The 72,089-nt window shown below is 38.3% G+C and overlaps 1 protein-coding gene across 6 annotated transcripts; it reads left to right on the top strand.

The window, feature by feature from the left end:
* The first annotated feature begins 17,358 nt into the window (after positions 1–17,358).
* FAM174A (family with sequence similarity 174 member A) lies at positions 17,359–71,207 on the top strand. Of its 6 annotated transcripts, none has more exons than XR_008233385.1 (4): positions 17,359–17,637; positions 26,747–26,878; positions 26,985–27,097; positions 47,457–47,525. XR_008233385.1 is itself a non-coding variant. In XM_052776196.1 (3 exons), the coding sequence occupies exons 1-3, from the start codon at positions 17,369–17,371 to the stop codon at positions 70,799–70,801; spliced, it is 438 nt and encodes a 145-aa protein (XP_052632156.1). In that variant the 5' UTR covers positions 17,359–17,368; the 3' UTR covers positions 70,802–71,207. The 6 variants fall into 6 exon arrangements, 4 of the variants coding, with proteins under 4 accessions (XP_052632156.1, XP_052632157.1, XP_052632158.1 ...); XR_008233384.1 differs by lacking the exon at positions 47,457–47,525 and adding an exon at positions 32,280–32,745; XM_052776196.1 differs by lacking the exons at positions 26,985–27,097; positions 47,457–47,525 and adding an exon at positions 70,765–71,207.
* The last annotated feature ends 882 nt before the right edge of the window (positions 71,208–72,089 follow it).

Genomic DNA, 72,089 nt, shown 5'->3' with positions numbered 1-72,089 from the left:
GAGGCTCTTCGACTGTGCAGACAAAACACAGAAACAGTAATGTATGATTTTACTAGTATTTAACCAATGAACAAAGCACAAATACTTTGTCATAAAATTTTGAGTACCCAGTGTTTTCTGTTGCTTAGTGACAGAAATCACCCAATCAGACCATAGAAAAAATACCAAATGATTTCTATAATTTGTGTAGTGAAAAGGGCAAGTGTTTGTAATGAACTTGAAGCTCAGAAGTATTCACCGAATAACTGTATACCTTTTTAACAAAAGCACATTCAAATATTTTTCAGCTTATCTAATAATCCTTTAGAATAGTGAAGAATATATTTTTACAAATTACTGGATGAGGCGTGAAAGTGCTTTCCTGTTAGACAAGCTTGAAGTGTATGGAAAGATGTCAGTTTTGTACATAAAATATAGTAATAGCACACAAAAATAATAATGGGCATCGCAATTTATAACAATTTCAGACAAATCCTCACCTGAGACAAGAGTAGCGAAGCAGAAAACTTATGAAAGCAAGAGGCACCATGTCAGAAATAGAATTACTCTAGTCTCAGCTATGTACCACTTAATGCATTAGGGATCAAGAAGCAATATAACTTGTGAGCTGCAACATGTCAACATTTACAGCAGTTTGTAGAGATAGAATATATCCCTTCCACGTAAAGCTGCATGTTTCTAAAATACGACTCCAGCTAAAATATATTGCTGGATGCTTGGCTTCCTTTACCTTCCTTGCTTCTCCTCCAGGGACTATGTAGAAACAAAGATGAGAAAAGAACAGTGTAAGCCATTTGGAATTGCAGGAAAACAGTCTGGGACACAGACTAAACCGAGAGAGGAAACTTTTTTCAGTTATGGTCCCCATTCAGTGCAAGAGAGAAAAGCAGCTTGTGTAGATTCTCCTGCTTCTCACCAAGACCTACATCAGCATGTAATTAGAAGAAACTCACCCTGCTGCCAAATGCAGTGATTGGTTCAGCTGCTATGTTCCAATAACCACTACTACAGTGAAACAAACTCAATGAGTAATCCCAGTGCAAGTAGTCTATAAGCAGAATTCTTGCTTTTCTTCAAATTAATATTTTCAAACCATAAACAGATGCTCTGCAAGAGGAAAAAAAAAAGAAAAAAGTCTGTGAGCTAACCTAGTTGTCTTTCTAGTGGCTTCTTCAAAGATTCTGCCAGGTTTTTAGTTTAAGATATTTACTACATACAGGGCATAAAACTTGAAGTGCATTCAATATCTTCCCGTATTTAACCTAGACTGGTAAGTAACACCTAGATAGCCTGCAGGTTCTATGCATACATGTGAGCAGGTACATACAAATAAGTCTGTTCAGGGAAGAATTAATAATATGATTTAGTAGTGAATTCAGCTTTCAGTACCTATTAAGTGAACAGCTGATGCATTTCTCTTTCATCCTGGTTTTATGCTACTACAATCATCAGCTTCAATTAAGTTAGTTGTTTTGTGTACATATATGAAGAGTACAAGCGCATGTGTGAGGAAGAGCTTCAAGAAGAGCCCTGAAGTTTACTGTCTTAATTGCATGTGCATTGTAAACAGTCGGTACTGCCCCCATAACTTCATTTCTCACTGTTAGATCAATAGAGTGTCTGGGATAGAGTCAGAGCAGGTGAGGAAAAGCAAATTACAAAAGGAAATCAAATGAAAGACAAAGATAATTACATATAAATTCTTAAATCAATAAATTTCTTCAAAAACAACAAAAAAGTAATAATGATACAGCATGAAAACTGCATCATTTTTGAACAACAACAAAACAAGTAATAATGGTATAGTATGAGACCTGCTTCACTGTTGAATAACAGTTCTGCTTTGCACGGTTGAGAGGGCCTGGACTCTGTGAGGTGCATGTCATTCCCTCTGTTGGACTGGCTTCACAAATGAGTCTGAGGTTTGGACTACTAGCCAAAATGGTCTCTCAGCTACTGGAATTCACAGTTCAGGAAAGGCTTAGCAGGAATAAGGAAAATAAAAGCCAGGAAGCTCAAAAGTGAGCTTCCTAAGCTTGCTATAGGAAATGCAAAGCAGAGGTTTGTGCTTCAAACTTCACTTTTCCAGTCCTACTCCAGCTTGGCAAAAAATGTTTTGTTTTCAAAACAGATCTGTCCTTTTCTAAAAAAGCTTTTAAACAACAGAATTTGAGCTGCAGTCTTCTCAGTGTACTGCTCCTGTTTTCTGGAACATGGGTTGTTGGCCTGACTGAATCCTGCTAGCGCCCACTCACGAAAGGCATTGAGACATGCCTTTCTGACATTGCCAGTTCTGCATATGAGAAAAGCAGAAATACAAGGTACCTAGGAACTTTAAAGGTCTAAGTGTAATTTAGATATTCTCCAGGTTAGGCAGATAGGGGGATATACTAAAATTACCCTTGAAAATCTGCTGTGAACCCTCTCTCTCTGTCTAGTATGGTGATGGGATTTTATTCTGTAATCTGAAGATTAGGTCATCTAATCACTCTTAAAACTGCCCTGTTTCTAGCCCTAGCATTCCCCCTACTATTTTTACTTTGCTACTCCTTCCTACTCTTCCTTGCATGCTTTCTCATGCTGATCTCTTGATCTTGGATGGGTCTTACTGTCCTGAATATGTTGTCCATTTTCACATCATACATCAAAGATTGACTTCTGTTAATCAGGTTCCAAATCTGGTGCTAGCTATTTCTCCAGATTTGCCTCCTTCTGAATCTTACTCATTTACTTAATTTATATTAACCTTTTTTTTCTGCTTCACTTATACAAATCTGTATTTACCTTTTCCTTCTGTCTTTTTTTTTTAGTGCTTGCTTCACACTGCGTGTCTTTGGGAAACAAAGAAGTGTGTATTAAAACCATAACTAGAAGGAAAGATAAAAATAAAAAGCATTAAATCAATGCTGCCCTGATTGTATTGACAGGCTATTGACAAAACCTTTCTGAAAAACAGATTTCAAATGCAAATATACAGCAGTGATACAGTTAACTGCAGTTTGACTTTTTTAAAAAACTGCAAATCTAGATGACCAGAATGAGGATGATTTTTCAACATCACTGTGCATGTATAGTGGCAAGAGCTGCTATTTATTAAAGTACCTCTCATTTTGAAAAATGTAAAGCAGAATGTAGGTGGAGAGAGTGGTTGATTTATGCTCCACCAAATGGCCTATGTTTTGCTATGTCTCTAAGCATTGCTAAGAAAAAAAACTATGCTTTTCCTCCATCAGGTTTTAATGGATGGAAAAATTCCAAGAAATATGTAAATCACCATGAAAAATAAGTGAGACAACTGATTTAACCACACCTTCATTGATTTCCAGACTGAAAATAGTAGCAGAACCATTTTTTTTTTATGTAGAGTATTATCATAATAAAGATCAATACTGAAATAATCCCTAAAATCAAGAAAGTATATTATCATGCATTTAGCTGAGAATGATCCACTGTCCGATGGCATGAATACAAATATTCTCCAGGACTATAAACTATCTTGGAATTACAGTTAGTTTTACTTACTAGTGGGCAATGTTTAAAATAAACAAATATGTGTTTTGTTTGTTGTTGGTTTTATAGACATAGATGGGCCTTGATGATGGGAATAAATTGGATATTTGTATGAAAACTGAAATGTTACTCTCAAAGATATGCTCTGCGATGTCTTGAACAGCAGCATCTCTGATGACTTAGCTCTAGGAACCCAGCTACAGCACATTTCAGAGAGGCTTCAGGATTGCTCTGAATTATACCTCACTGGCAAAGGTTTTTGTCTACAACCTGTATTTAGGGTACAGTGCACAGTATCCACAACATCTCTTATTTTGTGTTTGTCCCCATTGAGCAGACTAGCAGTACTGGTACAGTGCAAGCCAGTTTCTGAGAGTCTTTGGCACTCTATTCAATGACAAAGAGATTACAGTTGCAGTGTGTGGTTTACCCCTGAATATGGGGTGGTGCTGGGTAATATTTTGTCATCAGGACCTTTTGCAGATACTGTGCAAAAGCCGAGGCTTTTGTTAAGGGAAGAAATAACCCTAGGGATTGAAAAATGTGTACAGAAAAGGAAGTCCTTCCTGTGGTCTCCATACAAATGGTGTTATGGAGAGCAGCACAGAGAATCTATAATCCATTCAGTATTTCCTCCGTAAATCTAGGGACAGCCAGAAACGAGAGGTCTGAACAGCATTTACACACCCTATCTTCTAAATGGAGTGTTAAGGGGAAAATAAAAATTACAACGCAATGCCTGCCTTAATGATATAGTTGGTGAGTATTCTAGACAAACCATCCTACTAAGATATTTATACTACAACTGAAAACCTCTCTGATATCATCTCTGTTATGGCCCAACTCTACCTTACATAGCCATTAAAGCCTGCAGATCTGTGGTCATTATCTGTTCAGCTTTGTGTTACCAGTCCAGAAACCTCCAGCATACACAAAAATGGAAGTGTAGTGATAGCTTAAGATAAACTGAATTTAATCTCCAAGAAAATAACATAGGAGACAGTCACTGATTAAGTAGGTAAGAAAACGAAAAATGCAATCTGTTTCTACTTTATTGTGTATTAAATTTATTATTATAAATTTATTTTACATATATATAGTGTATTAAATTTATTATATATAAATTTATTATTGTCCCAGTCTCTCCACTCTGCCACAGCAAGCAGCAGAATTTAGTTCTGATGCTTTGCAGAATATAAGACATGAGTATGATGTGGAGAACTTAACAAAATACTGAGGCTTTGTAATAATAATGATGATTTTCAAAAGCTAACACCAGAAGAGACAAGAAAAATTCTGGCATAGCAAATACAATGAGTCAATTAAGGTACTCTAGATCATATACTCATGTTTAATTCTGAGAGCTTATGTTTCTTCCTGAAGTTAGGTAACAGTCTGCCCCTTTTTTTGGCAGAGATAAAAGTTTAATTGGTAAAGCCAGCCTTGCTTCCAAGATAGCTTGTCACTCATAGCCATGTATTAACCCTATTATTAAGATTAATCTAACTATTAAAATGCCTTTTCCTCATTATTTGGTATAAAGATACTATAGCAGATCACAATTTCAGTGACAGGTAGTATTTTGAATGTCCCCAAATTCCTTTCCTCAGATCAAATGTTCTTTTGTGATGGGTTTCTATCAATCTTCCAGTTGCCAACTTTTCCTGTTAAGAGGACAATCACTCCTTCTCAAAGACCAACCTTTTGCATTAAAGAATGGAAGCATTTGCAGTGATAATATTATTAGCTAATGTTTTATATATCTTCCTTTCTTTAGGCTAGCTTCAGCTTCTTTTATCTTTTTTCTTATGTTGAATTTCTATTTTTATTACCATACCTATCTCTAGCAGCTACTACCTTTAACTCTTAAAGCCTATAACTTCCACTGAGATTAATTTACATAAATTTATTTGACCTTTAAATGACTACGTATCTCCAGTGGTCATTGCCAGCAGATTCTGATGCTGAACTGGGGCTGTATGCTGTAATTAATCCTACTATACTATTCTTTCATTGGTATTTTTATTCTCTCCTCTTTCTTAATAAAAAATTATATATACCTAATTCTTGTCTAACTTTTACAAATTATTTTAATTTCTCTGGGTTTAATTTTTATCCCTTACTAGTCTTGTGGGGTTGTTTTCTGTCCAGTAACATGGTTTAAATGAGCCTTGTGGAAGGATTCAATGAGGAGAAAATGTAGTAGCCATGTATAAAAAGTAAGTTTAGAGTCTGTATGGATAAATACAGAAAGCTTAATTTACCAGAAATGAACAGAAAAGGATGACAAGGCCCAGTGTAGTGGAAAAGGACTGGCATAGTAAGAGGGAAAAATAAAAATGAGAAAAATAACAGCTACGGAGTGGGCACAGGCATCAACAATTTTCAAGGCCATCAGAAGATTTAGTGTATTGCAAGAAAGCAGGTGTTTCTAGCCAAGGGATTCAAAGAATACATAATAGATGGCCCCAGCTCGTGCCGTCCATTAGGACAGGGAAGTCATATAATTAGTAGCACTGTGCATCTATCTGTGACTGAAGTATGCAAGTCCACTTAGTCTCCACACTTCTAATTTGGCATTAAGTCGCAACACTGTCCACCCCCACCAATGAATTTAACTGCAAGCTCTCCTTACCAAGTTAGCAAGTATTCACATTGACATCATCCAGTAAGAAAAGCACATGTGACCTGTATGGGTCTGAGCCAAAAATCTTATCTCTGACCACCAGCCTCATTCACGCCTTTAAATTTCCACAGCTACAACGAAGTACTGCTACACAAAGTAGCACATTCAGTTTATATAACAAAGAAAACCAGCAAGAAACAAGCAAACAATGAAGTATTTCAATTAAATGCCAGCAGTATGAAAAAAATATCACAGAAAAGACTGTCACAAATACTTTGAGTCTAGCCACAAAGATCAACTACTGCAAGACTGGAAATGAGTGGAAAGCAAATGAAGAAAATACTGGATATGCAAGGATACACAACTGCTCTATTTAGTCCAGGCACTTGCACCGAATGGAGCATTTAGGTATTAAAAGTACAATGGGATTTTTTAAAAGAAGAGGATTAACAGATCCTAGCTCAGTCCTAAACTGTTAGATCAGATTTTCTAAGGCAATAGGTCATCAAAAGTCTTATTGAATGTAGAGGCTGATGACCGAGAAATTTATTTTCAATACCGGATTTCTGATTCAAGCTTAAAATTCTGGGAAGTTGAAACTGTGCAGGAACTAGTAATTTGATTGGATTTAACTTTATGGCATAACAACTGTGTACTAGGAGCTAGAAACAGCATGTTTTCAATCTGAAGAAATTCCCTTGAAAATTGTGGCTCATGATAATTTGTACAAAAATCTTTTTCTAACTGTACAGAAAAAAAAGGTCACATGTTCAACACAGAAAATGACAATGACTGGACAGACTGCCAGAAAGGATGGGAACTGGGTGAAATGCATTAAGGGAACTATTAAAGGTTTTGTCTTTTCTTGTATATTTATTGAATATTTCTGAAAAGCAGAAAATAGCAAACAAGGAACTCTGATTACAAAATATGAACAACTTTAGAAAAACTAATCTGCAAGAAAACTACAGAGACTTTGCATTTAACTTACCTACTAGCAATTGGATATTGCTCTAAATTTAAATGAAGAACAGCCCAACACAGAAGGTATCAAACTTTTGAGATCAGACATACACTTCAAAATTTCCTTCCTTTCCCATATACATACAAGTCATACAATGACCTGCTGTAAATCAATACACTGCAACCCTGAGTCTTTAGCTGTAGGAGTCCACACTACCTAACCTCCACCACCCTTGTACCATAAGATCTAGAAAAGCCATCCTCATCCCTCCCCTACTAAGCATTTTCCCTAAATACTGGACCTCCAGTCCTGTCCTACATTCCCTTAGTCACTTTTAGCCATAGTACTCTCAAAAAAGCCCTTCCATTCTTTCATCTTGTGTTAATTGTCTTAAGTTTCTGTACTCCCCATCTGCAAGGACTCCCTCCAGAAGAGGATGCCTTTCCTGAACCCTCCATATCTGTGCCTTGCTCACATTGGCAGTCCTTAACCTTTGCTGTGAAGATGAAGATCTATCCTGACCATGGTTTCAGTGAAGTTACCACAGGACATTCTGTGATCCCGCTTGGCTTGACTAAGAAAACCATCTCTGTGCTACCAGCAATTAAGCCACTGCCTGGAAACAGTTAACAGCTCCTGTAGCCTGTTCCATTGATAAAGTAAACTTGCACTCTGCTCTCAGCAGAAGGGAGAGGTTTTAGGGGCGGGAGAGAGAGGGAAGACAGAGGAAGGGATGAACTGAAGGTCAGAAAAGAAGGAAGGTTTGATGGGATTTCCTTAGGGATTTAATTTTGACTGGATAGATTCGTTAGTGCCCATGGGTGTCCCCTATACACAAAAACTTCTGTGACTGCAGTTAGGAAAAAGGAGTCAGGCCAAAAGAAATGCAGGCTGATAGCTGTTATCTTTGCATACCTATTTTTCATTTTATCTTCCATTACAGTCATCGCCTCATGTTTTTATAGAAGATAAGCTTCATGATACTTTTGAGAGACATTAAATATTGAGGAACATTATGGACAGTCCTTTGCCAGAAAAGCAAGGAGAAATGTCTCAGTGAGATAATGCTGGGCACTGAGATGAGCTATCCAGAAAGGGCCCTTTTTTCACCCAGCCTGAATTTCAATCACATGGAATTTGACGTGCAGAAACAGACTCTACAATCAGTGAGACTGTAAAGTAGGTATGTTTATTCAGCGCTGGGCAGCACGGGGGGTAGTCCCATCAAAGTCGTGCGCGCCTGACACGGCAACTTACTTCAAATTTAAACAGTCAAGTGTTACATACACATAAGATTTTCTAATACGCCTATACATATGCATGACCTATCCCCGCTTCATATTAAAATTAGTTCCAAGAAGTCATTTCCCTAAGTCCCTCCTAACTGAGTCTGCGCAATGCCTCCTTGTGGTGGTTGTAAAGATGAAGGCTGTATGTCTTCCTCGCGATGAACTCTTTACCTCTTGCTCCTGCGCAGGCTCAGTCACCCTTTGGCTTCTGTTCAAATCGCATGGCCAATCTTGGCTGGTTCTTGGGGTCGACTCCTGCTTCTCATCAGGAACTATCCCTTGCTTCAGTTGGTTACAACAACATATACATTAATCATTGTCCCTCATCCCTTTGAACTATGTCTATTGCCATTAAAACTCTATTACAAGTTAGATCATCATTAAACAGCTCCTACCCAAATCCATTCTTTACCATAATCATTAAACCCTTACCTATATCTAAAATAAGTAACCATGCTGATATATTTCTCCTAAAATTTCTAGCCCCCCCATCTCAGAATTTCTTTCTTAATTTACACTAATCTGGTCCAGCAAAAAAACCTCATTTGGGGAAAAATCAGTGTTAATGATGTTAAAGCATCCCAAAAAGGCAAGTGCTACCTTTATAACTTAAAATAAAACATAAATTTAGATTTATCTAGAGCTGATTGTAGGCTAGTTTTAACAGCTTTTCCTCTAAGGCTTTGCTCCACTTTTCCAAATACGCTGAACCACGAAGGTGGCAGGCCATCACTGCATAACAGCAATTACCAGGCTTGTGAGGAGGAAACACAACTAATACAGACTGTGTCATAACAGGCATTACAGCACCCAGGCAAGTCTGTACTCTCAACATTCTTCTTTGTTAGTCTTCTGCACCCCTTTGTACCTCAGTTGTGACTTGGCTCCACATACCCAGGACATCAGTCAGGCAGCTCGGATGAGGACATACAGGAGGTAGCTCTTCTCTTTGGAGGTCCCTTCTTTACCAATGCCACCTGTACTACCACCAGCATCTTCCTCCTCAGAGCCTCGCATTGTTCATGAGCAGGTTGCATTTATTCACCTCTGTGGCTTCTCTGTCAGAGACAGGCACAAGGAACCTGCTTCCAGCCCTCTGCAGCAATCAGAGAAGGGAAAAGACAGAGCTGATAAATGAGGTATGCAATATGCACACCACATTGAGGAAGGGAGAGTGAATGATGCATGGAGGTGAAGGAGAAGGAAGAAGGAGGACCAAAGACATAAGCCTCATCACCATCTACTCAGCTTTCCTGCAGGCAAAAGAGGCAACAGCAGTGGGATTGCCTCTCATACCAACCCAAAAAAGACTTTTCAAGTCTATATGTTAGCATATATTGATGGTGCATTATATTAGCTTCTAGTAAGTTCCTCCTTACTGCAGGACTAAATAATTTTATAGGATGCTATTGTTTTCCTTTTTCTGTTAGTCAAAGCTTTCACTGAGAAATACAAACTTCTAACTATGTTTTAAAACTATATTTTGAAATTTGTATCATGAATTATATACATACATATAAACGGTCACAAGTTTCTTAGAGGCAGACATTAATCTGAAAAAATAAGGATGTAAAATGGAAATTCTGACTGAGTGTGAAGTACGGTCTGAAAAACAATTCCACTACAGACATCACTTACAGTCAATATACTTTTGCATTGCCTCCAGCCATGGTGAAAATTTATGTAAGACGTTCTCTCATTTTCCTCCTAAATCTCTTACAATAAAACATGATCTCTCACATAGTAAGAATTAGGCATTACAATATTCATTTAAATGTGGCAGACAATTGTTAAAAGGTTGCAAGCTTCATTTTCTGTCACAAAGTATCAGACTCAAATAAATGGACCAGTATTTTCCCCTGACATTAAAAGATTACAAAGACATTACAATTTTAAAGGTATTTTCAACCTTTCTGTGAGGCACTTTCTTGGAATAAAATTGTACTTAAGAGTACATTTTGAATGTGTTCTTCCCACCCCCCCCCTTTTTGTAAGTACTCTGCTAATCTACTTTAGGTGGAAAAGATGGGTGTTATGACTCTAAGAACCTAATTTAGCAATGTCATCTGCCACCAGCCTCACTTTAAATTTATCTGTAAGGAACCTGTATATAAAAGAGGGTGAGAAAAATCCCCAAAGCCACTCTTGAAAATTTCCCATTGGAAAAGCTGTTAATGATAGAAAGGGCTGACATATAAAAGGAAACTCACTGTAACAAATTACTTCCCATAACAAATTAGTACAGTATTACAGCATTTAATCACACAATTTAAGACTGAATTTTTGTAGGTATTAGTTATGGCAATCATAGGTTCTGTTTTCTGCTGTAATATCATCTAGTGAAAGAACACAATGTAAATGTGCAAGACATACTTGCTGGTTTATCTCCATAAACCCCCTGATTTACAGTACACCTGAGTCTTGCTGTACTGTCTAGACAGGCCCTATTATGAAATTTTCTGCTCTCTTTAGGGCTCTATTTTCTGGCTGCATCTTGCTTGGATATGACACACTTCATACTTTCTTTCACTAAACTTCCATTTCTCAACAAAAGGTTACTGATTAAAAATTCTTTTTCTGTCTGTTTTGTATTCCATTGTTGACAGGTAACACCTCTAAATATTTAACAATAATAACAAATAACAGGTGTTATAAACAAACAAGTGTTCTCTATATTTTCTTTAAATAGAATTCAACTGTTACCCCAATATGGTCTGCTCTTCATTTCCCTCTTTCACTCAGCCTGTCTCTGAAGACACAGAGTAAGGAAAGATAAAACCATTTCTTAAAGTCCAATTTTAAAGCTGTGCCTTTTGACACCCTAATTCATGGGTGTAGGCTATATCTGAAAACATTCCTAACTCACTTTTATGTTGAAAACCAGTTAGGTATTAAACTGACTATTCTTTTAACACCACCATCTGTTCTAGTATTACAGTAAAATTTGGTAATGAACTTTACTTTGTGCATCTTCAAAGTACAGTTGCATCTAATCTTACAAGTTTTAATGTAAATTACATGTGTGCATAACACAGAGTCTAAGCCTTTGAGATTTAATTCACACTTTGTGAACAGTCCAGGCACTTCTAAGCAGAAAACTGTGGTATTGTTTCACACAGGAAATAAAATGGATTTCTGTAACTGATTTATTTACCTGTTCTATTTTTATTGTTCCTAAAACAAGGCTTTTTTGTCGATGTTTACAACACAAGAAAAATGGCAGAGACTTTATTTTTGTTTTGCTTTTTTTTTAGCCCCCAAGTTTATGAAAATCATCTTTTGGGAGTGCACTAAAGCCCTAAATGGTATACATCTCCACTGAGGCAACACACTGAATTCTTGATGCTTTTGCAAGGAAGAATGCAAGCAAGAAAAACACAAAAGTTTCAGAAACATGTGAACATATAAATTCAAAATGTAAATAATCATGCAAGCCAAGAGAGTACTCATGCTTGTGGAAATTATTGATAAATTTCTGGTGTCTAATGAGCCAGTCATAAATATAAATCTGTAAAACAGATAGATACATTAGATTTTTAAGAAGTAATTAAAGTGGTAAGCAGTACTGTTTATTTTGAAGCCCCAGCCTCCAGCCCTTTTGAACAGCAGACATCTTACATTATTACCATAAGTCAGCGCTTCAGAAACTATGACTCAATTTTGGAGTTTTGGAAAGCAGGCATTCTTTATTGCAGTGCTGGATGTACAGGGGATCGTTCCGCCTATTGTACATACCAATTCTTTCAACAGTTGTGATTATATACAAAATGGATATGCATATTCATGCTTTTTCCTGGAAGTAATTAACATATTCATCTGAATTCCAGGAACTCATTAATATATGTAAATGTCTTTGGCACAGGTGCACTCAAGATATTTGGTGGTCTTCAGAGGTCCTCTGGTGGTCTTCGATAGTCTTCCTCACTTGTCCGCTAGTTCACCCTCTTCTAGTGATTCTGCGCAGTGGGACACTTTACAAGTTTTGATACAACTTATCCTAAAGAATGTTCCTTAGTAACTCTAATATCTATCTTTTCTTGATTTTCATTCTTTTAACACAAGCCACATTGACGCTTTTAAGCTAAATTATCTAAAAGTGCCTAAGGTTCCATCTTTCCAGGGAACTGCAAGGTTGACCAAAAGCAATTTCCTCTGGTATCTTAAACATTTTGCAACATACAGGTTTTCTTATCCACCACTAGTCAGCATAACAAGGCCACTCTGTTCTTCTCACAACACAAGATGTAAAGCATCTTGTACCAACGTGCTTTCAGCATCAGGAAACAACCACAGACCACTCATCCTTTTAGAGACTATTCAGTGTTTCCAGGAAGGGACAGGACTACCACCAGTGCATCAAGCATGTGTATCATGCAGACAAATTTTGCCAAGAGTAGCACATCTGTGCAGGTGAGTCTGTGTACAGTGGAGTAGCCCAGAAAAGAAATTACCTGCTGTCATGAGAACAATTAATATATTGCACTCACTGTGGCTCTTTCTACCAAGGTCTTTATGTCCTTTTGCTCATTGCTTGGCCAGGACATAGCTGTGATTTATGGGGAAGAGAGCAGATTTTCAGGAAGCACTGCAGCTGACTGTTTTGTGTCAACACTTTTGTACTTCAATCTAGACACAGTGTGCCTCTAGGAAGTTTACAATGTCTCTGTGACAGAGGAAGAGGCTGCAATGGTCCATAGGCTCAAAACATGCAGGAACCAGAGATTTAGATCAATTCAGTTAAGAAAAAATAATCAAGGGTCTGTGATAGAAAGTCACGTATAACAATGCATAATAGAAACCCCGTATGGCTTTCAAGTGTAGGTAAAGGCCTAGATTCTGCTGGAAACTGTTTGATCTAAAGATAAATGTGAGAGTAATGAAAGAAAAATACTGTTCACTGGAATACTAGAAGACACTGATGTATATGAAAACTTTCCAAAGAAACATTTGTTGAGACCAGTAATAAGAACTCATTTTAAAATCCTTAAGCCAATTTATTTCTGCTATAAACTACTCAATCTTTTATAGTTGTATATAAAATGATTTCTTCTTTGAAACAAATTAAAGTAGCTTGTCTACCTTCAGCAATTTGCCGTAATACTAAAAGCAGACTGTATCTGGCAACACAATTTTACAAAAGCACTATAGAAAAGCAACATTTATTGTTAACTCTTACTATTCTCCTGCTTAAAATAAGAAAGCAAAATAGAGTGCATAAAATGCTGTGATTTTATTAGCAAATATCTTCCCAAACATTCTATTCCAAAAAGAATTTAAACTTATGTGATATATTCCTAAGTATATGTTCATGATTTACAATAAAAAGCTTAAGAGAGATTTTTTTTTTCAGCATTCTTTTGTCCTCTTAATTACTTCATGTTCTTGAGCACAAGAAATTGATCCTGGCACTACCAGAGCCTTTTGGTACTACTGGGACAAAAGGTAATAAGCAAACATGAAAATATAACACTAAACATGATGAGATTCCTCAGTCCCTTCAAGGCATTTTGTCAAAAACTTACACACAAATATAATCAATTATTCTAATTATGATAAACATTTTATTTAGGAGTACCATGACAAGAACACCATAGAAATGTTTTACTTCAGTGGTACCAGATACATTAGCCTCTGGTTCTGTAATTGCACATGTACAGAAAGAGCTATTCCACGTCTCCTCTGGGGTAGACTGTGTGCACCACCAGAATACCATTAAAAACCTGTTTTTAGACAGTATTTTCTCAAACTTTGGAAGTATTCCTTACCTTCAGATTCTAGATACCCTTTTTACAGCCAGGAAATCATACTGTCTTCTTCACAAAGTTTTCTTTAAATACAATATCTTAATTAGTTTGGTCCAGAGCTAATGAAGACATTTAAAATAACTAATTGTAGATACATACATAATTGTAGACCTAAATAGCTGGATTTTAAAGGCACCTACCTAAAGGTGCATTCAGCTGCATTGTAAAAAGCAGTCAGGGAGCAATCTCCAGCTAATCATACATAAATGTAAAATGCATCACTTTTTCTTTTTTTAGAAAAGTTATATACACGTTTGTTTACAAAATGTATTTGTAAATCCTTTGCAGAGTATGTTCTTCTGCAATCCTTTCCCACAGTTTGTAGTTACTTAGTTTACGTATCATGGGGGAAGAGTCATTAAAAGAGAAGGGACAGATTAACCTCTGGGCTTTTTTTAATTGATTGCTCAAAAAGATTCCTGATTTATGCAAGGGTAAGTATAGATATATTTGCACAATGATCTCCTCAGATAGCATAAATAATAGTGATAAGAACGTGATTTGGAGACCTGCAGAATTGGATAGTGCTATTCAGGGTTTAAGAGCTTAATATGGCTTATAGGGGCAGAGGACAGCTTGCACCTGGGTAGCCTCCTATCAGAGCAGGGAAGCACTGTCACTTCTGTTTTTTTCATTTCTCAAGATCACCTAGAAGTTGTTCCACAAGGTCTTCATAAAGGATGACATTGACAGACTGATAGGATGAGGCAAAAAGAAATAGATGTCTTCTGTACTGTGCCCTTTTTCACCACTAGTATCAGGAAACATACAATGACATTTTAGTTGAACTAGCAAACTCAGAAAAAGAAAGAATATACAAGCTCCTAAGTGTCTTTCTCTGAATTACCATTTCATTTCCTGATGAAAAGGCCCCTTCCCAGCAATCCTTGACACGCACATAATCTTGCAAAGTAATTTCTCTGCTCTTTCCATTCATCTACAAGGCCTGTTTTAAGGAACTCGGAAAAATTGGCCCATTTTCTATTTCTCAAGGGTAAAAGTCAAGTAAGCTCCATCAATTTTAACGGACAACTTAGCAGTCTCAAGGTCTTTCACTAGTACTCAAGTTCTTTCACGTTTTGGGTGTAAGATATGAAAGTTCTTCATTTCTTTCATAAGTGAGAAAAGTTCTACAATTTACACATGGAATGGGGCAATATACCCCTATGTTTTGGGTTTGTGTGCTGGGGGTTTTGCTAGAGGGGGAGGGGCTACAAGGGTGACTCCTGTGAGAAGCTGCTAGAAGCTTCCCTGACTCCAAGTCGGACCCGCCTCTGGCCAAGGCTGAGCCCATCAGTGACGGTGGTAGTGCCTCTGGGAGAACAGATTTAAGAAGGGGAAACTTGCAGTAGGAGAGGAGATTGGAATGTGAGAGAAACCCCTCTGCAAACAGCAAGGTCAGTGAGAAGGAGGGTGAGGAGGTGCGCCGGAGGAGGTGATGCCCCTGCAGCCTGTGGTGAGATGGCAGGCTGTCCCTCTGCAGCCCATGGAGGTGAGTGGGGGAGCAGATGCCCACCCGTAGCCTGTGAAGGACCCCATGCTGGAGCAGGTTGATGCCCCTGAAGATGGCCGTGACTCCATGGGAAAGCCCATGCTGGAGCAGCCTGTGCCTGAAGGACTGCAGCCTGCAGAAAGGACCCATGCTGGAGCACCTCATGAAGAACTGCAGCCCGTGGGAAGGACACACATTGGAGAAGTTTGTGAAGGACTGTCTCCCATGGGAGGGACCCCTCTCTGGAGGAGGGGAAGAGTGAGGAGTCCTCCCCCTGAGGAGGAAGGAGTGGCAGAGACAATGTGTGATGAACTGACCCCAAACCCCTTCCCTGTCTCCCTGTGCTGCTGTGGGGAAGGAGGTAGAGAAAATCGGGAGTGCAGTTGAGCCGGGAAGGAGGGAGAGGTGGGGGAAGGTGTTTTAAGATTTGGTTTTACTTCTCATTATCCTTGTTTTGATTTGATTAGTAACAAATTAAATTGACACTGTTTTTTCCCCAAGTTGAGCCTGTCATTTGCCCGTGACCATAACTGGTGAGTGATCTCTCCCTGTCCTTGTCTTGACCCACGAACTTTTCTTTGTATTTTCTCCTCATTCCACTGGGGCTGGTGGGGAGCAGTAAACGAGCAGCTGTGTGGTGCTTTTGTTACTGGCTGGGCTTAAACCCCGACAATCCCTAAGATGCCTCTTTCAAATGCTGCTGTATACCAGGATGATCACAGAATGTCACCACTTGTTTTTCTCTTTCCTGTCTTTGGCTCCAAGCAATAAATTAGACAACAGTAACTAACAGGTAGGTACACTTAAAAAACTTAAATATGACTGTCAAATCAATTTCCACATGCAGGTTCAAAGTTATGTCACATTTCTTTGAAGAATTATCTTAAGAGCTCTCTCAAAGCAAACTTTTATGTACAAACTTGAAGTTTGTTTACACCCAACTTGAATACTAAACAACTTTATGCATTTCAATGATTAAAAAACCCACCAACAAGAAAGAAATCTACAAAGACTTTGATAACATTTTCCAATCCCCCCCTCTGCTTATCCTTCCTTAAGCATTTCGCATAAAGGCTTAATACAGGAAACGCCGAGCAGATCACAAATCTGGCACCTCATCACCGGATCCTCGACGTCTGGCTGTCACAACTGAGAAAATGAACGTCCCATGCAAGCCTGACCCATGACAGTTACCTCCAAGCTTTGAAAGCCGGGAGGCCGCCCCGCAGGCAGCGGCCAGAGCCGCCGGCAGTTGGGGCCGCCACCGCCTGCGGCCACGCCTCTGCGCCCGCCCCGCCCCTGCCCCGCCGGCGCCCGCGGGGCCCGCCAGCCGGCCGGCCCGGCCCCGCCCGGCCACACGCGCAGCGGCTAAAGCGCTCCCGGCGGACGCTCAGCGGGGGCGGCCTGGGGGCGACAGGAGGAGAGCGGGCCACCGGAGCAGACGGCAGCAGGCCGCAGTGCCGGGGCGGCAGGATCCCTGGCGGGCGGGGGGAACCCGCGCCCCCTCCCACCTCCCCGCGCTCCGGCTCCGAGCGCGCCCCGCCCCCGGCTGCCGTGACGTCGCGCCGGGCGGGGCGGGGCGGGCTGCCCCCCGGCGCTGCCATGGCAGCGGCGGGCGCCGTCCGGCGAGCGCTTCCGCTTCCGGCGGCCAGGCCCTGCCGTGGTTAGGCCGGGGAGGGCGACATGTGGCGGCTGCTGTGGCCCCTGGCGGGGCTGCTGCTGGCTGCCGGTTGCGGGGAGGCTGCGGTGGCGGCCCTTCTCCCCCGGAGTGCCGCCACCGCCTCCCCGCGCCCCACGGAGGTGGCTGGCGGCGGCGCCACGCGAAGCGGCAGCCGCCTGGCCGAGGTATCGGCGCCGCCCGAGCAGGGCCAGCCCATGACCCAGCGCGCCTTGTCCGTGCTGGTGCTGGCCAGCGCCGCCCTCCTCGTCTACTTCGTGATCCGGACCGTGCGGTGAGGGCGGGGCCCGCGCCGGCTGGAGTGCTGCCGCGAGGAGCAGGCGGGCGGGCGGGCGGAGGTGCTGCTGCCCCCGAGGGGCCCCCGAGGGGCCGGCGCCGGCCCCGGCCCCGCTCCTGCCAGCGCCGCGCCGGGCCCGCCCGGTTGTGCTGGCTGTCGAGGTCCGCTCGGCTCCTGGCTAGGGGCCGGCGAGCAGGGCCTGCCTCCGCTGCCTGCGGAGGGCGCCGCCGGCTGAGGCGTCTGGGAAGCGGGTGGTGCCGCCTGCCCGCCGCGTCTGGGCGGAAAGGTGCTCGGTCGGGCTCCGCTCACAGCAGTGATGCCACTCATCGGCGCCGGGCCTTTCCTGGCGCCCTCCTGTTCTCTTCAAGTGGGCTTGTCATTACCGACATCTGTCAGTCCACTGGAATTTAATTTTGTACGTTCCGTGGGTTATTTTTGTCCCGTTTGCAAACTTCTGTGTTGCTGAGCTACCGAATTTATCCATCTCCCATTCGCTGTCAGTAAACATCTTCCTTTTGTGCTTTCTTTTTCAGCAAAATTTTTTTCAAATATTTTTTCAAAATAGAGGATATTTTGTGCTTTCTTAAGGAAAGGGCCCTTAAAAAGCCTGTGCTACCAGTCAGCTGCATTTATGACTCTCACAGAAACTATTCACTGCATAACTCCACGTGCTTTTACAGTTAATTACAGCGTTTGTCACTGTGTTTTATTGTCCTTGCAATTTTACTTGCACTCTCTCATGCTTAAACTGTGAACTGTGATAAGCAAGGCCCAAATGTGTGATTATGCATAAAGCACATTAATTATGCAGCAGGTTCTCTATGTACTTTTCACTGTAGTTGGATATACTGGTGGTTAATGCATCCAGTACTCTCATCATTCATTTGAAGAAGGTAGTTGAAAGACGGTGGTCTGTGTGGGCCAATTACTAAGACATGCAGTCCAAGTAAACTAGGATATCCTGATTGCTCCATAGCTCTTACAGATCACTCTTGAGCAGCCTTCAATCTTATTTTCATTAGAATGCATGTCTTGATGATATTATATCTTAAAGGAAGAGGCATAAGTTTTTAAGGAAGAGTGTTTCTCAGTGTTCCTGTTCTTCCTAACAGGAGCCTGTTGGATTTGGAGCTCTGAGTAGTACTATGGAAAGGCCAAATAAATAAAGAAGGAAATTTTCATCTACTGCCATTATTTTCTGGATAAGTGGCAAGTATTTGATATTCTGGTTTTGGCAATAGGAAGGTTGCTGTTCTGCATTTGAAACTGAAGTGCTGTCTTCTAGGTGCTACTGTAAACAGGAAGGTTAAACTTCATGTTGTTATTCTGTAATTCTGCTGCATCTTTCTGTTGCCTCTTGCTTCTGAAATTGGGAACAGATGAAGCATATGCTTTTGAATTTGAACTTGTGGCTGAAATACTTTTGGCAATGGTTGTATAAGAAATTTTAGCTACAAACCGCCCAGTTTCCTTTTGAAAGATTTTCTAAGGACAAAATCATATGAATTGTTATTAGACATAAAAGCTTCAGGGCTTTTTACAAACTTCCAACTGGGTCACCCACTAGTGGATGAAGGGAAGGTGGTGGATGTTGGTTTTCTGGGTTTTAGTATGTCTTTTGATATTGTCCCTCACAGCATCCTTCTGGACGAGCTGTCCAACTGTGAGATGAGCAGGTACATGGTGTGCTGGGTGATGAACTGGCTGAAGGGCAGAATTCAAAGGGTTGTAGTGAATGGGGCTACATCTGGCTGGCAACCAGCCACCAGCAGTGCTCCTCAGGGCTCAGTTCTAGGGCCGGTTCTGTTCAATATTTTTATCAATGATCTGGAGGCAGGAGTTGAAAGCACCATTAGTAAGTTTGCTGATGATACTAAACCGGGACGTGCAGGTGGCCATCTCGAGCGACAGGAGGCCTTGCAGAGGGATCAAGACAGATTGGAGCATTGGGCAATGATTAATGGGATGAAATTTAACAAGTCTGAATGCTGGATTGTGCACCTGTGATGGAGTAACGCTGGGCACAAGTATAAATTGGGAGAGGAGTGGCTGGAGAGTAGCCCTGCAGAAAGGGATCTGGGGGTGCTGGTTGATGGTAAGCTCAATATGAGTCAGCAGTGTGCCCTGGCAGCCCAGAGGGGCAAACCTCTGCATTGTGGGGTGCATCAAACACAGCATAACCAGCCGGTCAAAAGAGGTGATTATCCCACTTTATTTAGAGTTGGTGCAGCCCCACCTTGAATATGAATACTGTGTGCAGTTCTGGGCACCACAATTTAAAAACAATGTTCAGGTACTTGAATGCGTCCAGAGGAGGACAACCAAGCTGGTGGCAGGGCTGGAAGGCATGTCCTGTGAGGAGCAGCTGAGGACTTCCGGTTTGTCTAGTTTGGAGAAAAGGAGGCTGAGGGGCAACCCCATTGCTCTCTACAGCTTCCTGAGGAGGGGAAGTGGAGAGGGAGGTGCTGAGCTCTTCTCCTGGGATCCAGTGACAGGATGCATGGGAATGGCTCAAAGCTGCACCAGGGGAGGTTCAAACTTGACATTAGGAAGCATTTCTTTATCAAGAGGGTGGTCAAACCCTGGAACAGGCTTCCTAGAAAGGTGGTCAATGCCCCAAGCTTGTCAGTGTTTAAGAGGCATTTGGACAATGTCCTTAATAACATGCTTTTAACTTTTGATCAGCCCTGAATTGGTCAGGCAGGTGGTTGGACTAGATAGTCATTTTAGGTCACTTCCAACTGAAATACACTATTGTATTCTAACTTAATATATACACCCCCTTCAACTTCATTTATTCAGAGGAAACATGTAATTTTAAAATAAAAAAATAGTGATTTTCAAGTTCTGGTAATGACTTTACCTGGAAAATCTATCTAGTCTCTGTTGAGATACCTTTAGCCAAAGCTTTGCCTGATTCAGGAAGGTAGCAATCTCTTCCTTTATCAATTTTATACATTCTGCTAACGTATGACTTTTCTTATTTTCAGAGCCATGTGACTTTCTTTGAAGATGGTGCCCTGAAAATATATTTTCAAGAAAATCTTGTGCAAGCTGATAGAACTTTGCTAATGTGGCTAACACATATTTTCTCTCCATGTAGGAGATGAATTTTGGTTGGGAATGATTACGTAAACTATAGCAATCTCCTGTTGACCGTCTCAAGTGATACTGCTGATGATGCAATTTCTCTGTCAGGAAAAAGAAATCTTTATTTCATTTCTGGCTTTGTATGGGGACTTGTTGTTTGAACAACCTCATTATACAGGTTGGGCTGCTTGCACCTCTCCTTCTCCTGGTACACTAAGAAGCTTAGTTTGGGAGGTATTGTTGGTAGCTGTGACAACTGAAATGGACAATCACAGAGTGGCAGAGGCTGGCAGGCAGCTCTGGAGATTGTCTAGTCCAATTCCCTGCTCATGGCAGGGTTACCTACAGCAGGTTGCTCAGCTCTTGTCCAGTTAGGTTTTGAATATCTCATAATGATGTAGATTCTACAGTCTCTCTGGGCAACATGTTCCTGTGTTTTACCACTCTCACAGTGAGGAAGTATTTTTTTTCTTTTGATGTTGTTACTGTTTTTTGTTTTTCTTCGATCACATTGGTGAAAAAAGTTTTTATTGTAGTGAAGCCTTAGTCTTTTCTAGAGTCCCTTGGACTGAAGGTCTTTCTTGCACAGGCTTGTTTTGCTGCAGTAGCTAATTCTGCCAATTACAATAGAAGTTTTTGGCTTTTATGGGTTTTTATTCTGGTATATATATAACTCCTTTTATAACAGAAGATTTGCAAAGAATAAAGTATGTAGCACCAAGATCATACGGCAGATCCATCACAGCTAGCAATAAGAAAATGCAGACACAGTGATGCCTTATTCAGTCTACCAGTGTAATTTTACTTCCTTTTTTACTTCTTAGTTTTGATGCTTATGTAAAATACCTTATGTGTGTGATTCCCCTTCATGATGCATAGAAGAGCTGAAGTTACAATTCATACATCCTTTTGGTTTTTCTCCCTATTACTCTGTCTGGAGACTCTTCATTTTTTAACTTAAAGCCTATTGCAGATAAAGGTCTTATTCCATGCTTGTGTAAGAAGAAGTGCATGCCCTTAAATCTTCAGTCTTTCTGAGGTGATGAGAAAACAGGTGTAGCGGTTGAGGTGAAATAGCTTTTCTTCTTTTTAGAGAAAAGTGTGCTACATAATTTGCCATGCTAAGTCATCCAAAATATGTTTCAGTATTAATTGTGTATTATGATTTTAATATAAAACAAATTTCTGGAAAGTTATTTATAAGCCTTTTGGAGGATGATTACTGAATGTCTTTCATGGGTGTGAAATCTGTAGCTCATGCATGCCTTTTGCAGAAGAAAGGCTCAGTTAACTTCAAGTAATAACTTTATGAGAATACTTTTTGTAACGGACATAGCTCATAGTTCAGGAAAAATGAATTTAGTTTAAAAAAAAGCATTAAGGGAGAATGTGAATTAAGTATACCGTGTTTTGTAGCACAAGGTGTGAGAAAACTTTAGGATGGAACTTTCCCAACCCTGGGTCAAGTGTGGGACAGACAAAACTTATTTCTGTCACACAGACTGTTACTGAACTCTTCCATGATGTTTTTGCTGAGCTGTGAGTGTTTCCCATAACTTATCCACCTATTTGAAAGTAGTCTGCCTTTGCAACTATTGAGCAAGAAAATCTGAGTTTCATTTTTGATAAGGCATATACTGTCCCGTAAGTAAGATTTGTCTGCAGGTTGAGGTGATAGGAGAGCTGCAATTTCCTTGGCACATACTTCTCAGAATCTTCTAAAATATTGTGAAGCTGAAGAGTGATGAGTTGAGGAAGTTGGCTTATTGTAGAGTTTACTAACAGTAAAAAGCTTCTAGTAGAAACACTTTACCTAAAAATACAGGGTGATTAGCAATTACCACTTTATTGAACTGATCTTGTTTAAAGTGTTTGTGGTTTGCTGCAAGTGTATTACCTTACACCTGGACAAATTAGGGTAGTGTAATATAGCTTGTTTGCTCTCCTCTTATATAGGTGGAAGTGACTACAGGAAAATGTCATTTTGTGCTAAGATTTCTTTTTAGCATTTAGAGACATTTATATGTTAAGCTTGCAGTTTGCAATGACTATACCATATATGATGTGTGTAATCATGATAGAAATTCGATATATGTATTGTGAGTCCTGGTCAATCTTTTATTAATCTAAGTAATTATGTTAGGCCAGTGTTGCTGTATTTGTCAGTCTTAGTTTAAGAAAATGTACTGCTGATTATGCTCCTAGAGTGGGACTTCACTCATGGCACAGCATGGATTTATCCCAGCCTCTTAAATTTAAGTTTTTTGAATTTGCATGGAGTGGAATCATCTAACAGTAGAATGAGGAAGTCTTGAACTTTTTGGAAAGCATTTGCAGACTTGATGAATAGCACTAGCTTCTTTGTGTGATTATTAGCATTGAAAAGCCATCTTGTTTGAGAAAAAAAACAAAAATCTATTTTCTTTTTGTTTCGCTAGGTTTTGCCAGTAGAGTGTAGTTTTTTTCACTCTGGTACAGTCTAACGACGGAGTAGGTTGTTTCAGGCTATGTTTAAATCTCCTTTGTTCAGGACTTCCCTAAAAGAAGGTGAACATTATTTAGAGGCTGTTTAAGTTAGATCAGCTTATAAGCAGTCATTATCCTGCAAATCCTACAACACTATGTTCTACACAGAAAATACATGGAAAGATCCTTGGAAAAAATATCTTTACACAATTATTATGCTAATTTAATGTTCTGGATGGAGTTAAGGACAAGTATTGCTGTGACCCTTTTACTTGGTATCAGATTCAGGTAAGAATTGTTTGAACAGTTTTATTGCTTGAAAAAAGTTTGCCTCTTCTAACTGAAGTAGCATTTGACAATGAAGATACCGCAGTTTCTCAAGATATACCCTATCAATGTGTTGATGCAATCAGTGAGTTGTCAAGACTTTGTAAAAATGAAAATTCTTGTAAAGGTACCTTCGCCTGTTGCTTTTTGCTTTTTAATGATTCTTCTGCCACTGTTTGGTGCAGACATGTTCAGAAGAGGTTTGTATATGATAACACCAGATGAGCATTCAAAAAAACTTAGGGCTATGTAAGAGATAATATGTTTTTGTACAAGGAAGTTCTGGGATCTAAGCTAACGTTTAACTGCCTGAGATTTTGAAATTTTTATCAGCAGTTTTAGAATTGTATCCCCCCTGTCCCCCAAAAAGGAGGTCACATATTATGTAGTAACAGGTTTTTACCTTACCCTGTGGGGTTTTTTAACCCTTCCCACCCTCCCAAGTCCATTGCACTGGATGTTCTTGAAACTTGACCTGTTGTTTTGCTTCAGTTCTCATTTTATTAACATACTTTCTGCTTTTTATTTTTTTTTTACACCAACATTTCTTAGTTTCTTTTATTTAGCTCTTCTCTTAGTTTAACAGTCGTCTTATCTATGCTGTCTCTGATGTTAGTTAGGTAATATCTGTTCATATTTGCTTGTGGATTCTTCTACTGCTGTTAGCTGTATTTGAGGAAGGATTGAGACTGAGTATATAGAAGTTTAACATTAACTTTTTATGTACTTTTAAATCCATTTTCATAACTTTATCTTATTAGACCCCAAGGTATCCGTAGTAACTACAAAGATAAAAATTATCGCTATTAAGTTCATGAGAGGCATAGAGAGCACTACTGACTTTAAGGAAATTGGGATTTGGTCCTAGGTTTTCTTCCTAATGGTCACAGAGTAAAAGGTTTTAAGTTAGTTTTTGTTAACACTCATGACACTGCTCTAGTGTCATAGTTATGAACATACATGCATGTTGCATAAGCATCTCCAGTATTCTTTTAGCTTTAGTCTTTTGACTAATCTGTATACAGAGAAAGTTTTTGTGTCACAAGTAATTCTTTTATCCCTTCTTCAACAGCATTTGTTTGAATTTAGAAATTTGTGCCAGCCTTGTGATAAGATTTTTTTCCATTATCTGCAATCTGGACATTTGGTGTTACTGTCTTAGGTTATTCTCGACTCACACTCACAGCTCACTTTCCTTTTTACCCCATTAAGTAAAGTCAAGTCTATGGTGAGATTGACAGAAATATTGGCTATACAAATACCATGAACTGCCTCTCCTTCATTTCCTATTTTATTTGTGTTCAGAATTCTTTCTAGTCTGCTAGAATATCTGGGAGTGCTTGTCCTAGAGGCAATTGCTTAGCTTCTACTGTAGTAAAAACAAAACAAAAGAAGTGGTATGTGTGAAACAACCATATTGTTCATCACACTTTCCTCTTAAAGTTTTAGAATTCTCTTATACTTCGTGCTTTGAAGTATACAACTTCTTTCTATGTTGAGGACTAAAGGCCAGATGAAAAGAAGGAAGAAAATGGAAAGAACTTTGTCTTGAACCAATAGGTGAAATTTGCTTCTTTGTTATTAGCCTTAGCTTTAAACAATAAAGTTAGGTACTTTAAGTTGTGCTAAAGCACTTAAATGCCTGGCACAACAGTTGCTGCTGTTTCAAATCATAATTTAGGGCAGAGGAAATGATCATGCTCATTATTTCTTTTTATAATATCAAAGTTGGAGCACTTTGAAGAAAGGTTTGTGTTTTATGCCTTCCCATCCTAACAAGGTTACATTGGCTTCTCAGTTCCAAAAGGAGGTCTATTTCACTGGAGTATAGTCTAAACCAAGACTGGATGCTGCTGTGTGTTCTTTCAAAGCTGCCCTGGTGTGAAACGGTGAATGCTTTTCCAAGAAGCATATTAAAAAAAATTATTTAAGCATGCCAGAGTTCAGGACAGAAACTGAAGCTGAGAGTCTCGATGTCATATTTGACATCTCTTACAAGGTGGTTAAAGTGGTGCCTCAGTGTGGGGCAGAGAGTTGATTATGCACAGTATGGTAATAGTATAATATATTATACATAGTGTCATAGTACATACTATAGTAGCATATGTTATACATAAATAATCCTTTTTATTATTAGCTCTGAAATATCCAGTATTGAACTTCGTGAATGTTGTAGGCACCTTTCCTAGGCGCACCTAGCTTGGATTTGTAAATTCTCAAGTTTCTAAAAGGAAGGGCTACTGCCACCTTTGAGTTTAGCACTGAATGCCTGGAAAGCATATTCTTTTTATTTTAAGTCCAATAGCTTTCATGTAGCTGCTGTTTGCAAGTATACAGTAGCTGAAAGTGACTCTGTCAGCATTTTGTAAAGATGGCTTTGCATAGTGTTTGCTGAGTGGCTAGTGGTCCAAGTTCCTGATCCTAAAAGACTTGAGCAAGGTATATTCGATGCATATAGGAATACTTCTGCAAAGCCAGATGGAACAGTTTAATGTGCGTGGGGCTCACATGGGACCCAGGCCCATGCAGAGAAGCCACGGAAAGTAGGAAAAGCTGATGCAAACAGTCTGTTCATCTATGATAAGCACTGTGCTTAATCCTGAGATGTGAATTACTTCTGCTTCCTTCTGTGTTTTGTGAAGCATATAAGACATTGACTCTACAAGTTCTTTCTTATTCCAAAGTGTAATTATAAATATTTTTGACTTGATAGCTATAAAAGACTTCACAAATGATAATAAAAAGTTTCAATGTCACCCATGACTGGTGTTACGTCTTTGCTATAGCTTTGTTGAGTTTCTCTTTGATTCGATCTGCTGTTCTATAGAGATGCATAAAACACATAGAGAATATGTGGCAAAACAATTTTTTTTCTCATTGTAGGATCTGCTAGAAGTATGCTTTTGCATGTATGTTTACCTGGCTCTTGCATTTAGCTGCCAAGTGCCTGTATAGGCTTTTTCTATTCACTACAGTAATTCTGTACAAAACTACAGATGACATTCTTATTGGCCTTAATCATTTCGTTTAAACTCTTGACACTTAGAATTGTCTGACCTCTGAATTTCATAGAGCTAAGTGTGTACACTTTACATACACTAAGTTTTTTAAATTTATGATAAGTATCAATATAGCTGTATTTTAAGGGATAGTTTTCTTGTGTTGTTGGAATAGAAAACAAAGAAGAATTTATAGAACTTAAATGTTTTAAAATACATTTCAGGCTCAGAAGGCGACACAGAAAAACTCGAAGATACGGAGTTTTGGATACAAACATAGAAAACATGGAGCTGACCCCGTTAGAGCAAGATGATGATGATGATACAACACTATTTGATGCCAATCATCCTCGAAGGTTCGTATATATAAGCCAAATGTACTTCTAGCAATAAAAGTGAAGGAGTATGGATGATAAGCATCTTCACTGAGAAGGCTCACTACTGTGTTTCGTATGCATGTAGTTGGAGAAGGGATGTCAAGATCACTTGAATTTTAAATGGGCAAGAATTTAGTGGGCAAGAAGATAAACACCATTTGTCTTCAGCATGTGAGTTCCAGAGAAATGGAGAGGAAGGTAGGATAATTTTGTTACAAATACAGTGTCATTATTGAAGCTTATGTTAAAGTTGACAACTATCTCTTACCTCTCTTCATTTTATTTTTTATTTTGGAGGCTCCTCAATTTTTCCTGTTTATTCTGTCCTATGAGTTTGTCTTCCAGCAGCTTCATTCTGCTTTCTCATTGCTAAAGTAGTCAGCAGTTAGTTGATGATGATCCTGCACCAAGTTTTAGATTTGGTACTGCTGCATAGAAAGGTTCATATTCTTAAGTCACTCTCTGAAACTATATATAGATACAGGAAAATTTTCTTGTATTTCCTTATTGTCCTTACACTTAAACATTGTGATCAATTCAAACTTAAACTTATGCAATTCAAACTTAAAAAAAAGTTTTCTTACTGAGTAATGCCATCACACTGCACATGCAAAGACATAGTAAAAAATTTGATAGAATTGTCATAGTGAGGACTGCTGTCAAGTATCAGAAAAGATAAAATGATGAATTCTGCCAGTCACAGCTAGTAATTGATTCAACACTGTTTAATGTGAAACTGAATTAAGTCTCAAGCAAAACAATTCAGCAGATGCAATACATGATGTCTCAAATACATGATGAATTAAAGTATTGGAGTAGTAAGTCAGATATTCTGCTGTTTATCAGGAAACAACTTTGGATGCAGTTCTGGAACTTGAAGTGAAAGGTTCAGTCTTTTTTGTCTCCTTAGGGGGAATCTTTCAGGTTAAATGTTTTTCATAAGTCAAAGTCACTCTTTCGTTTTTTTCTCCCCCATACATTAGAAGAAACTGGTTGGAATATCTCCACTTACCGCTCCCCTGTATTAGAGAGTCATGTGGCACTTACAGTTACCCCATGTTACTAGTCTTGTTCCAGTATAAATTATGCCTATTATGTAATAGGTAATTGTCACATTATATCCTGGAATTCCTTGATGTCTTTCTTTGATCTTTTAACTTGTAACTCAGCATACTTATTAGACTGAGGTATGTGATAACCAGTTAACATGATATTCCTCATAAATGTTTGTTTACAGGAGTATCAAGTAACCTTTTTACTAGGAATGAACATGATAATATGGCTAGTCATCATTAACAAACAGTAGTATACAATCAACAACAGTATTGTTGTATTCAAGTGATAGAGGTTACTTCATACTTTAGTATGCTTATTTGGAGATTAAGCATGGTTGTATTTGTTGTTAAATTTCAAGGAGCTAATTATGTCTCAGAAGCCATATTTTATCTGAAGGGACTATATTCTTATGTTAAATAGGTATATGCACTGTGTCTTCTAGCACGGAGGCTGTGTTAATAAGTGGTATTTAAATATGGTGTCTTACGCATGTAGATAAGTGTTCTGATTTTTTCAACTGCTTATAATAACTTCCAATTTACCTATTTTGGAAATTTTGGGGAGATTATATTAAGCTTTCCAGACACTGAAATGGCAGCATGCATTTTTTAACCCTACTTTTTTACCTTAGTAGGTTGCTGTCTGAATTTAATTCATTCTGGAGATAAATCTAGAATTCGTAGCTTGAAGCTTACGGTATATTAAGATAAACAACATTGTGTTTTTGAAGTCTGAAGCTACAAAACAGCCCCAAAGTGTCAAAGTAATTGTGTCTGTGTCTTTAACCTTCTTTGCGTACCTTAAATAGAAGCAACGAAAACCCTAGAGGGAAAGTTGACTAAAATAATATCAGAGGTTTTGAGAGGGCACATTTCTGATTTTTTTTTTTTCCCCCCTGTACATTTCTAAACACTTCAGTTTGAGGGAGAAAAAAATTTCATTCAAGTATTTTACTGTAGCAGTAGCTAATATGCACAGTATTTTTAAATGGTTACAAATCCATTTTGCAATCATAGTCTTGCAGTGGCTTATGGAGTAACCAAAGTATGTAAAGCAGCTATATACTGTTCTTATAAAGTTTACATACTTCAGTTACTTCATTCTTGGGTATTTCATTCTTGTCCCTGAGAGGATGTATAAGGGCAAAACAAAAGTGAAAACGGTAAGAAAAGGAAGTATGGTTTAGACTGAGGTCCTTATTTTTATTTTACTTTTCTCTTTTTGCCACACAAACATTCTTGGGTGATGCTGGGGTGTATATATGCTTGTTGACTGCCTATCAATCTAAGAGACAAAGCTGAGAACTTCTAAAATCTAAATAGGGCTGTACCAAGGATCCTATATATTTCTATCATGGTTATTCAATCAGGTAGAGCATACTCAATTCATTCCCCTTCACAATTTATCTCAGAAACTCATACTCAGTGAAGTGGTTGCCTTACGGATTGCCCTACCTCTGGTCCCAATATGGATTTTGTCAAATTATGTCCTTAATTAATGTTTTTTCCACTACACTTTTATGGTTCTGTGGTTGAAATTAATTCGGTTTATGATGAAGATATTAACTTGCATTAAAGCAAACTCTTTATAACTATAACCAGCAGCCTTTGAACCGCACTTGCCCTTAACTGTGATAACTACAAAAAAATTCACATTATTAGTGTTGTAGTTGTAAACAAAAGAACAAAAACAAAACACACACCAAAAAAACCCCTGTCCTAATTTCCAAATACTCAGCCCCTCTTTAAGTTGAAGTACTGCAGCAAATCATCATTTAGTTTAGCTATACCAGGCAATTTGGAAGTATTTGAAAGTAAATTACTGATCCAGACCATTTTAAAATAGTCCTTTGGGTGACATGTGATACAAACAGTTTGAATACAGTAGCAGTGTTTCATGTAGCTGATGGCTTAGCTATTTTAAGATAAATCAAGTATTTATTTTAATAGATACAGTTCCTCACACAGTGTGGTATTTTGTTGATGAAAGAACTTCTGCTAGATAAGTAGTATTTGATTTTAAAAGCAGCAGCTACAGCTGAAAAAGTAATACCTGATGTTTTGATCTAAAGTCCAAAGAGCCCAGAAAAAGTGGAGAGAATGTAATGTTTGAAGACGTCATAGTCTGGAGTAAATAGATTGATGTAACCTGTGGTGTAGGCATACCTTTATTTCTGCCCTATGGGGCTGCAAAATGACCTAAAATTTGACATTTGCTCACAGAAGAGATGATAATGTCAACCTTTCGGTCAAATTGCAAGAAAAATAATTGTGTTGGAGTAATTGAGTGACCTAACCAAACTTAATTTCAACATGTTTCTGTTAACTTGCTGAGGAAAACTGACAAAATGGATGAGAAGTAATACCTTCAGAAGAGAATAACTATACATAATAAAGGAAGGAGATGTTGCTTTCTGAGCTATCTTGAAACAGCAGTAAGTGCTTAAATTAACAAAGTCATTATCTTGATATTGGGAGCTTGTGAAAACAAGGACTTCAGTTATGTTTAGTCAATAATGTGAACATACTCTGTTTATGTATGTTGAGAGCTTGCTGTGTTCTGCTTTATGGAGAGAAGCTCTCAAAATTTTAAAAGTTACTTTTTGTCTTAACAGTGTTTGTATGTAGGAGGAAAACAGTGCTGAACAATGTGAATGCGCTCCACATATCTCTTTAGAACAGCTTGATAAAATACCGTGCAAACTTTGCAAAGCAACAGCATTGCTGGGAGAGAAGTTTGAAAACTAGTGTAATTTAAAAAAAAAAAAAAAAATCCTTAATTGGGAATGTACTTTTTTCATGTAATTTCTTTCCCTGTGTTTCAACTAAGTCTTTTGCATCTCCTTTGACGCTTATTAATCAGTCTTCATGTCACTGCTTAACTGAGAATGACCAAAGGGAGTAAAAAATGCATAAGTAATCAGACTCGCAGAGGACAACTTGATGATAATGGTACTCAGATATTCTCAGGAGATGTCATTACACTTTGTCCTGACATTTGCAGAATTCAGAGGTATGGTTGGTTGGGTTTTTTTAAGGTGGTATAAATAGCAGTCAGGCTTGGAGCAACTAATTAGGAAACAAGGAAGAGGGGCCTTTAATGGTTTTTGGGTTTAGTCCTTTGTTAAGTAGATCACAGTTGCAGTTTTGCTTAACTACAGTCAACAGTGAGCTTATTCAGTTCATCAGTTTCTTACACTCATAACTTAAAATGGAAGGCACTAAAAAACTAAATGCAGTTACAGGAAATTCTAATCTACGTGTTCTGGTGGGTTCATATACATTTGTTATGGACAACAAATTATATATAAGGATTGTTTTATCTAGCAAATAGTTGTCTTTTTTCCTTCTTTCTTTGTGATCTGTTAATAGGCTTAAGTAGTATCCACTCTTTCGTTTTTCTTGACTAAAACAGTTGAGCTTTTTTTTTTTTTTTAAGGTGATACTCTACAGCACAGTATGCATATGTTAGAAATCCTTATAGGCTTGTTTTGGGTTAGCTGGTAAGTCTATTTGACTCTTTCTAAGGCTAGGCAGAGAAACTGTCTTCTTTCCTAAAACCAGCACAGCGGTGTTAGTATACTGGTGTCCTGAAATGGTTATTACTTCAAGTGTTACTGTTTTCTTTCAGAGCTATATAAAAAAAAGTCCACAGTGCCTTCTGTGACATAGATACAATTTAAGTGTACTCCCACTGTCGTCATCACCCATGTCACTAATCTCTGTGCCTCTTCAGTTTTGGGCAGCTTACCTGAATGGGACGTTTTAGCCATTTTGTTCAATAGCATACTATTAAATGTCAAAATTTGAAATTCTAACCTTTAGTTTCTCACCATGCAACTTTACCTACATGTCAACTGAAGTATAGTATCCTAATATTATGTCCTTGTTTTTCAAAGGTATATCACACTAGTAGTTTACAATACTCATTAAATCACTTTACACACAAACTACTTGCTGTACTGCAAGGCACAAGGAAAAGCACTTACTCTATTTTTGATAGCATTCCAGTTATGGAATGCTACCAAGAGTTACCAAAATTTGAATAGGAACTCAGGAGCCTTGGAAGTTCAAAAATATATCCAACATGGTAAAAACCCAGGGTTTTTTGTAAGTCTCTCTATTTGGGAGGTTTAAATGGATGGAGTTTTATGGCACTTTGCTCCACAGTAATATGGTAAATACAGGTTTTTACAGGCAAATTTAATAATAAAATGTTACGTCTCTATGGGTTTTTTAGTAATGTTTCATCTTCAAAAATGTAGGCTAAAGTTCCCCTTGAAACAGGGTATTTCAGATTAATGCATCTGTTTCTTCTGTTGTAGAGAAGTACGTGCCTTTCAGTGAAAGAACTTAATCTTAGAACCAGAGAAGGAGGCTGCTTCATGGGAGGAATAAGAAGCAAGAGGTTATGCAAGTTGGGGGGACTAATTTAATTTGTGTATATTATGGCATCCTTAATTTGTTGCATTGAATACTGTACCATTTTGTTGTACCTTTTTGTATATAGAGGATTCTAAATGTAAAACCTACAGAAAGAGAGTGCATTAAAATGAAAACCTGTTTGGAAGGGTGATTACTTTTAAAACAGGGTATTTTTTGCTTGTTACAAATCTTGTATGCCATAAGTGTGGTATACAGTTTTTCTACAGTAATCTGGAATGTTAACAAATTTTTTTGCTGATATTAAATTGTAAGTAAGCATATCCTCTGTGGACTTCTCAGAATTGTTAGAATGTGATTTTAGTTGAGGAGATGCTTTATTCCTTACAAATAAAAAGCCAAACTACTGCCTTTTGTGTTGAGACTTTTTTTAAACTGAATTTAAAAGTTTTGTATAAACTTTAGTGAACAAATAGAAACTGTATACAGTGTTCCTAGCATTTGGTGTGATACTTCAACACTAGATTTTAAAGATGTTAATATAATCTTGTAAAACACAGTACTGCAACATCTTTTTGCTGTTAAGACTACTGATTACAACTATTGAGTCAATTTTTTTGTGAGGTTCATCTTCAACTTCTGTGAACAGTTGTTGCTTACTGACTTCAGGGTGCTGCTGGTGTAGTCCACGTGGTGTCAATGTTCAGACCTGTGGTGAAGCAGAGATAAGCCTTTGGGTAGCCTTGTTTAATTTTGTGCTCTCTAAACAATCTAGGTCAAATACTAAATTTGCTGTAACATTAAAATGAGAAAGTGACATCAGAAGTAGCTGTTACTGTGAAATGTGCAGTAATATTCACATGAATGTAGTTGGCTTCCAGCAATTACATTTATTTTTTAGTTAGTGCCATAAAAATTAAAAGACCAAGCTTTAAGACCTGGAAGACCTAATTTTTTTTTAAATGTGTTGAAGTTTCCACAGGAATCTTGATAATGCAGACAAAATGTTCAAATTCCAGTTCATTAAAATTACTGTGTAAATGTATTGCTAATTCTGTATGTATCTAGGCATAAACTTGCTATAGCAGTATTGGTGGGGCTGGCTGTGTTTCCTGAAAGTTCCTGTCTTATGGGCTGTGGGGAAAGAGGGATTATTTTTCCTGATCCTTCAGTCCCCTCTCGCTGTTTGAACAAAACTGGAATACCTTATTTGTCTTTGAGGTTATTTCTACAGTGATGGGGTGTGGAGGGTGTCTGTGGTAGACTTTTTTAACTCTGTACCAGCCAGTTTGCTGTATTAAAACCTACTTACTTGCCCTAGAAACAACTCAGATGAGGTCTGAAGTAATGGATGCCAACTCAGCCTCCCAAGGTCATTTTCATCTACAGTTGCCCATGTGCCACACACAGCTAGGAAATATATCGTATTTACAATAGATGCAAGTCTTTATTTTGCTTCCTCTCCTCTTGTACCCAACTTTTTCTGCCCATACTTAAAGATAAAATTGAAATGAAAACACAGCACTGATTTTCGGAGGGGCTTAGTTGGGGAATTTAGAGACATAGTGAAGAACAGCAAAAGGCAAAGCATGTTGCTCCCATATATAAAGGGGACCATCAGTGTTAAAACTAAATGTAATTGCAGTCTTTCTTTAGACTTTAATTTTTTGAGTGGTGCCACATGTTAGCTGTAGAAGTAGAGACTGTTTCCTGACATCCTAGAACTAGTTGTTTTAATTCTGTAGAATCTTTGTAGGCTTTGAGCTGAATACATCCTCAGCAGCTGTTACACTTGCTAAGCATAGATACTTGAACTGTTTAAGTATGGTAGAAACACTGGAAATGCTAACACTCAGTTTGTAAGTTCTTGCATCTCCTGCAAGTAAATCTTTAGATTTTCCTGAAGGAAAAACAAAATAGAACAGGTTATTTACATTTCTAAGCAAATTTTCGGTGGCGGGGGGGGGCCAACAAATTTTCCAAACAATTTTGTGGGCTTCTTGGATTCATGCCTCAAAAATTATGTGGATCTGTTTTGTAAGATAAACATCTGTAAGGCAGTCATACAACTAGTAATAAGTTGTGACAGTTTTGTTTTCTGGTATGCCAGATACTACGTGGTCCATGGTGTAAACTTCTTCAGCCTCGTTCAGACCATATCTAATTTCAATAGCTGAATTGGCTCTCATTGCTTTTGCAGACACAAAATTAGTCAAAAATAACCAGTGTTGTATGTGTCTTGGTCTTAACAGTTGGAAATCTGCTCTGAATTATGTGCAGCCCCTGTTGATATGTGCAACATCATCAGTAGTATTTTGAGCTATGGCTGATAAGCTGTTCTTATGGTAGTCTAACTTTTTTTTCAAAAATTCTGGGAAGAGTATGCCACCCCAGAGGCCAGTAACTGACCTGTGTGTAAATGGGACTAAAGTTTATATCAAGTGTACTTACCACTTTACAATTTGATGTAAAACACAAGGTTAAAAAGATGGAGACAATTAATTATGAAATGTATAACTGAGTAGCCATGCATGGAAAGTTTTATTCCTATTTGAGTCAAGATGTTAATAGGCCAGTAAAGAATGGGAGCTGATGTGTTGAAATAAAGCTCCTTAAGGATATGATATAGCCCAAGTTTAATGGGAAATAAGCTGGGGGAGAGGCTAGATTTCTTCAATAACTTGAATTTCTGGAGACAGAAATGGAATGTGGAGAAAAAGCTTGGAATATTCAAAGAAAAAAGGTAGTTAAAAGGTACCTTTACAAATTTACAGTATTAAAGCTGTCATGGTATATCTATTATTGTTTGTTAGGGCTTTGTGACTTTTTTCTTAATTAGTGCAATTCAAGACATAGCATGTACAAGAATATGTAGTTCCTGATCAAGTCTGAAGGTATTAGTTCAGCGCCTTGACAGGATAATGTAGTATACACCCTCAGATACTATGAATGGGTATGGGAATGAGAAATTCATGAGTCAGAAGAGGCAGAAAGCATTTTTATTTTTGTTGTTGACCAGGAAGAGCCAGGAAAGGACTCCAATATATCAGCCAACTGAAAGACCCAGGTCTCTAAAGAACCAGCGTGAGTGAATTGCTTCATAGTTTTCGAATAGACTGCTGTTTGCTACAAACTTTTTGTGTCATGATACTACTGATGATGTTGTTCCAAGTTGTTAACTGCTAAACCCCTGCAGAATTGACCCAGATCTCTCCGGAGTGCTGTCCTCTGAGATTTTTGTGTGATTTTTCTGTGTCCACAGCTGCTCATCTATTCCAAGTGGCTTGCACTGTTTAGCTTACATCTTGAAGCATTCTTATTTTAAGACACAGTAAAATGAGATTTCTTGAAGATATCAGGATGGATGGAGAAGTTCAAATGAGGTTCTTAAATCATGAAATCTTTTGCATGTGATTTCCTGCTTTCTTCCATCAGAAGAGTATAAGCCAAAAGGCTTATGCTTTTGGCACAAACCTTTTGGATGCTTATGGTAGTATGCTTTGTACAATATGCAATATATGTAAGGTTTTTATAAATGATCCGGATGCAGGAACTGAATGTACATTAAATAGTTTCGCCAATGACACTAAACTAGGAAGAGCTGTGCACTCCCTCAAGGGTAGAGAGGCCTTACAGAGAACTCTGGATTAGACTGCAGAGCTGAGCAATCACCAGCCTTATGAAATTTAACAGAAGCAAGTGCCAGATTCTCCACCTGGAATGGGGTAATCCTGACTATACGTACAGATTGGGGGAGGGGAGGCTGGAGAGCAGCCCTGCAGAAAGAGATCTGGGAATTTGGGTTGATAGCAAGTTGAATGCGAGTCAACAGTGCGCCCTGGCAGCCAAAAGGGCTAACTGTGTCCCAGAGTGCATCAAGCACAGCATAACTAGCTGGTTGAGGGAAGTGATTGTCCCACTCTACACTGCCCTGGTGTGGCCCCACCTGGAGTAAGTACCATGTGCGATTTTAGGCACCTCAGTATAAGAAGGACATCAAACTATTAGAGTGTGCCCAGAGGAGAGCAACCAAGATGGTGAAAGATCTTGAGGGCAAGACTTAGGAGGAGCAGCTGAGGTCATTTGGCTTGTTCAGCTTGGAGAAGAGAAGGCTGAGGGGTGACCTTCTCGCAGTCTACAACTTCCTCAAGGGGGGCAGCAGTGGCGGAGGTGCTGATCTTCTCTCTCTGGTGACCAGCGATAGGACATGAGGAGATGGAATGAAGCTGCATCAGGAGAAGTTCAGATTGGACATTAGGAAAAGGTTCTTCACCGAGAGGGTGGTCAGTCACTGGAACAGGCTCCCCAGGGAAGTGGTCATGGCACCAAGCCTGTCAGAGTTCAAGGAGTGCCTGGACAATGCTCTTAGTCTTATGGTGTAGTTTTAGGTAGTCCTGTGAGGAGCCCGGAGTTGGACTTGATGATCCTTATGGGTCCCTTCCAACTCGAGATACTCTATGATTCTGTATATGGCAAGGACATAGTCTGAGGTCAAAAAAATTATGCCAGAGATCTTTTTGAACTGTTATTCCAAAAGGGCACTTTGTTTATTGATCTTCTTCCCTAAGCCTCATTCTGTTTAATAGAAGCAAAGATTCACACAATGTAGCTTCAGAAAACCTGATCCATAAAGGTAGAGGATGAAACAGTACACATTCTCACCAAAGCTTTTTATTGTTCATGTTTTAAGGAAAAGCCAGGGTCAGTTCAACAGCTATCCAACTGGATCGTGCATTGTACAAAGAATTACTCATTTCTAACAGACTCTTTACTGCTTCCACAGCATTTAAAAAAAAAAAAAATCCAGCAAAAAAGCTTGTAAGTAAGGTAAATGGTATTTATGAGGAATCTTTATGAAATTCCTAGTTTTAGACACTTTAGGCTAGCACAGACTTCTCTAAGAGATTACTTCATTCAAAAACCTGTATGCCACAAATGTTTTGAAACCTGGACATTCTGCAGGGAAGTGCAATACATTTGCATTGATCTTATTCTTGAACCTGCGTTGGCCACTGACCAAGAAAAGATGCATGGCTAGGTGGATTTCTGTTCAGACCAAATACAGGTGTTCTTATTCTGTACTCTGACAGAGTCCAAAGGCCCCTCGTCTTTCTAAACACAGAAAACACAGTTTTGTGAAGATGTACGTTAAACCTACTAATCAAAGCAGGAACAAATATACCGACATTGTTGCAATGTTTCTGAAAGTTAGTCTTGCACTTCCAAGTATGAAGATTGTTTAGGTAAGTTGAGAAATCTAGTTCAAAGCTTACTGTCCTTTCTAGTAAATTGGTTTTTAATTTTGTTTTTCCTGATGTGTAGTCTAAATCTTGTTTTTAGTAATTCAAAGCCTATTACACTTAGTGAATGGTAGGAGCTTTGTTCTATTGCAGATCTGCCATATATTTCAAGATCATTATATTCCCCCTCAGTCTTGTCTAAACAAAGCGCCCTCAAATTATTTTGTAGTACTAGTGTAGGTATGTAATACATTTCATTCTGGAAATGAACTGGCTTGTTCACAGGCTCCATGAACTGCAGTGTTCAAAAGAGAAGATGGTGCTGTTTATGAGATGGCAGCAATGGAAAGTATGTGTGTGATATCAGTGTACATAGCCCGCATATCCTTATCCCTGCAAAAGATCACTGCCTTTTTTTTTTTTTATTTATGGACAGGACTAATGGGGAATCAACTGTCTACACACTAATCTCTCTGTGTGGTTGCTAGCACAATGTAAAAGGCTTTCAATCTACCCCAGTAGTGTTGCAGTGAAAGCTTTTGATTAAAGTGTGCTTAAGCATGCTAAATGACATATAATCTTAAAACTTCTCTATGCATGTTGTATCTGGGTATATGGCAATGCTGGACCATACAAAGAAACCAAGCCAGGAATAAGCCAACTTAAATACTGAATGCAGCCTATCTGCATCAGCTCAGTACTCTATCTGGCCTATTTAACATGCCTATTTTTATCCAAGACAGCTTATTTGGATTCATAGATATTTGTGAAGTGCTGTTTTACACCATGTAGATTTAGTTCTCAGACAGCAGTAGTTAACAACTTGTTTTTCCTGCTGAGGCAATACTTGGCCTTAATCACTTATGCATCTTATGAGTGCAGCATGCATGTTTGAATTTTTCTGCTGGGATTTGCAGCTGTCGAAATAATGGTTGGTGTTTCCCCTTACACACAGTGTTCCCCCATAGGAGATGGAAGTGGATGGTCTGAAGTCTTAGCTGTTAGCTCAGTGATTGGAGGCTTATGTGTAACTTCCGTGATTTGCATTCAATCCATTTCCTGAATTTTACAAACATAAGAAATTAAAACCTTTTTCCTTCCTCCCCTACCTATATAAAAGGTAAGAAGTTGTCATATTTTCAATTGTGGTGCTCGAAATAACTTTTATTGATTTACGGCCTTAGATTTTGTAGCAGCATCGGAACTGTTCAATGCTAGAAAATAAACATGCAGAAAATGGATTCTAAATTAAATATGAATAACTACACATCTGCTTTACATCTGCAAGCAGGGTGGAGGTTCTGGAGCTTTGTTTAGTCCAAGCTAGGACATGACAGCATTCATTTTCCCAGAGGTGCTATGAGAGCAGGGCTTGTTTGCCTGAGCAGCTGTGGTGATTCTGGCTGCAATGTTATATGGTCTCTACTAACATAATACAGAAATACCTGAGCTCCAGTGTGCAATATTGATGTAACTAAAGTGTTTATAGTCTTCTACATATAAATACCAGAGAGTGGTTATTGTTTTAATTGATTACTGTGGCAACTCTAGCTGTCCTTAAGAAAAACCCTTAAATTCACTTGTGTTGATACAAGTTTCAAGAAAAAGAAAACTAAAGTAGGATATATGAAAAACATGTTAATTATAAAATGTGTTGTTCTTTATTTTGCTATTCGAATATAAACTATGTTGTCCTTGGTGCAGATAGATCTGTCTTCAGTACCTGTGAAATTAAAATATTTTTCTCAATTTATAACACTGCCGATAATGTTCTGCCCATTTGCATGGCTAGGTACCGTAACTCAAATCACAAAAAAATTGTTCTTAACATTTCAAATTTTAAATTAACATAAAAATTCCCATGTTGGATTCAGTTTTGTCTTCTTTCTAAAATCATAAAAGGGCAAAATTCTGATTAAAATTTGCAAGTCGCAAAGGTTTGGTTTTGAGGGTTTTTTTCCCCCTCTGATTCGTAATCTAGGACTTTAACCAAACAGTTCTTCCAGAAAAAGGAAATTTTAGGATTGAAGATTCAGGCCATCTAGCTGGGTAAAGTTGCAGTTGTCACTGTTCTGTCACCTCAGCTGTGCTTTTGAGTGCAAGGGATGTTAACGGTCACTGTAGTAAAGTAACCATGCCTTATGCCAAAGTGTGAGACTTGCCTTGAATATGAAATTTTAGACCAAAATCCTGTTGAAACATTTAGGGTTGTCATTTTGTTTCTTTTCTCACAGCAAACACAAGTTCAGTGTTGGGTAGCATACATGCCATTCTCCAGTGGGCAGAAGCAAGAGAAGGGTACTGTGAATGTGTTTTATTTAGCAAAGTTAAATCTACAGCTTCTTAAAATCTGTTTCTAGTTAAATGGCAAGGTGATAATAGTTGATATTTTCAGGGTTCAACTTGAATGTTTGGTTTGGAGGATATTTTCCATTTAAAGTATCAGACTGACAGTGGACTACAGTCTTGTATGTAGAGGAGCCAATATAAACTTTATGCTTCAGAGTGAAGTTGCAACTCTAATAGCGGAAGGAAGAGAGTACATGCTTTGTACAAGCTTAGCCTTTCACCAACAAGACCATTTTGGATTGATAATAGACTATTTTGATCATTATTGCTTGTGCCAATAATGTCCTTTGCACCCTTCAAAATCGTATCTTGTTGACATGTATCCTAGAAATCTGCATGGCAGACTTGTCAGGGACTCTGTGACCATGCACTGAAATAATAACATCCCCTTAAAAAAAATCTGCAGCAAAGCCTCCAAGGTATGCATGTCTCTTTTCTCCCTAGCTAGCAATCAGGAATCTAGTACCTAAGGTGTTATTTGATCTCAGTAAGAGATCATAAGGATGAAATATGTATGCTATAAGAACTTTATGGACATGGTGAAGTCATATTTTCTAGTTACTTGTACCAGCTTGAAGTTTACAAAATAAACTACTGACTACAGCAAGACTTTCACAAGAGTGTTGGTGGTTGTGGCAAGAAGATGGCACTTTCTCATGCCTAATGCGGAAAGTCCTGAAACACAGAAGGAAAGTCAATGTTCAGCCTATATGTTCTTAATCGGAGAAGTGGTATTTTGGTACCAACAATGATGAAAACAGAAGGACTCACAAGCTTTTATCCCAAGGATACTTCTGGATAATGTTACGGATACATCTGGCACAGTTGTGTGGCTGCGGGTATACTATCAACACTGACAGAGCATCAGTCCACTGATGTTACCAGCCAGAGCTGGGTGCCCACATTGTAGCGAAATGTTCCTTCCAGAATATACTCCCTAGCACTCTACTACTAGCTGCTTGGCTGAGCTGGCTGGTAGCCCAAGGTTTTGGGTTGGGTTTTTTTTCTTTTTTTTTTTACCTGTCTGTTGTCAGCCAGCATGGACTTCTCTTCAGCAGCAGCTCTCAAACTGATCTCTAATCAGCCAGGCTTCCTCTTCCTTATCAGCCAAGCATTCAAGAAACATGTTTAGTTTGGGATTCTTTGAGGGCTTTTTTTCCAAGTCATTTGGCCAGTGTAACCCGGAAGTGGACCCCTCCAGTCATGCAGTGAAACTGCTGTGAAGAAGGACTTGGGCTTCACAGCGGGCAAGCTCTGTGAGCTGATCCTAGTAACGTAAGAGGGAAGTACCCTTCACTGGATAAACAGCTATCCATGGAACACTGATGCAGTACTGCCAACATATTTCTTCACCTTTATAGCAAATTTATGTACACTTTGGCACTTGGAAAAGCAACAAAATAGTTGCACATAACAACATACGGGTTTTCTGTCTTGGAAAGGCTATAATTTTCTCTCTTTTTTGTGACATCTAAATGCTACCTTTTACGTGACTGGTCCTGCCGTTAGCTTTTCAAGGAAGAGAGGCTGTGTCCAGATAGCTTGGAGGAATATGAAGTGGAATGGAGGGTCCTGCCTTTGGGGAGCCGTGAAAGGAAGGGAAAGGTGAACCTCCTTGCATAGGTATCACTCATAGGTGGCACTAGGATGTACTGGATATGTGAAGCAAGTGATTGCATTTTGCTGGACTATGAACAATTCCATGTCTTGCCTTCCCCCTCCTTCCCTCCCTCCTCCTCTGCCTTCCTTCCTCTTTCCACAAATCCACCCTTTTCTATTGTGTAGTAAGTGCTGGCAAGGAGACATATCCGTCCTATGAGATGCCCTCCTGAGGAGGATCACTGTCCAGAAACAATGTATGAACCTGCAAGCCACCAGGTTGGATGGGTTTGCCGTTCCTCATGTGAATTACAAAGTGTGCAGCAGATCATGATAATCCTGCCAGTGCAGAAGGCAAAGCTGGTGTGTATGGAGATGCCTGAAGGCCTAGTTCATGGTCACCTGGCAGAAGTTAAGGACCCACTATTTCCAACAGCTTTGATGATTGTACAGAACAACATTAGGCACCAGAGCAACAGAGGTAAGGCAGTGCTGCTGACAATGTTGTAGTTGTTGCCCCATGTTTCAAACAGGTGCTAGCTTATCATAGGAGACAGCTACTGGAGTTCTGATACTGATACACATGAGTGTTGTTTACAGCCAGTAGGCTTAATGTAAGTATGCATGAATCACTTCTGCTGAGACAATGCTGTCATTTCACTCTATTCTTTTGATTGTGACAGCAGGCTCCCTATGCTAGTCACTGGATTTCTTGTCTGTGGGCTGGCAGTGTTGGATATGTGTCCTGAATTCTGTGGCCCTTGCACTAAATATTTCAGGTGGTGCCACAGACCATGATTATAATCATGTTAAGCGTGCAGTATCAAACTGCTGTGCTGCTCATCCCTTGAAGGTTAGTGTTGCCTGCTTCAGGATTGCAACAAAAGCCCAGAAAATGCAGGTTGCTGAATTGAACATAGCACCAACTCCAACAACTGGCTCAGGAATGTAACCTTCTGCATCCAAAAATTTATGGGTACAGAAGTTGAGGGGATCAGCCTGCATACCTGTAATTTTTTAACAATGGTGGATGTAGGTTCAAAAACTGCCAACAACTCAAAACTACTTGGACAACAACTTACTCTTTCTTTCTGACCAAGTTCTTGCAGATTCACTAGCTGTCTCTCTTGTGCTTTACTAGATGTCTCTTGAAGTTCTACTTGGTAAAAGCTTTGTCTTCTCTACCTCCACCTTGTAGATCATAGATTGATGCACCATACTGGCTCAATGAGGTTTGTGTGGACATTGAAGGTAAATGGCAGGCAGAGCTTAAAAACCCTACACGATAGATGAGAAAGGTGCTGATGACTTGGTAGTGAGAAAAGGCCCAGAACAGACTTGCCAAACTTAGAGCAAATCTTGTGAGTTTTGCCTTAGATCCTGCCTTCCTCTGTCTTAAATCTTGGTTTAGCAGTCCCTGTGTGTTTTATTAGCGTAGGCATGAGTGGACATATACTGATATCTTGCCATGTAGGAATGTTATGTGCATATAGTTGAAGCTGTGTAGCCTAAATAAACGCTTGGGAATAATTTGGCCTAGCAGACTGACCTAGATGTAGTCACTCAGGCATGTGCAAACAGGACAGTTCTGTAAGTCATTGTCTCATATTTGTGACATATTTTTCTAAGGTGAATGCAATCAGGGCAACCAAGCTCGTTTTAGAGACATAAGCTCAAACAAACAGCAGATAATAACATTTTCATTTCAAATCTAGATTTGATGTGAAGGAGTAATCTAGGCATGATGGTTTTATATCTCATTACAATGTATTTAATTCCCTCTTAAGGAGCTCTAACTGAGACAGATTCTTCTACATTCTCAACACAGTGTACTAAGAGGAGAAGCAGTTTATTTACAAGCAGTGTACACATTTAACTCCAGAATAACCACTACTCACAGCTCTGCCTTGCAATATTCTTACTAGGCATTAATATTTATGCTTATTTCAAACTAACAAACAAACTTATCAGAGCACTTAATCATATGCTAAATTACCACATAGGTCAACTGGATTTAAACTATGTCTAACATCTCTGCTCATCTAAGATCTTGAAGCACTGTAAATTATAGTAATGGAATTCCAGTTTGTCTGGAAAAATCAGGTTAACTGTACTAGGCTACTGGAAAGCCATTCCCTGGGGAAGTATGCAGGCAGAAACAATACCCTGTTCATGTCAATGAGTTATGTGTTACTTAGTAGTACTAAGCAAAATTTGTCATACTATAGAGTTTTGGCTCATTCTGAAGTAGATGTATTTAAATGATCACTTGCAACATATGAAGAACTTGCAAACCACTTTCACATGTGTGTTGAAAAACAGATATTCAGCAGGTTAGACGCTTTAGTGTACCAAGAAGACGAGCACTTATTCAACTTAAAAATAACAGTTGCATATTTAATGGCAGGGTACAATACTGAAAATTCAACTACATGTTTTGTTAAACATTATTCTTTGTTTTGTATTAGAGTAAAAATCAGGTTTCACTAGGCAATCGAATTCCTTGATATCTTCAAAAATAAATTCACTTGCTTGAAGGTTCTTGTTTGATATGAGTCTGTGTTTAAGACAGATGTAAATCTTTACATGCATTCGCTAACATCTATTCCAAGTAATATTTAATGTCACTAACCATAAAGGGGTTTTTTGGCCTTCTTCATGATCAGAAGTTTGGTTTTCCCTTTTATGCTGTTCTGCATTTGCTTAGAGTAACTGGTTAGAGGTCTGGTTTTAAACACCTCTTTTTTAATCTTAAAACCTTTTCACGTTGATCTCTTAGTTGAGAATTAATTGTCAATATGTATAAAGGCATCATTTCAAATAGAAGTTCTCTGACTCTTGTTAGCTTCTCTCGTGGCTTGTGCATGTGTGTGTCCACATTGCATGCAAAGAAGTCAAAAACAGTTGAAGTTACAATAAAAGATCAAGTACTTAAATGTTGGAAAGTATCATACAGGTTTTCTGTGCAACATTAATTTCATTCTCAGGTATAACACAGGACTTTCCTTGCTTACTGCAGGGTGAAGAAACTCAATTAATAAATAAATTTTCAGTGTATGGTTTTCCTCACATGTTTGCATGATATAGGCCATATTCCTGAATTCAAATGTTTTTCTACATAAGCAATTACTACTTTCCTCTTAACTTTCCTCCAAAAATCAAATTGATTTTCACAGAAACACCAAAAGTTCTTATTCCCATTTTACAGATAGGGTACTGAGACTGTGAGAGACTAAAGTGTTACTATTATAGTAAATTTGCTTCAGTTCAAACAGCTAGAAATGATTCTTCAGGGTGTTGAAGCATTTCACATGCTCTAAGTATGTGTTGTTTTATTCATCATTGTGTTGCAAGAACTTTTGCAGATCAGAGCCAGAATCTTCATTTGATCATTCAGAAAATGAGAAATGCATAGGGAGCGACAAAGTGGACAAATTTTGAGTTAAAAGATTGTTTAGTATCAACTGGAAACTCAGTGGCAGAGCCTGGAGTAGAATCTGTATCTGTAGAGTGTTGTTCAATTTTGTTTCCCTTTCTTTTTCCTTTTAACCTTGTAATAAAGCGCATAGATCTTTAATCACCATGCATCCTTAATTTGTTCCTCGAGTGCACTCCATCTGGTATGCTGAATGAAGCAGGGTCCTATGGGAAAAATACATTCTCATTATGTAATTAAGGACTGTATTGCAGTGTATATGCACAAGGGGGCAACTTTCTTCTGGTATGATTAAAGAAAAGTTATTTGTCTTTGGAGAACTCGGCTAGAAATCAGGAGAAAAAAAGGAGGATGAACTTGGGAAGTGTTAAATTTGTGATTGTTTTGGAAGCGAATATTTTATTCAAGATTCTTCTGAAGGAAGTGGGATTTCTTTGAGGGTAAGGGATATGATATGGTGTAAAGAGAAGAAAGACCAGTCTTTGGAGTATGCTTTCTGCAGGCTTCAGTTTACTTCATTCTCTAAGAGAAACTGAATTGATTTGCTTTCAATGACCTGTTATAAAGCTGGATCTGTGAACGGCATGAATTATCTAGAATTCAATAGTTATTGCTCGAGAATGACGGGGTAGAAATTTAGTGCTTGGCAGGCTGAAAGGTTGAAGGAACCATTTATCTGGCAGGAGTAAATTTTAAATTCTGTCTGAGGATATGCTTTACTCCAGTTTGTAATAGATGCATGTCAGCAGTCTGGCTTGCTGCGGTACAGCGATGTGCTCTGTTTTGTAGACACCTGGTTTGTTTCATTCCAAACCACTTGTATTTGGCTGTATTCTTTACCTACAAAATGTTTCTAATAAGAAGGATAAAGGTGCCTCAAGTAGAATCAAGGATTTGCTGTGTATGGTTCAACATAAATGGTTCAACATAGATATAATAACAGACCAAGAGCTTGGAAACTAAGCAGGCTAAGCAGACAAGGGATAATAGACAAGAAGCAGCAGTGTCTTCATTTTACAGCTACAAAATGTACTGTCCACTACCAGCTGCCACAAACTGCATCTGGTAGAGCAAATCATAAACTCTGCTAGTCTAACCACTTCTGATCTTTCACTGAAGAAAAGTGAGAGCAGAAGCTTTCCTTTTATTTTTCTTATGAAAAGATGTTACATCCCCTTTATTTAGAGATGTGACAACTTTATTTTTAAAAGGATGTAACAACTTTAAGTTGTTAAGTTTTTAAGTAAGGTGTCTTTTCTGAACTAGGGAAAGATACATCCTGTCTTACTGTGTAACACAAATTAGATGGTTGGACTTGGTCTTCGTGTACTAAAGTAGATTCTATTGGATGGCTAACGAGCGTAGTTCTATGTAAATAAATAATGAAATATGAGGATAAGAAAGGGTCGTTTTTATTCTGAATGAGGAATTACCTTACCAGTAGTGCCTGAACACCTAACTAACAGGAAGTCTGGGGATGATGGATTCCAGAGGACACTGCAGAGTTTACCCACAATCTGTGCAATCCCTGGGCTGGACTAAAAGACGAGTTAGGGGACCAGCTGCTGGCCAGGGAGTGATTGCTCCAGCATGTCAGTCCTAAACATAATTACGGATGTTTAGGGCAAAGAGGAGGAGAAATTAACGCACCAGATTCCCATTTGCATGTCCAAGTGTAATACTGGTTGGTCATACTGGGTTGAATGTGGACAGACAGGACACTTTAGGGAGGCTGAGTCAGAGCAGCTGCAAGTGAAAAGTGCTTGCAGCAAACGGAGAGGCGGCATTTGACTTCCCACAGTCAGAGGTCTTGAAAAGAGTTTGGATCCCTCAGCCACACAAGGGACAAACACACTTAATGAATTTCAGTGCTGCTTGGCTCTTCCAGGCCACAGCAGCAGCAGGAAGTAGTGGATAGCCAGGAATTAATGTCACTGGTGACTTAATCCTTCTGAAAGGAAGTTGAATCCCTAAAACCAGATGTGTATACAGAGCTCCACTTTGCAGATCAACCTAAGTATGTGGGAAAATTACAATGCAAGTTTGCTAATATTTAGTTGGAGTTGCTTCAATGTTAAGCAGTTTATGTTTGTTGTTTGGTATCCAAGGTTTCCATGCCTGATTCATTTCCTTCCTTTCCTTTGGTTTCATTCCCTATGGGAATAAACACTTTTCCATATTTTTTTTTCTTTTTTCCTCGTTAAAGAAAAATCCTTGACTTCCTGATGCGTAATAGCTTAGAAATTCTAGGGATCATCCTTAGTCATTTTCTTGGCCACAGGGTGGCAGCACCAAGGGTCAAGCCCGGGGGTCCCTATTTCAAGGGGTTCACCAGGACCTGGAGGGAGGAATAAGGAGCACCAAACCCTCTGATGAGCCACAGATGCAACTGTAGGACTCTCAATACCTCCTTTTACTTTTTGTTTGGAGTCTCAATTCTTAAGCAGAGTGCAAATTCTGATTTCAGGTTTGTTAACAAATGGCATCTCTGACAGGTTGCTACAAGACCTCAGTGCCCCAAATCAATGATGATGTTAACTTTTGCTGAAAGTGGCAGGAAATAAGTATTCAAGTGAAAGATAGGACTTTTTTCAAGCTGTCAAGGAGGAAAGCAAATAGGATGCAGCAGCTAATCAACTAGGAGAATGAGTTTTCCAAATTCGCTCCAGAATTTGCTACAGAACAGTGAATAAGTGAATACCAGGAACAAGTCTTTCAAATATATTTCAGGTATGAAGGATGAGGAGAAAAAAATAATTTTCATTACATTTAGATAAGATGATACATTTTACTTAAAAAATTATCTTATTGTTCTCAGTTGAGAACAGCTGAAGTTACCCTTCTCTAAGACATAATGCTATTTTTATTGAGTGATGTATTGGTATTAAAATGATTAGTATTAAAATAATGTATTTTAAGTATAGTGATTTTAGAATTATGATTAAAAATGTAACTGAACTACTGTATGTCTTATAAAATATCCTATAAAATTTCAAATGCACAATATATCTGTATTTTGGAGAACTTTGGCTTACATGAGATGTTATTTAGACCAATGAAGTACAACTTTACTTTTGTTCCTCTGAAGAAATACTTTCATATTGTAAAGAAAGTATTTATTCTAAAATATGGCCAATATTGTTCCATCAAATGACTCATGTATTATCTATTAAGGGAAAATATTAAGTGGTTCTTTGTTTGCTCAAACAAGCCAGGGTTCTCTTTTTTTTAGGCTTGCCTTTGGACAACTAAAGGATGACAAACCCCATTTATTGAATATTTAAATACTGCTGAAAATGTGTTTTGCTTGCATTTATTATGATTCTTCTGTTCTTTTTTCTAGCAAGAATTACATCCTGAGTTTTATTAGTGTCTAATGAGTGGGAATCCTGGTGAGAACAAGTTAAAGATCCCTTTAAATGCCCTGCAAATATTCACTTGAATCCTATTTTATGTAGTGTGCCTGCTGGCAGGAGTGATTTATAACTGATTTATAAGGGAAAAGACTAATGCATTTAAATAGAAGCACCAAAAGCCACAACTCTGCCACAATGTGCAGAACGTGCAGAACCGTATCCTGTATGTTACGTTATCTCAGATACCTTCATTTAAGCAGACTCAGTCAAATTCTCTAAGCTATGAATTATGAAAGACATAATTCTTCAGAAATCAAGCTATTCTCACAGAATATTGATGGCTTTTCATCATTATGATTGTAAATGGCAGTTTCACAACTTAGAGAGCAACCATGTTTTCGCATAAACTATTTAAACACTGTCATCATGACTTTTACAGCAAAATAAGCTGCGTTGCTACTCATGTTCTCCTGAACTCATAATCTCCTGAACATAGAAGAGGCAGTTTTATCCTTTGTCCATCTATGAATGTAATCTTTTTAGTTTGACACATGAACTGCATGTCTGTGTTAACATTATTTCTTTAAAGCAAGCACCCTACTCCACCCTAAGTGTTACACCAGGAAAAAATAGTTGAGCGTACTGTGGGAGAAAGTACTGTATGCAAAGATGTCTTCCTCAAAACACTAAGGAATATCTCTAATCACACTAATAAATTGTCCACTGAAGAAAATAGATAAAGTGGAAAAGAAGTGTGTGAACTCCACTGGGACAGGTACAACAGACTGATGTGTTGTTTGAGATTGGTTCAGGAGACAATTATGTCTGAAGAAACCTAATTTGGCATTTTTTCAGTGGGTGGACAATTTAATACTATTTTTGTGGCATATGAAAAATGCCAATACGCGATATACCTACATATCTCTCATGGTGGATTCTGAGATAGAAACTTAGGTCAAAGTAGAGTGTGGCATACATAAAACAACTTAATGGAGTGGGCATGTTCAAATACTTATTTTTGTAGGGAAAAAATGCTATGCACAATTCTTCCCTGAAGTGATTTGTACTAGTATGAAAATGCATTTATTTTCCATATTATTAATTTTTCAGTTTTATGGTCATTTCAGCATGGAAATTCCTGTAGCTCAGCTTACAGTTTTGAAATGGAAAATGGAGGGTGAAGAAAAACTATGAAGATGTGGATTTAGATCTGTGAATTTGCACTAAATAATATAATGTGGGGTTTGACCCAGAATAATTACAGAAATGAGTAGATAATTGTCAATAATGGGCTCAGTTGTAAAGAGTTTTGTGATGCCCTTTTTCCAACAAATGGGTAGACATGGCTGAATCTTGCTGTAATAGAGTTACAAGTGACTGTAAGTACTGCAGGGGTCTGGCTCTGGTTTAACCATTCTTTTTCAGGCTGTTAAACCTTTCTCCATGTTGCAACAGTGGATCTTGAATCAACCTATTTATTCATCCAGATTGCATCTGAAAAACGGGACATCCAACACAGTGATTATTGTGCTTGTGAAACAACTGAAAAAAAACATGTAAAATTCAACAGAGTATATGTGTCAGAAACATGGCCTTGAAGTTAAATTTTTTTCACTGCCAGCTGCTTTATAAAACAGTTTTTATTCACATATGTTGTAATTCTTTATTGTGTGAATTCTTTATTTATTTAATGCTTTTTATTTATAAATATAATCTGGAATATTGTACTGATTCCTTTTGTGTCCACTGTGATAGTAAACTGAATTAATGGAAATAATGTTGCAGGTGCTTTGTCATTCATTCATGTTAAAGTAGAAAAAAATGCATTTATATTCAAAACCGATGTGAAGAACTAAAATGAAATTAATCTTCCTGACATCCTAGATCAGGCTAGAAAGCTAGAATCAAGTTTAAATTGGGCTTATGATGAGATTAGGCCTTCTGTAGCCTTATTGTTGTAAGTACATAAGGAAAGAAATTTATATGCAGTATTTTAGCATCTGTTGGCCTGCCACTCTTAAAAACAGGTTTTACAGTCAAAATTATGGAATACGTATTTTCAAAGTCCTTTTCTTGTCAGTAGTGTCCAAATCTGAATGACCATGTCATTGTATTTAGATTCTAGCAATACACTCCTATTTAAAAATATCCACCCTTATCTTTTTAAATAATGTGCTATTGTTTTTAGTTTCCTGTTTCCTTTTGATCTAAGTTCATTGTTTAGAACTTGCTTCGTTTTATATTTACTCTGGTAAGGTAGATCTTTGAGAACTTTCTATTTCTTCACCAAAGTCTTTCTTTTACAACTGGGAGACCCCAAGTGACCAGTACCTTTCTTCAGTCAGGATGAATACCTTCCATTTCTTCTGCAGTTGCTGGCCATTTGTTTGTATAGTTAATCTCCTATTATTCATCTTGTGTGAACCACTTTTATAACAACAATACCATTGCTTTTGTAAAAGTGTACTTAGTGGAGTGCACTGGTGGCTGTGTAACCAAATGGTAGGAATTCACTGAACACAATAATATTTAATAAATGAAATCCTAACTTAAATACAGCTAGTGCTAGCATACTAGCATACACTAGCATTCTTGCATAGTGTGTAAGTTAGTATATGCTATTGTTGTAATGCAGGAAGTTAGCAATTATTTTAATGTGCTTGGTTATATTTCACACCAGTATATTATTTCTAAACATATCATTATGATATGCAGGTGATAACTACTTCTGTGTTACTCTGTAGTCTGCAAATCACCAAACTTTGATTTGTCTGCGTCTTAAAAAGTTGGAAAGAGAAATACAACTAAACCATCAGAAAAAGGTAAGAATTAGAATCTGATGAATCATAGAATCATAGAATATCTTGAGTTGAAAGAGACCCATAAGGATCATTGAGGCTAACTCCCTGCTCCTTGCAGGACTACCTAAAGCTAAACTAACCTAAGAGCGTTGTCCAGACACTTACTTGAACTCTGACAGGCTTGGTGCCGTGACCACTTCCCTGGGCAGCCTGTTCCAATGACCGACCGCCCTCTCAGTGAAGAACCTTTTCCTAATGTCCAATCTGAACTTCCCCTGACACAGCTTCATTCCATCTCCTCATGTCCTATCACTGGTCACCAGATAGGGGAGATCAGCACCTCCCCTCCACTGCCCACCTTAAGGACATTGTAGACTGCAATGAGCTCACCCCTCAGACTTCTCTTCTCCAAGCTGGGAAGGGTCAAGACAACAAAAATGAAAGGACAAGAAAACAAAAATGAAATTAACTAACAACATCATTGATTGCACATTGCATTTTCAGTCCAGCATTTTGAGTTTCATTACTGTTTTGAACTCAGAACTTACTGAAGAATAAATCTTTTTTATAGACACTGACATTCATTGTTAATCCATTTCTAAACTGGGATTTCTGCTTCTCTCATCCCCTCACTTCTCAACATTTAGCTGGTCTTCAGCTCGTTTTACTCCTTCATCACTGTTAAGTTTTGGCCTATGGATTCTTGGCTGCCTTCTGTGATCCTAAGCTAACACCCAAATGGGATATACATGAGTAAATACTGGGAAACTTAGGTATTTTGCAGGCTGTAAAACTACCAGGTAGTACTCAGTGTTGCACGTGAGAAATGATGTCAGGGCAAGACTTTACATCTCTCTTAATTCCTTTGAGCTGATAGGCTCTACAGTGTATTAAAAATGCAAACTTGTCGTGGTTTAACCCCAGCCAGCAACTAAACACCATGCAGCCACCCAGTCACTCCCCCCCACCCAGTGGGATGGGGGAGAAAATCAGGAAAAGAAGCAAAACCCGTGGGTTGAAATAAGAACGGTTTAATAGAACAGAAAAGAAGAAACTAATAATGATAATGATAACACTAATAAAAGGACAACAGTAGTAATGAAAGGATTGGAATGTACAAATGATGCGCAGTGCAATTGCTCACCACCCACTGACCAACACCCAGCTAGTCCCCAAGCAGCGATTCCCTGCCCCCCCTTCCCAGTTCCTATACTAGATGGGACGTCACATGGTATGGAATACACCGTTGGCCTCTTTGGGTCAGGTGCCCTGGCTGTGTCCTGTGCCAACTTCTTGTGCCCCTCCAGCTTTCTCACTGGCTGAGCATGAGAAGCTGAAAAATCCTTGACTTTAGACTAAACACTACTTAGCAACAACTGAAAACATCAGTGTGTTATCAACTTCTTTTCCCGATTTTCTCCACCATCCCACTGGGTGGGGGGGAGTGAGTGAGCGGCTGCGTGGTGTTTAGTTGCTGGCTGGGGTTAAACCACGACACTTGAGTAAGTAGGAGAGTTCTGGATTTCTGCCTGAATCTAGGTGGAAGCTTTTGAAATTATTTCTGTAAGACTATTGACCTTTCTTTTTGGACTGGTACATGAAGCATAAGTGCAGCTGGCACTTTAATTTCCTCCTTTTGGCTACAAAGTAAAACCAGTATAAAATCATGAGGGCAGGAGACAAGGAAGTGTCAGCCTGGGTAGAGAAAAGCAAAGTTCTTAGATCCTTCAGCACCCCTGAAGGTAGAATCCAGAGAGGAAGGGAGCTGGAGAAGTGCAAGGATGGAAGATTTAGTGGAAGAGAGGCACCCCGTGGCAATAAAAATGGAAGTAAAAAAAGAGAAGTATCAAAGAGAAGACTAAAAGAAAGATCAGCACTGCTGGTTAAATTTTGTTACATGAAATGCAACGTGTTCGGTGTCCAAGAGGAAAATGAAGCAGGTAAGGATTCCTGTAGACAATGTATGCTGTAAGTTCTGAGAACACGCATAGTGCAGTCATTTTCCATCTCATTAGTTCCCATAAGATCCCGTACTTAATGTAAGCAGATTTTTATCATTGCTGACACCAGACTTTCCTAATAGATTTCAGACAGGACCCAGGTGCTGAAAATGGGAGGATGGTCATTTTATTCTTTGAGAGAAAGAAAAAGACAGAGAGTCTGCTAGAAAGAATGCAAGGATTTTGTTTCCTTAACACACATTTTGAAAGACTTCATAAAAAGGAAAGTGAAAAAGTCAGAGGTTATTCATATTTATTTAAACTGTATTTAGTATTTCCTACTCTCTTTGACTATACCACTGCATAAATTATTTTCTTTTTCAAAACACACCATGGTCTTTGAAGACCATTTCTTACCTCACATATTTGTGTAACTTTTCAGGGCTAGATTCTTAAAAGGACTTAAAATAGGTCTAAAAATACAACTGCTATTCTCCTCATCTTAGTGCAACATCTAGTTCCATAAAATTCTTCCTCAGTTGCTGCCCATTCCTGCAAAGACACAAAATTGGGCATCCCAGTTTTCAATCTTGATGTCATTAAAGTACCTGAAGGCTTAATGGTGCCATGCAGTACATCTCAGCACAGGCTCAGGTTCTGCACAAAACAGTATGAGGAGATGGTATGCCACCTGCCACCTCACCTAGCCAGTAGCTCCCAGGGAAGCTCCTGATCATGGCAACACAATAGGCAGAAGAGTTTGAGAGCTGAGAGACATTTTGATTGAGTTCAGTCAATGCCATGTTCTTTGTAAAGGATATTTTCCCTGTCTCATCTCCCATCTTACTTCAATTGGTTTTCCCAATTCTTGTTTTGTCATGGCAGTATAGTCTATGAATCTACTGCCGTCTTCAATACATTTTGTCTCTCAACCCCTCAGCAGTTTGTCTAGCTCCTGTGCAAACAAAAGCCCTGTTCTCTCAGGTTTTGAGACAGGCTAGGACAAGGTTTTAAACTGAAAGAGGGTAGATTTAGATTAGCTATAGGGAAGAAATTTTTTACAATGAGGGTGGTGAGACCCTGGAACAGATTGCCCAGAGAAGTTGTGGATGCACCATCATTGGAAGTGTTCAAGGTCAGGCTGGATGGGGTTTTGAGCAACCTAATCTAGTGAAAGGTGTCCCTGCCCCATGGCGGGGGGGGTTTGGACAAGATGATCTTTAAAGGTCCCTTCCAACCCAAACCAGTCTGTGATTCCATGATTCTAAGTTACAATAAAACCCAGTATTTAGGTTAGCTGCTTCTCCCAGGAGGAGAGCATCAGTTTTGTGACATATGTATTCCTCTGAAAGAGAAGATTCTTCCCAGATAAAAGTCTCTTACATCTCAGGCAGTTGGCAGCTGTCTAAAATGAGCTTATTGCTAAGTTTTAGGAAAAAAATAATGCTGGCCATGAATAGGCCTCATATGCTTCTGTGCAATAAACATATCCTCAGTGATCAGGTATTTACAGAGTGGTGCATCATAGTTGCAATAGTGTATTGGTTCGATACACTTTTATGCAGGTGAACAGTTTTTTAAAAAAGTGGCTGAATTGTTTGAATTTTCAATAGAATATTAAGGATGGATTTTAGCTGGGGTTTTTATTGCTGACTGTGTGACATGTCAGCAAGATCACAAGCTGTCTATATGTTCTCGGTACAGATCTATAAATATGGGAACTCTGTCAGGTGTGAATATGTCATGCCAACATCACTGAATCTTCCCACATTTAATGTATTTGTGCTATTACCAAGTCAAGATGGATGGAGTAGGGAATCTCTACTTGGAGATAGTTGAAAGTCCACACAAACATGGAAGGAAATGAATGAAGGTATTGGGCTATGAATACATTTTCAGAACATTTCATTTAGCAAGTTTCAGAACAAACTGGATTCTCATCAGTCATGTTCTGTTGCTTTTAAATCAGCAAGGACTCAAAAGAACATTAGATTAAATATTCCCTAGAAACATTTCTAGATGCTGGAACTTAACTGAATATATCATGCTCCTAGTGGCCCTTGAGACAGTTCTGCTCAGTTAATACTCTCCAGACAATTTTAAGGCATAGTTCAGGAGTTAGTATGGGCCAGAACAGCAGGGTTGTGTTTCAAACAGATATTTTGCATGTCTACAAGTTTTGTATGAGAAAAAAAAAAAATTACCATAATTTGATAGAAAATAAATGTGGGATCATTGGAGACACTTGTTAGAATATTTCAATATGGGGATGACTGTGGAGGATCCAACTGCCTGAAATCAGTACCCATCACTACAGACTAAAAATATTAGTTTGGAAATGTTGCTAGCCAAAAATATAATCTGTTGAAGGTAAAATGTTATATAGAAAAATGTTTATTTCAGCAAAAATATTTTCTATTTTTAAAAAAGTTTTATAATTCTTATTTTCTTTCCAAGCCAAAAAAAAAAAAATCACACTTTTTTCAATTCCTGATATGAAGCAAAATTTCAAGTCCCAAGTAGACATTTGTCCTTCCATCTTATGTCTTAATTTAATTTGAAATTTCATTTGAAATACTGAGTCAAATATTGAAATGTTGCTTTAAAGTAATGAAATGTTTAATTTCAGTGAATTCTGAAAAATCATTTCAGACCATATTTGCATCTGCAAAATGTCTATCTATTTCAATTTTGTCCTAATTTGAAAGAACAATTTTTGTGCTATTGAAAATTTCCAAAGGGCAAAAACGCCCTTGTATAACCTGGTCAACCTTTTGTTATTTCCCCCTAACCCCACAGGTCTGTTTCTTTTTCATGAATTACAAGCCCAGAAGAGGTTTTCATGAAATTCAATTACTGAAGGCAAATCTGAGGTTTTGCTTGCACAAGCTTGATCTTGTAGTTCCAATAAACGTGATTTTTAGACTTCAAGGAAGACATTGTTGGGCTCAGCACAGCAGGAACTAGACTTTAAGAAAAACCTCATTCCTATTTAGGCACTTAAATAGCTGATGGATTTTCAGAAAAATTCAGCTCTTATTATGATACTGATGGTCAAATTTTTAAGAGAGAAGTGAGATAGAGGTTTAACAAGCATGTCTGGCTGTAACAAAAGAACTTCCTATTAAAACCAATAATAGTTGCTTTCGTTCCAAAAATGTACCTTATAGGTAGCCTTGAAGGGATTCAGACAAGCTCCCAGCTGAAAAGTGAATCATTAAACATGAAATACTAGAATAGAGCTGAATAAGCAACCAAAATATGTGCTTAGCAGCAGAGATGTCTGGAATTTTATTGGGGTTTTTTTTACTTCTCTTTCTCTCTGCTGCATCTGTCTGTGATGGGAGATGAGATGACAAATTGTTACAGAAACACACAATCAGAGCAGGGTAACATGCAGGCAAAATCTCAGCTTCCTCCTCTCTCTACCCCAGTGCTGGCCACACAGCCACCTCAGCTGTGGTCACTGGGTGAGTAATTGAAAGATGGCAGAGGGTACAGATGCTGGAAACCCCGCAAGAATGGGAAATATGAGGGCTAGCATTTCTTCCTCTGTGTGTGTATGTTTACATACAGAAAGGGCGTACTCTTTCTTATAGTGATCTTTCTGTCTTTTATCATTGGCCCTGTAATTAATTTTGTGGGCAACACATCACTTTATAACATATCATTTGCACTTCCACATTTAGTGGCATTTCCTAGCACTTTTTGCAGATCCTGCTTAGCTCATATTTTTTTCGTCCATTCTCTTTCTCTGCCTTCCTCCTTCCCTCAAAGGGTACAGCCCTCTTCTGTATTAGCACAGCTCTTCACCCTTCTTGGACAAAGCCAATTGCATTATTCTTGAAAATATTTGGCTCCGTGACTCTGCTTGTGTATTGCTTATTCAAGAAGATGCCCAAAGATTCAGCTACCACGTTATGTCTGGTACACAAAGAATAAACCTGTTCAGCAATGACATGGAAAACTTCTTGAGGAAATGTTGAGAATGGCTGTGCTATGGCTGGTTCAAGATGACAGGCAAAATAGGATGCAGCTTAGGGGCTGGGAAAAAACAGGAATTCCTTACCTTCTGCCCCACAAAAAGCCAACAATATTTATCAGTTCCAGCCTTCCAAAAGTCCTTGTATCCTTTGATTTCTCCTATTTACCTTTGTTAACCCCAGATTCTCCTACGGAGGCTTGCCAGTACTCTTCTTGCTCTTTGAATGTCACCTGAAAGTGAATACTGCTACCAAAGGATGTTTTCTGTATGAAAATTCAACCTGAGTGACGTTGCTGAGAAAGGTGGGTCAAACACTGGCTGCAACTGTGACTCATGTCTAAGAGCTACTAATTAAACACTCTAAAAATGGCAGACTAGTTTTGCTAGTTCATTGTGCTAATTTTTCAGATGGGCAGTGTCCTGACAAACTTCTCCCTTTCTTTCTCCTGTCATTTCAATAGATGGAATAGTTCCACAATAGCAGATGAAGAGTGACACTGAATCTTATTATCTCATTTTAGTTGTTAGTCAGGTAGCAGAAATGAAGGTGCCAGGACACAAACTATTGGTAAGTAGACCAGAAGAATGTCAGGCATCAGTGGACTACTTTCTGCCCCTATTGCAAAACCTTGGAGATTGTAGAAATTACTGTAGACTTACCTGTGTGATGTCCTGGAATGTGCTCTAATAAATGCTTGTTTCCTCTCTAGGATGAGCCCAGAATACTCATAAAGAAAAAAAACCCAAAACAAAGCAAAACACAAAGCTTTACATCAAAAGCAGCAACTCTGTATGCTGATTTAGTGAAAAATGGAACAGGAAGCTAAGAAATATATATAATTTCATAGTTTAAAAGTCATTATGGTTTTGCTGAAAAGGAGTAAACATTCATCAGTTTGAAAGGGTGGCTGATTGCCTAAATTGTAAGTATAAGCTTTCCTCCAGCCTTCAGATGCTTAAAATTTCAATAGCATACGTTGCTGCAAAGTTTTGTTAAATTAGCCATTCTGGATACCAGCTTCTCAACCAAGAGGAAAATCTGTGCTGTAAACTTACTTTGGAATAGTTCAGATACCTGAAGACCTGTTCAAACCTTTAGCAGACTGTATTTATAGAAGGGATGGGCAAATACTCAGTTTGCAAAGAGATGTGATTATTTCTGCTCACCTGTTTCTTACTTCCCTTTGACACAGAGTAGTTAGTCACTTCATATAAAGTAGTTGTGTTTGTTTTATAATTAAGTGGGGGGGATAGTAGGAGGGTAGTTAGTACGCATGTACGTACGTATGTACATACATACGTACTACCCCAGACAGGAGTGGAAGTGTTTACCTGACTGCTCTTCAGGAAGAAATGAGGGGACAGTGACAACCAGCTAGAACTGTGGTGAACACCTTGGAATGGGAACATTTCCAGCCAGCAGAGTTAACCTCAGAAGAAGATGTCAGGCGAGGGTTTCATATTCTTTTGCATGAGAAAATAAGTACACATCTGTGTAGCAGCCCAATTTCACCAGGTCAGTTCTACCTATGAATTTGCAGGCAGATTTTTGTGCTTGTGTGGAACACCAGTAAAAAAAAAAACTGAGTCTGCAGCACAGCTCATAGGGTCAGATCCAAAATCTGTAAAATATGATCAAGTGCTTTGGGATGGAGGTTAGACATGAAACACTCATGTTATTCATGATATACTTTTACCTCACAAGAGTTTCAATTATTGTCAGTGCTCTTCATAAATCTGAAACATCTGATTGAAACAAACAGGAATATTTGCCCTTTGGACATTTTCTTCAGCTTTTATTTTCTTTCTGATTAATGTGCTCAGACACCTGTACAACTTCTTCACCTTCTGAAGTCTTTTTATTCTCAGAAATGGACATTGCTGACTGCATAGGTGAGATGCTGATTGTGAACTCTTTATGCAGTGCGTTGCATTTACACTTTGATCACCAGGTCTGTCATTTCCAAAGGCAGATACTTGTGATGTCAAAAGCGATGGCAAGGACTTATTGGCAATGCCTGCATCAAGCTTACAGTGTAAGACAAGTGGACAGATTTTTGTCAATTGCTGCAACCAGTTTGGCAAAGATAAATTACATGGTTTTGCTGAATTACCTTTGCTTCACTAAGCAATACCCCTTTTACTGAATTTTTCATGATAAACAAAATAATGTGTCTTTAATTTTTTATTATTTTCCCGTTCTTTCTTTTTCCTTCTTGATTTTGTAAAGCAGCTGCTCAGATTATAAACTATCTATCCATACAATGGCCTTTCATGCTTCCCCAAGGTTTAAGCACTTTTTATATCTGCTCTTCGTTGTCCTCTGCTTGGCCTGCCTTAAACTGGACCCCTAGGGAACAAGTGCTGCATAGTATTCCATGGCTTATCATATATCTCCTTTAGGACTTCATTTTATATTTCTCTCCAGCATGGAACAGTAATAGATTCTGTAAATCTCCTTTTATAATGTCTTCTATTTATTACACACATCTAATGGAGCTGCATGTCATACTTCAGTTACTTCGCTGTGCATGTTTAATAACCTGCTATATATCAGAGAACAAACATTAGTCCAAGAGCCTTTGCTCTTCACCAGTGTGGCTAGTTACATTAGTAAGGCTGAAGATGCTTCTGTATGTGAGCGCATGTTCAAAATTGGACATGTATGATAAATATTACTGTGTTAATAAAAACCCTGAGTGTCCCAGCATTCTTTTTTGTCTGTAGCTGTTTTTAACAATGGAACAAACCTTTCTTAGATTGTGTTTCTTGGAAAAGGGCAGTTTTGTGAGCAGTTCGAGGTAAGAACTGTAGTATTTATCAAAAGTCCACATTCTCAATTGCGATTTAATGAGAAAAGAAACCTCATATAAGAGAGTAAGTGAGAGGGCATGTAGAAATTCATAGTCTTCCAGATAATTAACTTAGCCAGACATAACCATTCCCCCTTTTCCCCTTCTTAGTTGTATTACACACACACACACACACATACACACACTCTATGGCTTAATTTAGTAGCTTTCTGTGTGAATATGCAACAGGAATTAAGATTACATGAGCAACATACATATTTCAGTGAGCTATAATTTCCACTACGTTTGTAATGTTTCCTATTCCTCTTCAAGCAAACATACTGGCACTTCATTTCATATATAGTAGATCACAAAGAGCTCTCTCCTATCCTGCCCAGTGTCCTTCTGGCACTATTTCTGTAGTATTATTCAGGAGACATGTTGCTCCTGTGCTCCGAACTCAGTAAAAGGTTTGTCTATTTGTTTGGCAATTAATAAAACTTGAAAAATGTCTATAAACTGCCAAATTCACACTCTTATTATCTGTTCCTGTCAGAGCTTATTTAATATGAGAAAGATTCAGCAGGACAGAATAAGAAACATTTGAGGAAAGAAAAGGACAAAACCCTCCATAAATTTTAGCCTTGCAGATAATAGCCATTCTTGCCTCCTTTGAAGAATATTTCATTTATTTTTATTGTTATTTTATATATTTTAAACTTCATCAAACACTTGAAACTGGATTTTGGTTTATGAGTGTGAGCTTCTGTTGGGTAACATTCAAAATAAGGGATGTAACAAAAATCTGAAGTACTGATGTCTCATCATGGTGGAGAGTATTATGCCTTCAGATCTACATTACCAAGAAATATAGTATTCCAAAATATGTTTTGGAAATAATACAATACATAAAAATGAATAAATACACATACACCCTGCAAACATTTTGTGCCACTGAATGAACTTTACAGATTGTTTTTATGCTTGATAGATATTAGATTAGATATTCCTAAGTGTTCTTAATTGTGTGTAAATTGCACCTTTTTCTGTCATCTTTCATTTTAATAACAATTACTGTAAAGCTGAATAATGTCTGTTGTGCAATTTCTTAATGCAAAAAATCATTCCCAGTAGAATGAAACATTATAAACTGTGCAAAAATAACATCTCTGTTTTTCTTTGGCTCTCAGTTTGATTACACTGCATTGCAAAGTAAATGCTATTGTAGGTAAGTTACTGCTTTTAGCCCGGCTTTCTAAGGAAACAAGCTTCATGAGCACATTATCTGCATGAGTACAAAAGTCTTTCTGCTAGCCCCTCATAATAGTGAAAGACACTGGCCCATTTCATCTAGATATAACACAGAGAGAGATTATCTTCCTATACACTAACAAAAAAAAGAGAGAGAGAAAAAAAGAGGTAGTCAAATAGAGAAGAGAGACCCCAGAGAAAACTACAAACTTAACTTATTAAACTGAATACAATGTGTGCAGGAGTGATGCAGTGGAAACCAGAATGTATTAGTTCCATTGAATATGGAATTGTTTTTTTCCTTTAGCCAAACTAGCAGTTCACATTCCTATAAAACTGCCCAAGCTGTCATGATGTATAAAGATTCTCCTGCAGAAATTGGAAAAACACTGTACGCAGCAACCATATTGACTGCTGTGAACACAGCAGGTATGCAGATACTTGAAGAAAGTTTCATTCTTGTGAAATTGTTAGACTACCTAGTCCCAGCATTTTAGGTTTGGTGCATGATAAAAATCTCAACAGGTTTCCAGCTCCAAAATTTTTTCGAATTATAACTTTTTGTAAATGTGATATTTTTCTTTTCTTTTCTTTTTTTTTTTTTTTTAGATCCATAGCTCCAATGTAATTAATATTCAATAAAGAAAGTTCTTAAGAAGGAGAAACAAATTTTAGACATTTTAATAATTCACTGTTCTCTGCTGTGTTCTGAAAAAACATATCAGACTTTTTGGAAAGCACTGTACCTAACAAGAACTCAGTGATTGTTCCTCAGAAAGTAAAGACTTTTATTCAAAGTAATTTTATGAATGTGATAAAAGACTTTAGGCAATCTAGTATGGCAGAAGGATCATTTATTTCTGAAGTATTAGCAATAAAATTTAGCCAAGAACATAACACATATTGGGGGTACAGTAGTACATAGTATTAGCAGCATTGCATAAGGGTCTAAAATAGACTAGAATAGAATATTTCAGTTGGAAGGGACCTACAATGACCATCTAGTCCAACACCTGACCAATTCAGGGCTGACCAAAAGTTAAAACATGTTATTAAGGACATTGTCCAAATGCCTCTTAAACACTGACAAGCTTGGGGCATTGACCACCTTTGTAGGAAGTCTGTTCCAGTGTTTGACCACCCTCTCGGTAAAGAAATGCTTCCTAATGCCAAGTTTGAACCTCCTCTGGTGCAGCTTTGAGCCATTCCCAGGCATCCTGTCACTGGATCCCAGGAGAAGAGCTCAGCACCTCCCTCTCCACTTCCCCTCCTCAGGAAGCTGTAGAGAGCAATGGGGTTGCCCCTCAGCCTCCTTTTCTCCAAACTAGACAAACCGGAAGTCCTCAGCTGCTCCTCACAGGACATGCCTTCCAGCCCTGCCACCAGCTTGGTTGTCCTCCTCTGGACGCATTCAAGTACCTGAACATTGTTTTTAAATTGTGGTGCCCAGAACTGCACACAGTATTCATATTCAAGGTGGGGCTGCACCAACTCTAAATAAAGTGGGATAATCACCTCTTTTGACCGGCTGGTTATGCTGTGTTTGATGCACCCCACAATGCAGAGGTTTGCCCCTCTGGGCTGCCAGGGCACACTGCTGACTCATATTGAGCTTACCATCAACCAGCACCCCCAGATCCCTTTCTGCAGGGCTACTCTCCAGCCACTCCTCTCCCAATTTATACTTGTGCCCAGCGTTACTCCATCACAGGTGCACAATCCAGCATTCAGACTTGTTAAATTTCATCCCATTAATCATTGCCCAATGCTCCAATCTGTCTTGATCCCTCTGCAAGGCCTCCTGTCGCTCGAGATGGCCACCTGCACGTCCCGGTTTAGTATCATCAGCAAACTTACTAATGGTGCTTTCAACTCCTGCCTCCAGATCATTGATAAAAATATTGAACAGAACCGGCCCTAGAACTGAGCCCTGAGGAGCACTGCTGGTGGCTGGCTGCCTTCCAGATGTAGCCCCATTCACTACAACCTTTTAAATTCTGCCCTTCAGCCAGTTCATCACCCAGCACACCATGTACCTGCTCATCTCACAGTTGGACAACTCATGCAGAAGGATGCTGTGAGGGACAGTATCAAAAGCCTTACGAAAATCCAGAAAACCAACATCCACCACCTTCCCTTCATCCACTAGTGGGTGACCTTATCCTAGAAGAATACTAGATTAGCTAAACAGGACTTTCCCTTTGTCAACCCACGTTGACTGTGCCTGAGATTGCATTGGCCTTTAAATGCCTTTCAGCAGCACCCAGTATGATGTTTCCCATAATTTTTCCAGGTACTGAGGTTAGACTAACAGGTCTGTAGTTTCTTGGGTCTTCCCTCAAGTCCTCCTTGTAAATTGGAATAATGTTGGCTATCTTCCAGTCAGTGGGAACCTCCCCAGACTCCCAAGACCTTTGTTAGATGATTGAGCGGGGTCCTGCTATAACATCTGCTAGCTCCTTCAGTATTCTGGGATGAATCCCACCAGGCCCCATGGACTTATGAACATTCAACTGATGCAACTGATCCATTGCAATTTCTGTGACCACAAATGGAAAGTCATTGTTCCTGCAGTCCTGGTCCTCCAACTCAGGACCAGGCAGCCCAAGGACTATCAGAATTGTTGAAGACTGAGGCAAAAAAAAGCATTGAATGCCTCCTCTTTATCTTCATCCCTATTTGTCAGGTGACCGTCTTCAACAAATATTGGTCCAATGTTTTATTTAGACCTCCTTTTGCTATTACAGTACTTAAAAAAGCTCTTGTTGTCTGACACAACACTAGCCAGTTTCAACTCTAGGTCAAGTTTGGCCTTTCAAGCCTTCCCCCTGCATATGTAAACCAGGGCTCTGTAATCTTCCTGTGAAGCCTGACCTGTCTTCCAGAGATTGCACAATTTCTTTTTCTGCCTGAGTTCCAAAAGGAGTTCCCTGTTCAGCCAAGTTGGTCTCCTGCCCCACTTGCCTGACTTTTGAGACAATGGAATTGCCTGCTTCTGTGCTTTTAAAAGGTGGTTCTTAAAAACTGACCAGCACTCATGGACTCCTAAGCCCTCAAAAGCAGATTCCCAGGGGACTGTGCTAACTAGCTACTTCAGTAGCTTCCCCCTCCCCAAGAAGCCAAGATAGGAAGTGGAACATCATACACAGAACATGGGTTATTACTTTGAAGTGATTCAGCTGTGATGGTACAACAGGAAATGGAGATCACTGCAACCAAAGGAATCAAGTCTCAGAGTGGCTGCCTTCAAATCCCAACACTCAGACTAGAGACCATACCCAGCATCTAATGTTTATTTTATGGCTGGACTTGATTTTCTTCCCTTTTCCTTTTCAGTCATGCTTTTTTCCTGTGGTTCTAGCTTTTTATGTAGATACTTCATTTTTTTCTGAAGCAGTAAGTGATAGAGGTTCTGTCACTCTCCTGATGCATTTTTCCAGTGCTAGCTGGCACTTCTAGGAAATGGCAGCTGATTTCCTAGTTCATTTTGCCTAATTTCACTTTCCAACCACTTCGTCTTACTATGACTTTCTCTGAAAGACTAAAAAGCTCCAAGAATCAATGGTCTTTTCCATGTCTGACATACTCACCAAGTTACTTCTAAACCCTTTTTTACAGAAACTGAGTAGACTGAACTTTAATACCCTACTTTTTTTTCCCCAATTCTTGTATTATTTTTGCAGTTCTTTTTTTGAACTCTTTTTGGTGTTTCTACTTCATCTGGAAATGTAGATGCCAGAAGTGGAAACAATGTCCTAGCAGAAGTCTGTTCACACAGGCAAAAGCATGTTTCTCCATTTTCTTATTACAGAGAGCTCATGTTGAGTCCATTACCTCTGATGATCCACTGGTTTCCAAAGAAATCTCTCACCCTAGTTATATAGTCTTTTATTTGTGCTCTAGATATATATTACCTTTAGCTGTATTAAATCCATTTAGTCTGTCTGGGACCATTTAACCAATGGTTAATGGTTTGAACATTCAGAACATTGTAACATTATTATTATTAACAGAATGCAGTCTCTCTACTACAGTGGGTGATGACTGTTTTTTAAAATGCTTTAACTATCTCCTATTTCACCATCTGTGTATATGATTATGTGAAAAAAATCAGTGTTGAATGAATTGGTAATAGAAGAAATTCTAGTTAAACAATTCTTGTTAAACATTTATAGTAGATTACTGGAAAATGATAATGATTTTCATCTTCATTTTCATGGGGACCAGCTTATCCAACATAAAGCAGAATGGACAAGGGAAGAAAAAGTAGTCAGATCTAGCAGATCCATTAAAGGACAAAAGGGGAAAACCAAGTCCTGATAAAGATACAAGGCTTCGCTTACACCTTGATTTTTCAGATTCATGGTGGTGACTCAGGAGACTAATTTTCCTTTGCAAACATGGCTGATGAACACAACTTGGGCTGCTTTCTGGCACTCAAGCACTGCACAGCCTGCATCCTTAAACCTAAACATATTTTACCTCCTAAACAGCATAGCAAGCTGTCTATTGGAATCAGGTTTGAGTCCTAACTCCTAAACTGGGTCTGAGAATTTTCTAAAAGACAGTTTCTGGTCCCCTAAAACTGCCTGTGATCATTTTAACATTGTGACAGAATAGCTTGTTAAGTTTTAGTACTTGAATACTACCTGGCACTGCTTAATTTACAGCATAGACTAAGTACCGTTGAAAGTCCTAATACCATCTCAATAAGGCAATGGGTAGTGTGTAGGAGCCAACACCTGCTACTCTTTGGATATTACCTCCAAACACTGGCTATCAAAAGCTTGCTGCCATGAGCTTACATCCTCACAGAGCACAGTTTGAGAGAAATTGGCCCTGCTTGGAGGAAGAAAGGATTTGTCATTACTCCTCTCATCCAACATTGCCCTCAGAGCTGACCCTACTGTAGTCAGGGCCTGGGCTAGAGATGTCCTGAGGCCTCTTCCAGCCTGAATTATCTGTCCTGTGATGCTATGGCCCTTTGATCCTAAAGCTCAGTGTAGCTTATTTTCCAGAGACTCATAGCATAAGGCACCATGGGTGCAGATGCGGAAGTATGATAAAGCCACCACAGCAGTGCTTACATCTAAAAACACATCTTTTTTTACCTCTTTACTTCCCAACTTGTTTTACAGCTATTCAATGTGTCGGTTCTTCTTCTGCTAATTGAGACTGTACTGACATTAATGTGTTCATTGTGTTTGCCTGCCTTATTTTATTAATGCGTTACTAAAAAAAAACCCGCCAAAACCAAAAACCAAGGCTGAACTTCTAGGACATACACTGTTTCTACTGCCATGTAATGAATGTGAATAAACAGAAAGCAACTTGTTTTTTTTCTGTAAGATAGTCTTCAAATGTTTTCCTTTAATAATTTGCTGGATAACTACCGCTAGGTTTATAGTTGCATAAATCTAATTAGTCATGGACATTTACCAGCCAATGATTTTCACTTCACTTGCTCTGCATACATATCTACCCTATATAACTTTTATGTTGTCTAATACAGTCTAAGTGATTTTTAGTTTTGACAATATTTAAGTTTTACTGCAAGGAAGTATAAATAAAGTGTAGCTCAATTTAAGTTGTCAAACGAAGCCTACATCACATTTGTCTAGCTTTGTATGACAGAAGGCCACTCCAAAGTTCAGTTTGCATGGATTAAATGGATGTGTCCTGAACTGGAGTTTAAATAGGAAACTAAATTACATTCCATTAAGTTACAGCACAGCCACTGTACAAGTGACCGAAGAAAATGAAGCTAATATGGCTAGGCAGACATTCTTTAAGTAAAAATACAGTTAAGTCTGTTCTTCACAACTGCTATGAAAAATATTTGGTATATTGTGTTTATATTTTCTCTAGGAATTTTGGGGAAAGAGGTTTGTTTTGTTTTGTTTTTTCTTTGCTAAAAACAATAAAAAGAAGTTGATAAAATCTATCCATTACTGCAAAACAGAGAAAAATAGGCAGTCACAGAAGCAGAATGGGTGGAGTTGGTCAGAATTTTTTTGCATAAACATGAGTTCTTTAGTAAATGCCAAAATCAGAAGCAGAATAGCTTTGATAAATGCAAATCATAACACAGGTTGAGTTTCCTGTCTATTTGGATAATAGGCTGTTTCTAGGTGGAAACAAGGAATATGAACTTGACCAAAAAGCCAAGAGAAAGCCAGCACAGGGAATTTAAATGGAGAGTGGCATAATTAGATGGGTTTTACAATTATTTTGCATTAAATGTTTAATTATTTTTTATAGCATTGACATTTTAGTTTATGAACAATTAACACAATATTTTCTTACTTAGACTTCTGATTATAAAGCAAAAAATGTCTATTTTTAATGGATGTAATAAGTTAGCAAAGGACATATGCTGTTTGCTGGTGCACAGTGTAATCTCTATAAATTGTTATTGATATAATCAATATAGTGAAGTAATAGGATGACAGAAAAAGGTTGTTTCCTAAGAGAATTAGAGCACAATTTGAATTATGCAATTTTCTCCTGCTAAGAGCAAGGTTACACAGAGAAATTGAAGTTTCTAAAATAAACTGTTAGGGTCTGTTGCCATCCTCTCCTAGCCATTTGATATACTCAAAGGCAGCCCAAAAACCTGTCTAAACCCTCAGTTATTCCATATCTACAAGACATTACTGAGACATGTTACATGCTCTTTCCCATCGACTCTTGATTGATTTTGTGTGTTTTGTTTAGTTTTATGGTTTATGCTACTATATCAAAGAGTTCAAAATATTAAGCTGGCCATTTCATTTTAGTTAAAGTATTACTGGTTATTTTATAGATGTCTTAGGAAGCATCATTTACTCATATAAAAAAGAACTTACTGAAAATATGAAAAGACAGCACTGTGTCATGCATGACCTTCCTGTGACAACATTTTAGAATACAAATTTCATGATGCCTATGAATATCAGTAACATTATAAGTATCCAGTTGTTTTAAATGCTTTACAGAAGACATGTTCAAGTTGAAACTAATGTAATAAATACCAACATTTCTGCATTTCTGCAAGTGTAATTTTTTATACTCTTCCATACAGGTAACAAATGTTTCAGCATAGAATGGACACTCTTAACTTTTTGTCACTTAAAGCCATGGGGATACTGAGAATATAAAGTACTTTAAGATATCAGCCTTAGAAAAAGGTTATATTGAGGAAATATGGGAAATATACATTGAATGTATTAAGGGCTTGATTACAAATAGTTAAGCATACAGTCTGGATGTACACAGAAGTGATTCCAGTGTATTTATTAAGTAACACCAAGTAAGGATAGCAGTAGTGATAAGGATAGTTGTATAATATTCCAAATATTTATGTGGCTATCTGGTTCTGCTGCTGTTTATCCAAGCCTTAAACAGTTTGTAAACTGGAGACCTCCAGCTGTGCAAGACTAAACATGTTTATTCTGCTCTAAAGCCATCTTTTCTGTAAGTATCTGGGCAATTAAAAGGAGCAATTATTCAGAGAAATAAAGCTACTAACAGCAAAATATTAATGCTAATAGGAAGAAAGTTCTGCCAAGTTAATCAAGAGGATTATTCCAGGTATTAGACCCTGAGCATTACCTTGAACAGATATATTGCAAAGCACTCAACATTACTTTTATGAAAATAAAAATAAGCTTAGATTAGGTACTTATTAAAATCCTAAACTGCTGACTTCTTGAAGCATTTGACTGTGGTGGTTTCCTAAAAAATTTTTATTCCAATAAAATCCCCATTTACCCAGGATAAATGTCACACATATGAAACTACGAGACAGAAACCGTTTTCTTTCTGAACAATGAAAAAAGTGATACATGAAGAAAAAGTTGTATTCTGTTTGATCTAGCTTCATGCCTTATGGACAGAAAAAAATCTGGTAGGGACTGGACCACATCAACTTTTCAAGAAGGAATTAGTTAAAGAACTGCCTGTCAAAACTGAACAGAAGCAGCTCATTCGGATTTCAACAAAGCCCTTCTCACAAGCTGAAACCATGAGAGGCAAAGACTAAGCGTTGGATTTCTCATCTGGCCACTAAGAAATACTACATATTTGATACAACCAGGACTTATCAGAGATGAACATCTTACTAATCTCTCATGAATTTCTCTAGAAGACCATAATAGTATTGGAACAAAACTACAACTGAAATACTACTCTCAACTAACACTGCACTGAAGTGTGCACCTGTTTCAAGAAAGTCTTTGTAAACTGTCAAACACTGGGAAATTTCTAGATGAAATTCTAGTCTATCCTCCTGCCTGCAGAACATTTAATATGTGTTTTTTCTTTTAGACAGGTTACAATTTCCACATTGTAAAAAAACCCCAAACCTCTCAAATATATGTATCTTTTAGATGCCCACAAAGGCTTTCATATGAATAAGAAGCTGGAAGTGCTGAAGCTGTTTGTTTGAGAAAGTGAGAGATATGGGTCATGTCTAAGTGATGGGGTTTTTTCTTTTTTAGGATATTTTTGCAGTTGTTGGACTCTGTTTATGATAGTTCTAAAACTCCATGGGAACTCAGCTTTGGTTCTATTTTTGGTTACATTTTTTAGATATAAACATAGCCATCTCTTGATGAGCCTGCAATGTCAGATTTCATAGCTTTATAGAAGAAATGCACCCAATTCTTGTAGGAATTCTAAAGAGAATCAGAGGTGAGGTCTTCCACAGTGGTTCAACCTGCCTTCCTCTGACACTTTTTCTGCTCTATGGTCTCAGTCCAGTTTCACTCATTGTCTTTCATGCAGCCGTGTCTTTGGAAGATCAGATGCTCTTTAAGATAGCTGCATAGTATTGGAGCACATCATGGCTCAAGATTTTTTCTCCATGTGCCTCTCTACCATGTCATTGTTTTACCGCCCAGTAAGAGAAAGTGGTTTTGAACAGTCTTTTATCCATTTTATATGCAGAATATCCAGGTGTATATTGAGTACTCAGGTTTGTATAGCTGCTCCTATAGGAACTTAGATTATTTAATTTTAAAATTTAATCATTTTCCTGGGATTTGTGAAGGAGCTTAAGCTGTGACTGCATCATCAGATCGATGGCATAGGGTGGCAAAATCAAAGATACACATTTGTCTGAAGCGGGAACTTAAAAATTCCCAACTCTCTGCCATACAACCTGAAGATCAGAAGTCCTGGGAGACTAGCAGAGTTGTTGGTTCCCAGAGCTCCTTTGATTGTTTTCAAACAAAATTTGTTTGGAATCTACTTTTTGGAAAATTTTTAAAAAATAGACAGGATGCAATATTATTTATCATTATACCCAGAATAAAGTAGTCATTCTTCAGAGTTTCTTACAGAAACATACCCTCCAATCAATGTCTATAAAGTCATAAATATAATGGAAATTTACAGACAACAGTTGTTCACCACTTACCATAACCCCCCTAAATTAAGATATCAGACTTCAAAGGAAGTCATTTTCTAGCAGCATAAAATTAAAATTGATTGCCACGCATTTTGCCACAGGACGTTGTGCCTGAAAAACATATGGACGTAACAAATTTGGGAAGCAGAAGTCCATTGATATGGGTTAACCGTGGGAACAGAAAAGCCACAGCAGAATTTCCAACTGAGGAACTTTCTGAATTTTGCTTTTCAGGGCCAAAGAAAATTTTCCGTGTACTTGCCTGTTTCTACCTTCTTTCTCTACAGATCCAGTAGTTACCAGTGTCTGAGATGGCATACCTGAGCAGAAGCAACTTTGGTCTTCTTTTCTCAAGGTTAGGCTGTCCCAGAAATGATAGTTTCACTGTGAATGGGAAGGAGACCATTTGCTGGAAGGAGACCATTTGCGGGAAATAGCAAGAAACTTGGAACTCAGATTTTGTTGCAAGATCATCTCTTTTCATTGTAAAAGCATGAAGAAATCTTAGCATGCTTTGAGATCTATTATAACTGCTCAGCTTTACAGAGCTGTTTAACACAGTTATGCCTGTGCTTAAAGCACATCCTTAAATGTCTTGTTAACGGCCAGGAGCAAATATAACAAGAAACTCCAGTTTTCATGATCCATAAGCTTTAGTTCAGGTCAAAATAGATTTCTTTACCATCTAGTAAGAAATAAAATAATGGAATAGTTATTGAAATACAAAAAAGATTAAAATCATTGTGTTGAAAAGAATGAGGTGCTTACTTTTTCCTGGGAATATAATATGTATATGTTTCTAATTACGGGCTAAACTTTCAAAGACTTTACCTATCAGGTGTTAGTCCAGTAATTCTACACCTGCACCCATATTTACTGCATTAGAATAAGAATATATGTTTAAATATAATGATGTGCTTCATTTGTGTTAGGTAAGCATGAAAACTATTATAATATAAATTATCAGGTGTATCATCCTTCACATATACTGATACTGCAGTTGCTAAAATATTGTTTCAATTTGGTTTTGGTTTTTAAATTTGTTTCAAATAAAGAGCTTCAGTTTTGGTGTTTGAACTGAAACAGTTAAAACAATTTTCCGTCTGAAACAGGGTTTTCCATTTTTTCTATACAACAAGGAAAATAAAGAATAAATTACTTCATTAAATATAAAAAAAAAACAGAAAACATTTAAATAATTATCAGTGTTTTATTTGTAACCTTTCATAAAGGTTGTGAAGAAACATATTAGTACAGAGGATATTACAGCAATTCTTCATGCAATGATGGGCTTTCATTAAAATATAATTGATTTCAGTAACCTTTACACTCCTCAGATCAAAAGCAATGGTATGTAAGAGGTTAGGGTCCAGTACCTGCACAGGTCCAAAAGAAAAGGTTTTATTATTATTTAAAAAATACATTAAAATGACAAATTATTGTACATCCCCCCCCCAAAAAAACCAAACCCAAACCAAACAACAAAAGCCAGTTGGCTTCTACACTTTGAATGGCACAAATTTTTAAAAATTAGTCTGGCTGTTTTTTCAATATCTGAGGGCATTTCTGGCACATCTTGAAGATATACACACAAAATACAATAGGAGCCTAA

The sequence above is a fragment of the Harpia harpyja genome, chromosome Z (genome assembly GCF_026419915.1).
Source record: "Harpia harpyja isolate bHarHar1 chromosome Z, bHarHar1 primary haplotype, whole genome shotgun sequence".
Lineage (NCBI taxonomy): Eukaryota > Metazoa > Chordata > Aves > Accipitriformes > Accipitridae > Harpia > Harpia harpyja.
Note: the sequence above shows the minus strand (reverse complement) of the source record. Positions and strands in the feature narration are given on the sequence as shown.

Excerpts from the sequence above, each read along its gene's own strand:
- FAM174A (XM_052776196.1), top strand. The coding sequence starts at position 17,369 with ATGTGGCGGCTGCTGTGGCCCCTGGCGGGGCTGCTGCTGGCTGCCGGT. Across the intron at positions 17,638-26,746 it reads TTCGTGATCCGGACCGTGCG|GCTCAGAAGGCGACACAGAA; the intron begins GTGAGGGCGGGG and ends AATACATTTCAG. Across the intron at positions 26,879-70,764 it reads GATGCCAATCATCCTCGAAG|ATCCAGTAGTTACCAGTGTC; the intron begins GTTCGTATATAT and ends CTTTCTCTACAG.